This window comes from Equus caballus, chromosome 25 (assembly GCF_041296265.1).
Source record: "Equus caballus isolate H_3958 breed thoroughbred chromosome 25, TB-T2T, whole genome shotgun sequence".
NCBI classification, from domain to species: domain Eukaryota; kingdom Metazoa; phylum Chordata; class Mammalia; order Perissodactyla; family Equidae; genus Equus; species Equus caballus.
In genome coordinates this window covers 31,273,250-31,345,338 of record NC_091708.1, presented here as the reverse complement: position 1 = coordinate 31,345,338, position 72,089 = coordinate 31,273,250, and the positions used below count along the sequence as shown (strand labels likewise).

Sequence of the window (72,089 nt, the reverse complement as noted above, 5' to 3'; positions counted from 1 at the left end):
AGGATAAGGAGATTCAAGCCATTTTGCAGGCAGCAAACAAAAATTAAATGTCAAAAGTTGCTGCATCTCTCTACCTTTTAGTTGATCTGGGTTAGAAGCAAAGTTGGAGACATCAGCAGAAGTCAGATCATGCTAGGTAAGTCCATCACACCATGAAGGAGCTCAGACTTCATCCTCTAACAGATAGACAACTACTGAATTAGCAGAGAGCGTGATCAGATCTGGGCTTTAAAGGAGTCCCTCTAGCAGCATTATAGGGGATGAATGGCATTGCTGGAGAACAAATGGAGATCAGACACCTAAGATGCCATTGCAGTGGTCCATGCATTCATGAGGGCTTGCAATAGAACAGTGACTAAGACTGGACAGAGAGAGATGAGTCTGAGAGAAATTTAGGGCATAGAGTTAACAGGACGTGGTAACTATTAAGATGTGGAAAGTAAAAGTGAGAAAAACGTCAAGGAACCCCTGATATGTTATTTTGAATGTACAATGTATAGATAAAGTCATTTTTGTCTTATTTTGCTTGTATACTTTCTACTTATTAGACATATACGGAAAATATATATACACACACAGATAATTAAAACCATTGATGTGTCCTTAAACTTAACCAAACCAAACCAAAACAACAAAAAGACAAGGTAAATATGAGAATGAGAAATGAGAACTAAGAAACACAAAATTAACAAAGAAAATATAAAATAAGTCCAGTTTGCTTAGGCACCAAATGAGACGTTTTGGCCAAGAGAAAAATATGACTGAATCTATAGTTCAGACCATTAAGAAAGGGCAATGTTTGCCGGTGCGCTGTAGCTTCTGGTCTTCATGTATAACTGTGTTTTTTTCCTATAAAACAAATAATGTACTAGTTTTTTGTATTGGAGAATGCAACTTGATTTCTTCCATTTTTTTTTTGTTCCATTTGTATTTAAAGTTCTTTTCATGATTGTTGGTGCTTGCTAAGAGCATAACTATAGTATTATATAAGCTTTTGCTGTAATTGTGACGTTTTTGTGCTAGTGTGGAAGAGTGTGGGCAGGAAGGCACCCTGAATGGAGCAGAATGTACAATTTTGATAGTCCTGAGAGCTTTTCTTGGTGCCCATAGCACCCACTCCTATCATAGCTCTTGATGCAACATATAGTAAGTACTTTCATCACCTTCTCCCCCATTCGAGGGTATGTTATGCAAGATGAGGCAGAGACTTTGTTAAGTAGGTAGACGGATGGATGGAGAGAGAGAGAGATGAATAGATAGGTGTGTGAACTCATTCATTCAGAAAATGTTTAGTGAGTGTCCACTATGTGCCAGAGAGAAACACTGTCCAATTCCCAAGACAAGGGAGCACACACATTTCTCAGTCTCCCACATCAGTGTCTAACAGGCCATGGCAATTAGCAGAAGCTCAAAAATCAGCAGTCATCTAAATGTGATCTGGGTTTAGTCTTGATCTTTGCCTCCTAACTATGGGACTCTGAACATGTTGCTTTACCCCTGAGCCTTCTGTTTTCATTTGCTAAAGTTTATGTGTCGAGGGTAGACCAAGAAACTGGGGTGGTATCCAAGCAGATTTCTTTATAAAGTGAATGAAACTGGGAGGCAGCTTATCCTCTCTCTACTCTGATTGTTACCTGGCTGTAGAGTTTCAAGTATGTATAGCAGGTAATGACAGGGAGGAAGGACTTGGAGGTGGAAGTGTTTCTTATTTGTGGGAGAAGCTAAGTGCCTGGTGATTAAGAAGGCAGACTGTAGAGTCATCTAACTCAAAATTCTGATGCTATAACTTCTTATCCCACTAGTCATTCAACTATGATCAAATTACGTAACTCCTTTTTTCCTCTATAAAGTGGAGTTAACAATAAGTACCATTTATTGAGTATGTACTATATTCCAGGCACTATGATGTGAACTCATCCATCTTCAAACTATCTCTATGAAAGAGATAACAGCCTTAGCTCTATTTTATACGTAAGAAAGCTGAGGCAGAGAGAGGCAAAATAACTTGCCCAAAGTCACACAGTTAACAGGTGTGACTGATTCCAGGCTGATTCCAGGACTGAGCTCCTAAACACCACATTGCATTGCTTCCCTCTGTAAGCAATATAATGCAGTAATATGACGCTAAGGTATAAATATGAAAAAGCGCTATGGGAATTGTTTAGGCTGAGAAGCAGTAGGAGTTGTTGGCACGAGAAGAGCCTCATTATTCTAATGATAACTATCATTTCCTGAGTCTATATAACAAAGCAGGTAGTAGGTTGAGTGCTTTATGTACTTCATTTCGTTAAATCTTCACATATCCCTTGCCAGGAGGTTAGTAATATTCTTATTTTACAGGTGAAGAAAGTGAGAGTTCAAATAACTTGTCAAATGCCCTCCCCAGTTAGTAAGTGGCAGAGCGAGAATTCAGACCCACCTGCCTTTCAGAAGCCCCTGCACTTTCCTTTATGCCTCAGTTCCTGTCCACAGATGGAGGACCAGAGGCAGGAAACGAAAGGCGTGGTTACACAATGCAGGAATGGTGGCTAATACAGCCAAAGCATAAGCTAATCCAGATGCAAACTGCAAACTAAGAATCTTGGACTTGACTTTGCAGACAATGGTGAGCCATTAGTATCTAAGAATGAACATGAACAGAAATTCCCACAAACACCTCTTGAGAACCTCTGTCTCTGTTGGTGCTGGCATTCCAACCACTCCAACCCCCAAAAGCATTCCTTAAACCCCTGCAAAAAGTGTCCTCTGAATACACAATCTATGGTACTTATATCTTCCTCTGAATTTTTAGAAGATTTACTGACAGTACTTCTCACTGAACATCGAGTGGTGTTTATATTTTACTGCTTATTACTTGCCTTTTCATCTGGGTTGCAATTTCCTAGAAAACTGGCATTGCTTCTTAGGTTTCTGTGTGTGAAGTGCCTGTCTTCATGTTTGCACATAATTGGTACTTAGAAACTGCTAACTATTGGTGATATGACGGATATGACATCATTTTAATAGGGCTCCCTCATCTCCGAAGGAGCAAGCTAGGACAGAGAAGTTTCTACTTAGTCAAGAATCAGAAGATCTGAACCCATCCCGAGGTGACCCACAGTGACCAAAGGGGGAGAAACTGCACTCTACCGAGAGCCCCGTTTTCCTCATCTATCCCAAGGGCCAACACTTCCTCTGAGGATTACATGTAAAAGAGGTAGAGAAAATACCAGGCACTGTGCTGAGCATATGGTAGGGCTTTACTAATGGCTTGAAGGTAGAAGCATCATAGGGGCTTGGAATCCGAATATCCTATCTTCAAATCTGGGCTGCATCTGGGTGCAGGCTACTTGTTATGACCCGAATTGTTTCCCCCCAAAATTCATATTTTGAACTCCTAACCCCCCATAACTCAGAATGTGACTGTATTTGGAGATATAGCCTATAATAGGTAAATAAGGTTAAATGATTTCACATGGGTGGGCCTTAATCCAACAGGACTGGTGTCCGTACAAAAAGAGATTAGGACACTGACACACGCAGAGGAAAGACGATGCGAAGACATAAGGAGAAGACCGCCATCTGCAAGCCAATGAGGGAGCCTCAGAAGAAACCAACCTTGCTGCCACCTGTCTCAGACTTCTAGTCCCCAGAAAAGTGAGGAAATAAATTTCTGTTCTTTAAACCACCCCGTCTGTGGTACTTTGCTATGGCAGCCTTTGAGCCTCAGTTTGTTGTTGTATAAAAAAAGGATAACCATGCTTAACCTCAGGGAACTCTTGTGAGGCTTAGCTATGATTTATGTAAGGCAGGTGCAGTTACTCTATAAATGATACCTGAAAGTTGTGGTGATGGCAGTCATAGTAGTGGGGTAGTTGGTGACAGGAGAAGTAATGTTCACCCTAGCCCAGAGGGCTGTTGAGGAAATCAGTTGGGAAGATAATTTTGATGTGAAATATAAAATTCAGCCTCTGGAATCAAAGTGCCTGAATGTGAACCCTGGCTCCACCATTGACGACGTATGTGATCTTGATTATTCTCACTCTCCCCAGGCCCCACTTTCCAGCCAATTAGACCTAACTCATAGCCTACCTCATTGAGTTGTTGAGAAGAAGAAGAATAGTTAACATCATGGAATATTTATTAGTACGTGTCAGGAACTGTCCTAAGCCCTTACCTGTATTAACTTATTGTCATCCCCATTTTTATAAAGTAAGGAATCTGTGGCATAAGGCGGGAACTTGCTCCAAGCCACAGCGTTAGTAAAAGGTGGAGCCAGGATTCAAATTTGGACAGAAAAACAGAAATGAAAAGAAAAAGTAGGATATTCGCTCATTAAACATCATCTTCTCTGGCTATATTGTTCCTTCTCATGCTTTCTTATGAGATTCATCTTCAACCCTGAGGAAGAGTGCTCACATTCTTACCAGGACTAGAATCTTAATAAAAAGTGTTTGGAGACCTGTCTACTTCTGAAAACAATATGCTAGCATAAGCACCTTTAAGGAATCTCCTATTTCCAGGTCCCTTGGGGTAGGCATTATAGCTCTTTGATTCCTGAGCACATGATTCTGGCCCCTTATAGGAAACTGGGGCCATGGGACTAGGTCATCCAGTGAAGTATGGACCAAAGCTATATGTGTTACTATTGGGTTCAGAGCATCTAATTGCTAGTGTGAGATCCTTCTGAACTCAGTTTCTCTTTGACATGGTGACCAGCAATGGTTGTGATGTTGCCTGCTCCATTACCTCGATTCTTGAGGGACTGCAATGACCATAACAATCCTTCTGACTCCCAATAGACATGCAGTTTAAATGAGAAATTAACTCGTTGATTTATGCTACTGAAATTTCAGAGTTGTTTGTTACTACAACATAACTTAGTCTAGCCTGACTGACACATCCATCCTGCTAATTTTAATCTCCTGCTTTTTCCTCCTGGGAATTGTCCCTGTTTGATCATTCTCTCAATCCCTTAGTTCTTCTTTCTCCTTCTCTGTTACTTTCTCTTTTTACCTTCAATTCTTTCTGTCATATACAGTTCCCTTCTGCAGCCCTCCTTACCTGGGGTCGTCTCCCTGGGGAAATGTAAGTATAAGCGAATTTAGGGACAGAATCACTCTGTCTGCCCTCCTGTTTCAAATCAGGATCAGAATATGGAATTAATCATAGGTCCTGCTCATGAAACACAGCCACAAAAGCCCGATTTCTAAACACTTAGGCTCAGTCTGGGTCACTGTAGTAGAATCATACACTTCAGACCTTATTTTTCCAATGATAAGGTTGTGTCCATCCATGACAGCATGGAGTATGTCCATTGAACGAGGACAAGAGAAGCCGATTTGTCCCTAAAGGGCCTTGAAAATTCACTCCACTAGCGTGAAATGGGTCAATAAAAACAAGAAATGAAATTGAGGTCAGAGACTTTCTCTGGAGAGACAGTAAATAGCATCTGAGGCATCCTCCATGCTACTGTCCCCACAGCGCTGCTGCAGATCCATCGGTGAGGTGCTGATGAATAGCCAGAAGAAATGTCACTGCTGCGTGGTGCCTCAGGAACTATGGCCCCCTTTTCCCAGGAGGAAACAGGGAGCTGTGAGGATATCTTGCAAGACAGGCTGAATTCATAACAGGCAAGATTGTTTGCTTCAATTCCTAATTCTGTATTTGTAGCTAAAACCCCAAGCTATGTTCACTGATTATGATTGGGGATTCAGCAAGGTGTAAATATTTTAAGGGCAAGGGTTAGATCTTGTTCAAGATTGTCTTTCAGTACCTAGCACAGTCCATGCCATACAGTACATGCTTATGATTTTTGTTGAATAATTCAATGGATGTATGGATGCCTTAGTTCATTTGGGCTGCTATAACAAAAATACCATAAACTGGGTGGCTTATAAATCACAAACATTTGTTTTTCACAGATCCGGATCCTGGGAAATTCAAGATCATAGCACAGGCAGATTTGGTGTATCGTGAGAACCTGCATCCTAGGCTACTGTCTTTTTGCTGTAACTTCACGTGGCAGAAGGGGCAAGGGCCTATTTTATAAGGGCACTAATTCCACACATGAAGTCTCTGCCTTCATGTTCTAATAACCTCCAAAAGGCCTCACCTCCTAATACCATCACATTGGGAGTTAGGATTTCAACATATGAATTTTTGGGGGGACACAGAAGGATAAACTGCATAAGTTGCTCTCTTCATCTCTCCCCCCTTTCTCTCTTTCCCCTTGCCTCATATGTTGCTATTCATTGACTGCATCCTCTATTAAATTATATATATTTGATCATGTTTACAACTGTGTCCCCTGCATTTACCACAGTTCCCTGCTCAGAGTACCCCAACAAGTGTTTGTGCAATTAATAATCTAGCCATCTTCTATGGAGGGAGAAGAGAACATTGTTGGAATTGAGAAAAGGCCACTCATCTAATTAAATACTTTCTGAGTGTTGACTATGTGACTGTTACTGTGCTGAGCGACAGGGATGAGGACGCCAATAAGGCAAAGCTCTGCAATTCTCATTCTAGTGAGGAAGACAGGCTTTCCCACAAACGATCTCAAGTGCAATGTAAGTGAAGACAACGTGGGAGCAAATGAAAAAGAGAGGAAATCTTCCCCAGAGGACAGAGGGAGAGGACGAGATGGCCTCTTGGAGGGGTGACCCTTGATCTGAATGGTGGATGGATGAATAGGAATTTGCCATGTGGGTCCATCACAGGAAGAGTGTTCCAGGCAGAGTTCATATCCGACCTTTCCAATAACCCTGGGCATATAAATAAGACAGAGGCTGTCCTGAAAATCTTCAGAAGAGGCACCACGAGAACTTGGTCTTCATGAATCTTAACAAGATGCACTGTTCAATATGGTTTTCTCCATCCTTCAAAGCTCAACCAAGTCTCATCACTTCTGGAAGTCTTCAGATTAATCTAGCAAAGATTTCTACTCTGTGGGTTCAGAGTCCATTAGCTCTGCCTCAAGCAAGCTGTGTAATCTCAGGGAAGTCACCTTCAATTTTTTCATCTGCTAAATTAGAGTTTTCAGAACACCCTTCCCTCTAAATCTTAATATAATTAATGACATAGCACCTGCTAGTTCATCAACCTCTCAGTTCCTTGTTTTTTTCTCATTTATGAAATATGATAATAAAGTGAGTCAACAAAGGTAAACTGCTTAGAACAGTGGGTGGCACATAGCAAGCATATATGAGTGTTAGCTACTATAATTCCTCCTTAGGTCTTATATTCATTCCTTAATATATATTCTTGGTATTAATAATAATAACAATAATTCACGAGGGCCCTTTTTATTACTCTGAACCTCCTTCCCATGCTAATCTCAATTGTTAAAGGAATTTTTGGCCTAAGATCAGAGATCTTTTCTGAAAATTCTAACCCCTGGTCCATGATCCCTCAGTCATGGGCACTAGCCATCATGCCCCTTGGTTAAGAAGGGAGGCTGGTGAATCATCAAAGCTACACGCGCTCTGCTCCTCTGAGCCCTCTGCCCTCCTCCTTGGCTGGAGGACGCTATGGGGTTATCTGCCTTTTTCTCAGTGATGCTGGCAACATAGGCTTTTCTGCTGCTAAAAATATGCAGCTTGAGATTCAAGGTGAACCAGATGCATTGATTTTCCACCTGGACAAAGATGAGAGGGAAAATAATATTCAAGGATTTCTGCTTGGAGTTAAGGGGAGTGGGAGACTTAAGGTTTTATTTAAAATAATATAACATTTTTTTTAATCCATTGGAGTTTCTAACTGGTTCGATTAATATAGATTTACTAGCAATGCATACTTGATAGGAGAGGGTATGAAATTTCTTAATTTGAGAGATAGTCCCTCTGGCATTAAGGGGTTAACCATCCTTCAACTTGATCTTTATCTCTCTGGCATTCTTCCCTGGTGATTCCTGGTCCTAGGTTATAGGGCCTAAGGTTTTCTAAGAACTTCCCTAAGAATTCAGAATTCTCTCTTCTAGAGAATTCCGTGAATCATGACGTCTGAACTAAAACTAGATGTGTAGTAATTGTGATGCGGGATCGGTGAGCCGAGGAGTCGAAAGAAAGATTTCTTAGACTCTCAAGATCTGGCAGTAGTGCTCTTTTATTTAGAGAATAGTGTGGAATAGCATGGGGACAGGACCCATGGGCAGTCAGAGCTTCTGCTGCTGCCGCTTCTGCTGCCCCCGCTGGCATGGGGACAGGGCCCATGGGCAGGCAGAGCTGGTGCATGGGGACAGGACCCACGGGTGGTCAGAGCTCCTGCTGCTGCCCCGAGTTGAGGGTTAGGGCTAATTTTATAAGGCATGGGTACGTGACTTATTTTTACTGGAAAAAGAAAAGGTGATGTAAAAAGTCATTAAATGATTTCAGTGCAGATGGGGTCTGGTTATTGTGCGGTCATATAACTTTAGATACGAATCTGGCCATATAGATCGGGATGTAGGTGAGGATGCCCTGGGCTTCTCTCCCTGGGGCAGTCCTAATTCATACTGTAAAAAAAGTCCACTGGGTCGTATAGTTTGGCATGTAGGTCAGGTCACCTTGGGCTTCTCTAGCTGGAGCAGCCTTAATCCACATCAATTGTCCAACAATAACGGTGTGTAGCGTGGGTGCAGCACCTTGCTCTAATCTGTATGTTCTACAGTGAATGCACAGCATATTTTTATAATGAGGACTGCAGAGAATTAAAGGCAAATGCTGCAAAAATAAAATGTTATAGTGCTTTGCATATTTAGTGAATAAAAAAATAAATGAATATGAAGCCAGGCATCATGAAAATAACCTTGATAACTTTTCAGTGTTGAGAATCAACATCTATTGAATATTTTAGCCAGACAATAGGCTAGACACTTTATAAAACACTTCATATGATTCCTCAAAAATGGGGTGGTGACAAAGAAAGCAATAGCCCTATTTTACAGACAAGGCATTGAGGCGCGAAAGGACGAATCAGCTTGTCTAAGACCACACAGCTAGGAAATGAAAAGGGAAGGATCAGATCAAGTTTCCAAAGCTAATGCTCTGTAAACTACAGCAAACTCTCTCTTTCAGTCCAGGGAAAACCAGAATTTGGATTCAGAGTGCATACAGTGGAGTTTGTCCAGCTGGGTCCCGGATCTGTGGCCTCAGCATCACCAGGGAGCTTGTTAGAAATGCATATCCTCTGGCCCACCCTAGACATACTGAATCAATAACCCTGGGGGTAGGGCCCAGGGATCTTGATTTTAGCAAGCCCTCTGGGTTATTCTCATGGCTATTACGGTTTCAGTAACACTGGTGAAGAAACAGAGACTCATAAAGTCAGAGTAAATTGCCCACATTCCCAGAGCAGAGCCAGGATATGAAACGAGGTTTGTCATCCCTCAAACGTGTAACATTACAAAAGATTTTGTCTCATGTAGAATAAATCCTTTAGTATCTGAGTTTTACTTTTCCTAGCTACCAATTAAAAACAGTGATCAAAGATGAAGACTCTAGAAATTAAAAGGATCTCTCCTATTTCCTAGCTATGTGGCTTCGGCAATTTATTAATCTCTTTGTGCTTATAGTTCCTTATGTGCTAAATGCCTATTCAGGCTGTTATGGCAATCAGTGAGAAACCGCATGTTAAGTGCTTTTCAACAGTACCTGGCACAGAATAGATGCTCAGTAAATGGTGAGTCTGTCATTGATATCAATAGCACATCCTCTTTCTCTTTAGGTAAAACAGAAGATATCCTGATCCAATGCCTGGAGCATAGTAGGTACACAGTAAATTCTTAGTCTTTTTTGGTCTTTCTAATAGAAGCTTCTTTTTTTCTCCTTGACAGGATAAAGACCTTTCAAACTGGAGTTTTACCTCCTGGCTTTTCTCCCTGCAGCCAACTCCCTTAATGTCAAGCAGTGAAGATGGATCCTGGGGAAATAAATTCCAAAACTATTGTAATGGAAAGAGTTAGCTTCAGTCAACTTTAACATTAAACTGTTAATAAAAGAGTCTTCCCCATAAAGAAGTCACCGGGCAGCCTTTCTCCTAAGAACTCAGCTTATTAACCATTACCCTCTGGACATGCGTCTCCCACATATACACATGCACCTTTTCTGAGCAGCCTCAGCTTTTTCCTGCTGAAGCCCGGGAAAGTCTCTGCATCTCACTTGGTAAAATAGTGATTTAATGAGATGTTTAATTATTTTTGAACCAACAACAATATTTTGCTGAATACTATAATTGCATTTTCCATTTTGCTGGAAAATTGAATGCTGAGAAGCATGTGAACTTGTCATGTCGGTGCACAGTCTGAAAAATCAACAGACTCAACACTAAAGGCTGTGGCTCCTTTTCCAATCATCCATAATACGGAGCAACAGGTTTTGAGGACTCTCTAAATCCAGCTCAAGAGAAAAAATTCGAGGTATGTATAATTTGATTGGCAATGTAGGAGGTGATGGTAAGTAAAGCCAGACAGGCATGAATTCCATAGAAGATTCCACAGTTACTAATATGCAATCTTGTAACAAAATTGCACCACCTCTGGTAAATCTTAATTTACCTGTCTCTGACATGAGAAGAAGAATAATGCCTACACTGTTGATCATGGAAAGGTTTAAAAGATACCGTAGTAGGTAATGGCTGACACCTAGTAGGCATTCAATAAAACAGAGCCTTCCCTTTGTTCCAAGGTGATAGCCTAGAGAAATTGATTTGAGCATTCAAAAAACAAACCAGAGTGAAAGAAACAAAAATGGGAGAAAAATGCTTTCGACTTTGCTTAGAGGAAGCCAGAGCTCAAAATAACTAAAGTGAAGTCATTTCGATGCTTCGCCCATTTGTACTTATCACTCAGTTCGCTGTCACACTTCTGCGCTGTCTCTACACTTTTGTGCCCTACACGCAGCAGATAGCACGGATGACAAATTGCTGTTTCCATGAATCACAGGGCTGTTAATCCCCACCATGTCTCCTTAAAACACATCCCTGCATTTCGCATGATGCTGTGCTTTCCTTACAAATCTTTTAGTTGCCTAGTTACTGGGCTAATATTGATAATACCTGTTGCATCGCTTACCCAGCTCTTCTCTGCAGCGTGGAGGGTCCTCAAAGCACTCTGTGGGCATGCCTCTGCCCCAACTGCTCACTCTACTTTGTCTTTCTCTAGTTTCTTCTGCCCAGGCTTCTGTTCCTCCATTCCCCTTAAAAATTTCATGGGAGTTTTCCAAAAACTAGGCTCCAGCTTTCTGTGCTTTTGATACTCTTTCCATAAATGTCAAGACATGCCCCATTCTTAGCATCAAAGCAGTTTGGATTCCATGTATACGTCTCAAATTGGGGACCAGGAAGTTTATAATGTTGGAGTTTCACAGAGTCGTTAGTTTTTAAAAGATTTTACTTTTCTACTCTAAAAACAAATCTAATAATTATTTAAAAATTGAAAAATATTGAAAAGAACAAAATATTATATAGCTATAGATATTGATATATAAATATAAATCATTGATTTATAAACATATATCAATATCTATAGATCTATCCTTTATCTATCTATAATATATATAAAATAGCACCTAAAGATAATAATTATGATTGCCATGTGTATTTCCTTTCAATATTTATTCTATTCAAAGTTGTTTGATTTGGTTTTGATAATATAATACTTATTTACAATTTTATATTGTGATTTTTTAAAATTATCCTCTCCATACACGTGCTTTCCTTACTAGACTCTCTCTATCAACATAATTTAAATGGCTGCATACTATTCTCCTGAATAGAGGTACCGGCTTTCTTAGTTATTCTTTTAATGTTGTACTTCCAGATATTTTTCAATTTCTTCTTACCATAAGTAATCCTGTGATGGGCCCCCTTGCCTATAAAGCTGCCCTTCCAGCGGGAGGCAACAGATCATAAATAGGAAACATACTAAATAAATGACATCGTACATTAGGGCTACGGGGATAGGAAGCAACAGACTGACAGTTGCTGCATTAAATATAATGGTCAGGGTAGGTCTCACTGAGACCAAAGACTAGAAGGAGGCAAGGAAGTTAGCCATGCAGATATGCGGGAGAAGATCTTTCCAGGAAGAAGGAATAGAGAATGCAAAGATTTTGAGGTAGAAGAATTAGAAAGAGGAGACAAAAATAACTTAATATAATTGTCCAGGGTCACATAGATGGTCTGTGGCAGAATAAACACAAGTCGTTAGGATTCCATCTAGTGTGTCTGTTTTCAAATCTGAAAGTTTCTGATGATAGAGAGTGACCAGGATGGTCTTAACATTGCCCTCAGCTTGACTAAACTTTGGACAGATTTCTTCCTCACTATAGGCCCCTGACCTCCCTTTTCTTAGAACATTTACTTGAGAAAACTTACAGTCTTAAATTCTTTCTCTGCCCCTTTGAGAGATAAATCTTTTCCCAGACTCTCACAAGTTTTACATCGGAGTAATGTCTTTCTCAAGGACCTGGGGCCATCCATTTAAAATGTAATCATCTAAGGAGATATTGCCCCTCGCTCTCAGTCTCTGTGGAAGGGTAGGAATCTAACTTCAGTGGGTGCCAGTTAGCAAACACAGATGGCGTATTGACCAACATACCACCCTCCCCAAATCATCCTGCAGCACTTTTCCACTAGCTCATCCCAGCTCTTAGCCTCCTGCCTTTTATTTCAGCAGAGTTTAATTCAATCTTTCTCCTCTATTGCAGTAGTCTTGAATAAAGTCTTATTTGCCTATTTTACTCTGTCTGGAGCAATTTTTCTTTGACAAGAAGTGTAGTCCAGCATGTCCCCAAATGTGTCTCTTGGGACTCTGGTCCTCAGAATTTGTCTGCAAGTATTCACTTTAATAATTATAAAATGCACTAACTCATTTAAGGTTACTTCCCCACAGTTCCACAGCTGCATAGAACCATAATCTAGAAGGCATTTCTCACTCTTCTCTTCTTTTACTCCCACATTCCATCCATCAGCAAATCTGGTTGGCTCTACTTGCATAGTATCTCCCACATCTAGAAGACTCTCTCTATTTTCACCTCCATCACTGGTCATGCCATCATCATCATCTCTCATTGGGAATATTGCAATGGCTTTCTAACTGGTTCCCTGCTTGCTTGCCCCTTATTTATTTTCTATAGAGCAGGCAGAGAGAGATCTTTTAAAAGTCAAATTATCTCCTACGTCTGCTTAAGAGCCTCCAGTGGCTTTCCATTACACTTTCAATAAATTCCAAAGTCTGCCGTGGCTTCCACGACCCTGCTTACTTCTCTGAACTCAACTCCATGTACTTAGGTTCTCCCTCACTCCATTCCAGGCATTTTGGCCAATTATGATCACACCCTGGGAGCCTGGGACCCTGCTGTTGCTACTGTGTGGACTTTCTATATGGCTTCCATTCTCATTATTCAGCTACCTGGTGACGCATGTCTTCCTCAACCCATCTGATTGCCCCATCTGAAAAAGTAAATCTTGTCCTTGTCTATCACTGAAGCTTGTTTTCATAATTCATATCAGGACCTGACATTGTGCATTTCTTTCATTATTGTCTCTGCTGCTCCATCAGAAAGAGTTCCATTTTATTCCCTGCTAAACTTTTGTAGCCTGGCAGAGTCCTGTTACAAAGTAAACAATAAATATTGAGGGAATAAGTGAAAGACTCTAAGGATTTTACAGTTTAAGAAAAAAATTGCTGTACTTTCCAGCCCTCTCTTTCTCAAACTTACTTATACACCAAATCCTTTTCCATGCAACATTTTTTAATATAGAGAAAAACCAGATAGTGTGGACAGTGGCATATTAAAAACGGCAGAAAAACTTTTGATCTTGCTCTCATCAATAGGCAGGATCTATATTGCCTCCACTTGAATTCAGGTAGTCCACATGAATGCTTTGTACAGTAAAATGTGGTGGAATGGTGCTATGCAAGTTTCTGGGCTCAGGCCTTAAGAAAACGGCAACACCTCATGTCCCTTGTAAAACTCTCTCTTGGAGCTACCATGTACGAAGTCTGATTATCCTGACCATGCCATGCTGGAGAGGCATCCACACAGATGCTCTACTCAACAAGCTCAGCGGATCCCAGCCTTCCAGCCAACCTTGTATGGCACTAGGCACGTAAGAGAAGATGTCTTCCTCTCTCCAGTCTTCTTCCCAGCTAAATCCCACTGAGCGACACCCATTGACACCACGTGGAAGAGAAAAATGTGCCACAGAGCCCTGCCCAATTTTCTCACCCACAAAATCATGAGATGTAATAAAATAACTGAAATAGTAAAACAACTTAAAGGAATCTACACTTCGCTTATTTTGTTATGCAGTAATAGATAATTGGAAGACTGATGTAATCCATTCTGTTCATTTTTTTCCGATAGGAAAACTAAGGCAGAGTGAGGAGGATGTCGCCTTCCCATGTTCTTAGCTAGTTCATAGCAGAACTGGGACTAGAACCATATCATCTGACTCTGGTCCAGTGTTCTTTCCATGAGCAAAGAGGTTTAAGAGTTGCTCTGAATCCCTGTTCCCCCTTCTCTCACATGGGCTGGAACTGACTTTTATTGAACACATTCTGGATGTTAAACCACAGACCAGGGAACATTTATGTACTCATTTCATTCAGTCTCTCCAGCCAGAGGAGTTCTTTGCAAACCTAGACTGCGTGGAACAGCAAAGAGGGATGTCATCAAGGCTATAAAATGAAAGGCAAGTCCAGCCAGAGTGTAAATTGACCAGAATATATTTCATTCTCCTGGCTGTGGGGCCTCAAGCTTTTGAATGAATATGTGCTTAACTATTTATAATTGACCTTTGCACAAAGGAACATGAAATTTTTATAGCCCAAAGCTTCATTTATTAACTTTACTGGAGTGTAAAATATTGCTGTTTGCCATAAATTTATACCAGGACAAACAATATATATGCTAATTAGTAGTCATGTCGTTGTCTGCACGCCGTTGTGTTGGCTGGTCATTTCCAACAGGCAAAATAGCAGAATTCAATCGACAAATGACAACTGAATTGCTTGATACTTGCTGTTCAAACAGTGAAGTCTGGAGTGGTGAATTAATGGTGTTCATTATAACGAGTCCATTTCCTTTTCATTTCCTTTATAAATTAGTCCAGGTAGCACGCTGAGTCCCTTCAAGAATGGCGCCCGGGAACCTGCTGAGATACACCTGCAAACCCCACAGCTCAGCAGAATCCCTCCCGCTCTCCTCCTGTGGTTTTCATGTTCTTTCTGGAGTTTCAAAAACTCACTGATGCTTCAGGCATGGAAGGAGCCTTCGAGATCATCTCTACTTGTTTTACAGAGGAGACTGAGGCTGAGGGTGGTTAAGCATATTGCCCAGGATCACACAGAAAGACAGAGATGAAGTCAGGGTTCAAGAAGAGATGTCAGCAAAAAATAAGGTTGAGAAAGCCCTTAGCAATCATTGTTTCCTACCCATTTAAAAGATGGGAAAATTGAGGATCAGGGACGGCAAGTTCAAACGCTATATCCTTTGAGGAGCCTGGCACCCCTAAGTAGAACCTGTGGCTTCATTCTTCCCATTCATGTATACATCCATTTAATAGATGTTTATTCAGTACCTACTGTGTGCTAGGTGCTAGAGATAAAACGATTATCCTGGTACAGATAGCCCCTTCCTTTATGGAGGGTGACATATAGAGTGAGAGACTTATATTACTCAAATTGTCACTCAATTATATACTAGCAAGATGTAATAGGCACAATGAGTGCTATGAAGGTGGCAACAAGGGTTATGAGCTCATCTGAGGGTCTAGATATCATATGTGAGCTGAGATCTGAATGATGAATAGGGATTGGTAGGCGATGTGTGTTGAAGAGGTGGGTAAAACATATTCTAGACAGAGGGAATAGCATAGGGCCTGAGGTAGGAATAAGCTTGACCCCTTATAGGAATTAAAGAAACATTGTCATAGATGTGTGCCCAGAGTGAGGGAGAAAGTAATACAAAATGAGTCTAGTGAGGTGATCCCAGTTTTGATCATATTAATCTTCGTGGGTTTTAGTTCTTTATTGAAAGACATACAGAGAACAAATAAACACTATAAGGAACATAGAAATGACATGTAACAATAGAACGCTTTGTCTCCATTGTAGTACATATTATATTGATTTGCAATGCTGCTCTCATGGCTGTATCCTTGACTGTAAAATGAGGACTTGAACCATGACTATTTCTACTTTATGTTTACAGCACCTAGTTCAGTTCTTGGTATGTAAAGGAAACTTAAATACTGCCTGGTGCATGCAAAGATGACTTTTTCACCATCAGCTACAAAATATTGGCAAAGAAAAGACTACTGTTTTGTCTTTGTACTACATGGATTATTCCTTCCCTTTTCCACTATGATATAAGTGTGATGATGCAAAATATCCCAAAGCCATCCCCTCTTCATCTTTGCTGACATAATCCATTTTGTTTCGGAAAGCAAATTCCTAGCTAAATACTCCCCCAATGATATATAAGCCAAAAACCTGATGAAATTTTCTAGGAAAGCTTTTCTTCCTCAATAAAAGAGACAAATTAAGCTGGTATGTCTCCCCAGTTTTCTTCTGGCCTTGAATTCAAATGCAATGTCTGGAGCTGTAGCAACCATCTTGTGACTATGACTTGACAAATGTTAGGAAATGGTAAAGAAAACTATCAATATATAGAGATCAGTCTCAGTATCATTATGCAGTCAAAATATTTCCTCACTCTGGACCCTTTTTGGATGATAAAAATAAACTTCTGTTAGTTTCAGCCACTCTAGTCAGGTTTTCTGTTATTTGCAGGCAATCACAGTTCTAACTGATACAAAGTTCTAACATAGTACCTACCACAAAATAAGAACTCAATGTATATTTACTCTTTTCCAATTCAGTCATCGACCTTTCCATCAAGATATTTTTCCTATATATTTATCCACTGCTTACTCTCTTCATTTGGTTGATCATGCATATTCAAATACTGGAGATATATATAGAGAGAGAGACAGAGACAGAGACAGAGAGAGAGAAAAGAGAACAAGATTACCCTGGGAAGCTTAACATCCTGTTGGAAGTTGAGAGACTTACCTGGGCAAAATAATAACTTCATATACTGCCTTGTTGAGACACGGGGACAAGATCTGTGTTACACACCCAATCATGCCATTAATCATAGTGGAACTTTGGAAAGTCACTTCACCATTTGGGATCTCTCTATACCCTCTTTGAAAAATGAGGAGACTTAGATAATCTCTAATTGAGTGTTTCTCAAAGGTATTCCATGGACCACCAGCAACTAAATCACTGGCGAGGCTTGTTCAATGCAGATTCCTAGGCCTTGCCCAAAACTAAGTCAGAATCTCAGGAGATGAAGATGAATGATTGGCATCTTAAGCAAGCTCCTACGGTTGTTATGGCACTGAAGTTTGAAAACCACTGTCAAGTTCTGTTCTTGATTTAGCATTTTCTGATTCATTTGGAATGAAGTATAAGCTGTATATTTTAAATTGTACAGATACACAGAAAACCAACGTTTTAAAGTATTGTTTTATTTGACTTAAGTTGATCAAGAGCTAAGGCCTCAGTGCAGCTGGAGATTCTGGCTCCTCTTGAACCAGAATTGGAGCTTAGTGACAATTGCCAAGTTAAATTATAGGAACCTCCACAGTGTTTGCTGCTGGAGCTGTTCATAGTGTTGTCAAAATACCCTCTGTGCATATGTATCTGTGCGGATGTGTGTTTGGACACATGCATGCCTGTGTATAAATATATGCATGGCCACATATGGATGTGCACGTGGGCATGAGCACGCCCATGTGCTTAAGCTTATACTAATGTGTGTGCTTGGGGACTGAATTGGGATCTCTATACGTGGCTACATGTGCTTAAAGATGCACACTTTTCTGCACATCTATGCTTACACATTCACATGAGTACACACATATGTATGTAAATATATAATTTTTCCACCATTTGTTATTGATTCCAAATCGAGTTGTGAATAGAAAATACTAATCCTCTTCATTCACTAGTCCTTGAGGTGTGGGGAAATAGAAGAAACTCAATAATTTGCAAAGGTTAGACTCATGATATTAATTTCATTTAGTTTATTGAAATATCTTCTTGTAAAGGTTTTCTTTTGATACAGAGAACACTGGGCTTCGGGTGCCAGTGCTATGGATAACACACTAGATGGTCTTAGACAAGTCAAGTGATCTCTATGGACCTCAGTTTCCCCTTTTTTCTGTAGTCGCAGAGCTCTTTGTTCCAACCTAAATGACAACATTTATAGTTTGTCTATTTTCCTTTGAATATTAATGTCTCTTTAATAACAGGAACTACCTAATATTCAGCTTCATATTCCCATCATCTATGAGAAAGTCTAGCATATTATGATGGTGATGGTGATGTTGGCGATGGAGGTGATGGAGATGATGATGATGACAGTGATGGTGACGAGAGTGACTATGATGGTGATGGCGATGAAGGTGATGATAATGGCGACAATGGGAGCTAACATTTATTAAGTCCCTACTTTGTAACAGCACTTTTAAGCAGTTTACATGGATTGCTTCATTTAATTTTCACCACAAACCTTGAAGTAAGTACTATCATTCTCCAATTTTAGGAAGATACGGCTCAGAGAAATCAATTAACTTGTCCAGGGCTATCAGGCTAGGAATAGCATAATTTGAGTTCAAATCCAAGTCTGTGTGACTCTGAGTGATAATTATGGATCACAATGCAATACTGTTCAGTAAAGAGTTATTAAATGATACACTAATAGAAAGATATTTAGTAGAATGAAATGTTTGTTTAGATTCCTAAAGAGCCTAATCTACAGGGAATAGAATCTGGTTTAGGATCATGTATGAAAGGCACATTTTAAAGTCAGAAAGGGTCACAAATGTCTGCTGACTCAAATGGCCTTATTACATATTAAGGCAGTTGAGGACAAGGGAGGTAAAGTGACTTGCTCAAGGTGACACGATTCTAGTTACTGTAGCAACAAGACAAGTAGAATCTGACGTTCCTCATTCCCACTCCGAATCTTTCTTCTACTGTCCCCAAAGGCTTTGTATCCTTTCCACCTTTTATACAAGAAGACGAAAAGATTTCAAGGTTACCTTATGGTATCTATAGCAATGAAGAAAATCAGTGGAAATTTCCTCTACACAAACACGAGTCGCAATTATCATTGTTATTATTATAATTATGCTATTTGTGCCTCTGCTCCCTGTTGGTTCTCAGAGTCAGCGGACAGACACCAGGACGGGATAATTAAATACGCTGAAGGGCCTGTCACGACTCCACGTGAATCCAGGAGACAGAGCTTTCATGGACCAATCACTGCATTCCCCCAAAGTGCCCCATCTCATAATTAAAAATTAAACCATTTTCCAATGAAATAATTTTGTTCATTCTTCTTGCTCCCGCTCCAGTGCCTGTGGCACTAGCTAAATTTCGAATTAAATAATTCAACTGCAATACATTTAAAATAGATCACGTTTAGTGCTGCACTTCCGATTGGCTGCGAAACCAGACCAATTGTACAAGATCCTTGTAGATGTCACCCGTCAAGGGTGTGCAAGGTGTGGGATTCCATTAATGAGGGCTGGCTACCTCTCTCTTTTTTCTCATCCTCAGGCTCCAGCACAATGAACCCTTTTTCTTTCTCTCCCTTTAACCGTTTTGTCTCATCTTTAGCCCTTTGTTCTCATTTCTCTGCCTTTTGATCAAAAGCTTCCTTTAAAAAACAGAATACTCCATTTTGCTTTTCTGGTGGGCTGCTCCCAGCTTGCTTTCAACATCTGCTTTCTCGCTAAGGCAATAGAGACACATTACAACCCTCCCTGTTCCCTGCAAGGGGAGGGAGAAGGCAGGATGGATTAAGGGGCTGTGGTGAGTCAAATGCTCTCTCCTCCTGGGGCTGCCAGTTTTCATCTGGCTCAGGCTGCCGGGATCTCAGAATCATTATTTCATGTGACAGATAATACTGTAACAATAGCCTGCACTGCTAATGGTCCACACCTGGGGAGCCAGCTTGGCAGCAAGGGGTGCTGTGGCAAAGAACCTCAGACGGGGAGGGGGCTTGGGTTTGATGTCCCAGGGTGGAATCTTGAAGCAGCCACTTAACCACTCTGGACCTCGGTTTCTTCAACTGAACTCTTCCCTCCCTAGACATCAAGTTTTATCTCTTCTCAGGCTCACAAGTAAAAGGGAAATTTGAACCATAAATGACTTTCAGGGAAGGCCAACCAGGATGATGAGTTAACAAGGACAGCAGAACAAGGGATATCAATTGCTAGGGAGGGGGCAGGGATGATGCTCTTCCTCACAACTCAAGTGCCCATGATGGGAGGGAAATTTCTATCCCACTGCCTAAGAGAGGAAAGAGACTTTCTCTTTCTTTCTGGCTTCACACTCCCTCTTCCCAAGAGGATAGGTATTCACTTATGTGATTGCTGAGCTTGCACATCTCAGGCCTTTCCAAGCTCTCTCTTTTAGAGTCAGCCTGTCTACAGGACCCGGATGTCTCCATTTTTATAATGGTTAGCTTATAGATGCAGTCCCTCCCCAGATTGGGGGATGAAGTGTGCATGGTCCAGTGCTGCCTATGATGGATGGGTAAATTTAATTCAAGGGTAGAGTAAAATGGCACCCTTAATGACTGGTGATCTGGTTTCCCTTCCAAATAAACTTTTATTGGTAGCAAATCTGGGATGTTTGAATTTCATGGGTATGTTTCTTGAATCTTATTTTTCAGTAAGTTCTAAATATTGTAAAGGAAATTTATTTATTAATCATCTAAAACTATTTATTTTTTCCTGAAGAAGCCTGAGGAAAGATACTAAAGGCAGAAGAAGAGAGAGGTTAGCTCCTTGAAGCTCTACAGGGCCACTTAGGACCAACAGAAGCTGTTACAAGGGGACATTTCAGCTCTGACAAGGTGGTGGAGAACTCTCCAAGGATAGTGGGATCATGGTCACAAGGGAGTGTCCAAGCCATGGTGTCATTACTACTCTGTACTTATAGCACTGGGTGGTTTGTTTTGAAATAGAAATGAAAAATGCAATTGTGTGGGGTGTTTTGGAATATCTCTGTGTGCTGCTTCCCTTGTGCAAGTCCTGTCATTTTCTTCTACGAGGGCTTCCACAGTGCTGGAGGCCAGGAGAGCTGTGGTCTTGAATAATTAATGGTTGAATTTGTCATTTGCAGAGGTGTTTTTATAGGGAAAGAACACGAGTTTACAATGTGGCAGTGAGGTTCTAGTGAATGCCTTTCCTTCCTGTCAATGCACTCGGCAAGGAAACACTAACATGCGTTCAAACATGCACACTCATACATAGGCATAGGCATTGCATACACATACACACATATGCATGCACATACACACAACCATGCTCACAAAATGCCCAAGGAGGCCATCCATTTGTCTTATTTATTAAAATATGCCTGAGACTCATCATAGTCCTCTCAGAGCAAATACAAGGATAAAAAGAATTGGAAAGCCCCTAAAAGGAAAAGCAGAATCTAGGTTCAGAGAGACTGTCAAGTTATGACACAACACTCAAGCCAACAAGCCAGGGGCATGTAGAGAAGATAGAAGATTGGGAACTCTGCTGTGTGGTGTGGCTGCCAGAAACGTGCCATGGTTAGAGACTAGAGGACGAGATCATCCATCATTCCATGTTATCACAAAGTAGCTGGTGTCTGTTAACCAACTTTCAGAGGCTCATGCTTGATTCTGGGTCCTCACTGGTAAGCTTCAAAAGGTCTCTCTTTCCTGGTCATATCTGGCTTTCCTGGGAGTGGATCTGGAGATGAGGGGAGCCTGCCAGCCTCACAGAGATGGAAAGGCGTGGGGCTCAGGTTGGTCACTGAGAAGGGCCTCTTCATTCCTGATTTTACTCTGTCCTTAAATGTCACAATTGTCACCAGCATGTGAGCATTAAAATCACTTTAAAATATTTTCCATGTTCTTAGTTTTTTAAAAAAATTTGTTTGGCTTTTTTTAAGTTAAATATTAATTAGCAATAGAGAGAGCACACGATCCACAGGGTTGAGAGCAGACAGGTGGCAAACCAATGTATTCACAGATTCTCCATCTGAGGTGTTAAAACTGCTATGCTTTTGTTTGCAGGCTGCTAGTTGGGTCGGGGCGGGGGGTGGGGGGGGGGGAGGTGCAAAGTAATTTGAGGAAACTGTCCCTTTCCTAAATGAGACTCCTAGGTTACTTTCCCATTACCCAACCCTCAGAAACGTGAGAAAGAGCCCCAGATTTGGTACCTGAAGAATTGGGTTTGAGAAAGGGCTTTACCACTTACTAATTCTGTGCTTCTGGGTAATTCACTTAACCACCTGCACCTTCGTTTCCTCATCCATTAACTGGCGAAGGTTATAATCATAGCCCTTCCCTCACGAGAGAGTGGTTGTAATTGCAGGAACTAACGGGTATTTAAAAATATATAACATTTAATACGCTAGAGTCCCTGTTGTTTCCCCATCTAGAGTTTTGTGACATGTCTGTGGTAAAATAAAGTGTGTGACACTATTATATTAAAAGCCCTGATGAGCCCTGCTGTAAATAAACAAAAAGTAAATATAAAGAAACAGAAACCTTGTTTAGCTTTGAAACCTAGTAGTTTCAAAATCTAATTTTACCCTTGAACTCAGCCTCCTGGAAGCACCATTTAACGTCTCATTTCACATGTTTTGAGAGATGCAAGGTCATACAGAAAACTTCTATTTCGGCAGACAACTGAGCCCAGGAGAGGAGCAGAATTGTCATCTGAGTCGGGGAATACATTGAAGATCATAAAGCGCCACCCACCCACCCCACTCCTTCAAATATTTAGCTCAACAATTTTGCCAAAGTCCCGTCACGGTTTGGCTCAGTGAACCATTAAAAACATCATTGCTACATCCCCAGAAGTCAGGATTCAATGGAAATTTGGACAAGTTCCTTTTCTTTTGGGGACCTCAATTTTCTCATCTGACCTATGAGACAAATGATATCCCAGATAATTGTGGACCACGCAGGCCATCAGCATCAGAATCACTCAGGTTTAAAAACACAGAATCCTGAGCCCCAGGCTTCAGACAAAAGCAGAATATCTGCATTATTGGCTGTGTCCCCTGCCCACTATGGTTTATGAAGAAGCGGTTGAGAAAAATCTCAGAGCCATAACAGCGCTAACGTCCTCGACCTTCTTTACAACAAGAAAAGGCCTCTCCCCACTGGGAAAACCCCCTAAGACAAGGCTTGCCACCTGTGCAATTCTCCAAGCCCCTAAAGCATCTAAAGCAAAGCAGAACCAACCTGTTATCACAGCCTTCCACTGTAATTCTAGATGCCTCATGCACGCATACACTGATGCCTCTCTGAATTGGCCCATCTGAAGCCAGGACTGTTGGAGTGAAACATAAAATATCACAGCATTGATTTAATGGCCTTTAAAAGTCCCTCCTGAGAGGCTGGGGAGCTCCTTGTCTGTGTCCCTACGCACCGCTGTGCTCATAAAGCTGTCACCATTAATCGCTGCCCACCATCCTGATAGCATTTAGGTCACACAGCAAGGGGAGGGATGCGGTTTCTGAGGGTGTCTGCTATGTGGTTCTGGCAGCCTTAACCCTAGTCCACGTCTTCCCAGATTCCAAGTGTGATTGTGTCATCTAGCTTCTATTAGATGCCCTGCTGGAAGTACTGGCTCCACCTCTTTTAAGTTGGACTATTCACTCTCCAAGCTGCCTAGAGCCAGAATCTGAATTTCTTCTAAGTATTTCCTGCTTCTGCCTGGCCCTTGTATTAATCAACCTATCCATAGCTATGTATTTCTTGGAGTTTCTTTTCATGACTATCATTGTAGACCAGTGTTTTCCAGTGGAAACAGAAAGCAAGCCACAAAAGTGGAACTACATACAAAATTTATAATTTTCCAGTAGCCACATTTTAAAAAGTAAAAAAAAGAAAAAAGTGAAGTTAACTTTTAAAATATTCAATAATTTATTTTATTTAACCCAATATATTCAAAATATTATTATTTCAACACAGCACCAAGGTAAAAATTATTAATGCAATATTGTACCTTTGTTTTTAACTGGATCGTGAAATCTAATGTGTATTTTATACTTACAGCATTTTTCTCTCTGAATTAGCCACATTTCAAGGACTTAATAACCATGTGTGGCTACCAGTTGGACAGTGTAGCCCAAACCCAATAGGGGTGAGACTATTTAGCTAACGATTCCCTTATCCATTTATTCAAACATGTTTTGAGCACTGACTATGACAGACATAGATCTGGGCACTAGACTGCAGAGAAAAGTCCAATGACGTCTCTATCCTCCTGGAATTTATCATCAATTGGGGGTGACAGACAACAAGCAGGTAGAGGACAAATGGACAAAATAATTTCATTCCGCAATAAAGGGAGAAAACTATCTCGCTCCTAGTACCTGCACAATATATATTTAATGGTCGGGCAGGTGAATAAAGAAACAGCAACCCCTCATGAACCTCAGCTTTGAGATTAAAAGATGTGGTGGAAGGATAAAAATATTACTTTTGTTTTTGTTTGTTTTTTGGGTTGTGAGGTTCAGTCTGGTCTCTAAACAAGATGTGCTGTCCATCAGTGCTCACCTCCTGAAGATGACACCAGTTGATCTACCCAGTGGTTTGGAAAAAGGAGATCTTTCTATGCTCATCTTTCCTAAGACGGATGACTAAAAGACCAGGCTCAGAAAAATGTGCCCTTAAGTACCAAGATAATTTGTGAAAACGCCAGGCCTTTCTTACACAAGCAATTTGCCAAGCTATGCAGAAATGAAATAAAATTAAAAATGTAAGTACAGCCATTGTATTTCAAATCGGTGAGAGCTAGTGCGTTTCTTAAGAACTGTTGTTGCTGTTGTTTTAAGAGTTATAGTATTTATAAAACTTTGGGGGAGAACCTGCCTCAAGAGATCAATATTTTCAGAACAATAAAAAGTGATTCAGGAGAAGGGTCACCAAACAGAGTGTATTTTTACTGCAGTCAAATCTGGTTCATTAAAGGAAAAGATACTTTTAGGACTTTTATTTACTGTGTTTATTCATTTTTAGTACTTTTCGTTACCTTCCTCTTTTCTCTGTGACTTTGATCTAACCAACTACAGTTCTGCCAATAATAATAGCCAACACATATTAACATTAACCAAATGCCAGGCATTTTGCTATTTACTTTAATTGAATGATCTCATTGGATGCTCAAAACAGCCCTTTTATTTTGGGAAAATTGTTATCCTTATTTTACAGATGTAGAAACTGAGGCTAGTAACATTTGCAATATTTGCCCAAGATCACAGGAAAGTGGTCCTCAAATTTTTGGTCTTGGGTCTCATTTACATTCTTAATAATTAGTGAGGACTCTGTATTAGCTTTCAGTTTCTGCCATAACAAAGTACTACAAACTTAGTGGCTTAAAGCAGCAATTTTGCCAAAAATCAGCTGAGCACATTTTTGTGGCTCTGTTTCTGGGTTCTCTACTCTGTTCCACTGATCCATGTGTTGATCCCTATGCCAGTACGACACCATCTCAGTTGACAGAGTTTACTATAATCAGTCTGGAGATCAGGCAGATTCATTCCCACCACTTTATTCTTCTTTTTCAGAATTTCAGAATAATCTTCTCAGTATCTACAAAATAATCTTGGTGAGATTTGGATAGAAATTGAGTTAAAACTGAATATCAATTTGGGAGAATTGACGTCTTTTCTATGTTGAGTCCTCCAATTCATGAGAATGAGATGTTTCTCCATTTATTTAGCTCTTTGATTTTTCCTCTTTCTTGTGTAGTGTTCAGCAAATGAACCCTATACATGTTTTATTAGGTTTACACTTTTTTTCCAGTGATTTTCTTTTTTATTTCAATGATTAGAAATAGTATATTATTAATTTTTGTGTCCACATGTTCATTGTTAATGTAAAGAAACACAATTTATTTTTTACATTTATCTCATATTCTATGACACCTTGTTAAACTCACTTAATAGTTCTAGGTGGGTTGTTTTTTCTTCTTTTAAGCATTCCTTGGGCTTGTCTGTGTAGACAATTATGTCATTTTCAAATAGGGAAATTTTTATTTATTCTTTTCTGATCTGTGTGCCTTTTTTCATTTTTGTGCCTTATTTCACTGGACATAACTTCTAGTACTGTGTTGAATAAGAGTGGTGAGAATGGATATCTTCACCTTGTTACCAATCTTAGGGCAAAAACATTGGCTTTCACTGTTAAGTATAATATCACCTAGAGTTTTTTGTGTTTTTAAAAATAAATACTTCTTATCACGCTGAGAAAATTCTCTGTTCGATCTTCTGAGAGTTTTTATCATAAATGTTGAAGTTTCTGGACTGTTTTAATGCATCGATTAAAATGATTGTGTAATTTATTTTTTAGCTTGTTAAATGGTGGATTACTACTTGAGGTTGACTGCTCTGTTTCAACCCTAACTGTTCCAATGCTAACTGGTGTACTACAATTCAATTCTGGCACTAACCCCTCAATGTTAGCACAGGCCCCCTACAAGGATCCACAAGACTGTTTTCATTTCGGATGCCAGCCGCAAGTTCATGGGGTCCCTGGGCCACTCACATTTCTGACTGATTGGCTACAAATTCAATAGTTTCCATGACCCCTTCAAATTCAATAATTTGCTAGAATGACGTACAGAACTTAGGAAAGTGCTATATTTATGATTGCAGTTTTAGTACAAAGGACATAACACAGGAACAGCCAAGCAAAGGGATACACAGGGTGAGGTCTGGAGGAGTCCTGAACACAGAACTTCGGTGCTCTCTCTCTGTGGAATCAGACCACCTTGCCCTTCCAGTACATTGATGTGCTCACTAACCAGGTGTCCCCTGGAGCTTGGAATCCATAGTTTTTATTGGGTTTTCATTTTATCATCTTAATAAGGGATTCTATTGTCAAAGTTAAGATCCTGTTTACAACTATTACCAGTTAACAATCATTAACTTTTAACAACTATCAATTATTAGCAGCAAGCATTGATTATGTGTTTGTATACATACATGTAAATATATACACTCAGACGATATGACATATAATTGTCATTCATTAAATGTTATTCAATAAATGTCCATTTGCTTCTCACTTTCTTATCAGAACAAAACAGCTGTGTCTTACTTATTTTATCACCCACAATAGTATTAATAATAGCTACCATTTATTGATTTCCTCCTATGTGCCAGATCAATTACACATATTTCATCTTCATAAAAGCCCCATGAGATACATATTATGATCTTTAACCACCAAGGAGGAAAACAGATCTCAGAGAGGTGAAGTCACATACTCCAAAATCACGCAGCCGGTAATTAAAACAATGATCTCTCTGCTTTTAACGTTGCAATTGTTTTAACACTTCTTTTAAAATACATTCTACACAGCTCCTCCATCCACAGGCCCAGCATAAGTAGCTCGATTTCTCTCCGTTAAGCCGGATAAGCTAGCAGAACAGACGCTGGCTTAGATTTTGAAAAGACTTCTATAGATAGAGAATCCTCTTTTCTCCCTTAGCATGTTATACCAGTGGAAGTGAGACATCTTTAGGGTGCCGAAATGATCACTTATCTTGCCTGTTGATCGGCCTTCCATTTTAGTATCTTGCCCCTCTGAGGGCCATCTTGTCTTCCTGAGCCTCATATGCATTGATCCTTTAGCTTAAGTCCTGAGAGATAGCCGCCATATCAATAAAATCCCTACTGTTATTTTTTTTCCCCTGAGCTATCAAAGAGAAGGCTATCAAGATGGGAGATATGATGACGGCCAGAATCCACAGGACTTGGTGCCTGAATGGAGGGTAAAGAAGACACTGAGGAAAATGGAAGAGCCTATGGTGACTGTGTGTGGTACTGTCTATGCAAGACCAGGACAAAAAACAGTGTAATTAGTTCTAGCAATGATGATGATGATGATAGACAGATAACATTTATTGAGAGCTTAATATATGTCAAGCCTTATTTTGAGAGCTTTGCCTTGTTAACTCATCTAATTCTCACACTAACTTTTTGAGAAAATTATTACCATCCTCATTTTATAGATGTGGAAACTGAAGTAGAAGAGGTGAAGCCACCAGCATGGGGTAGAGAATTAGAAGGGGAAACTGATCAAGACACTGGTTTTGTGTTTGAATTTCAGGGAGCAGGATAACCAGTTGGAATTTCCTAAGCCACTTTTGCCTACTCAATTTCATGGAGTTGAAGGAGATGTGAACTGGTAAACTTGTGTCCATTCTAATATTGCCTTGAACATTAGCCTGCTGATCAGAGAGTTTCCTTAACTGCAAAATGGGATGAACGATTAACCTATGGTTCCCTGAGGTGTCCTGAGGACTGAATGAGGTCAAGTGTGTAAAACATCTGGCCTATAGCAGATTCCTGCCCAATGACACGTGTCCCTCCTGCCTTCTCTCTTCTCCCCCTTATCTCTCCCTCTGCATCAATAGCTGTGAGAAGAAAATAAACAGTGATGGTGAAAGTGTTGTACAAATACAAGGTTACTCATTTACCAGAAAAAAGCAGAAAGTAAGATACAAAATCATGTTTAATACTATTCTTCCAGTATAATAGCTGTTACCTAGGCAGCTCCCTTAAGGCAAGGTCCAGGCCTGTGTTTATTAAGTGATGCATTGCCAGTAACTAGAACAACACCTGGCGCATAGTAGGACTCAACACAGATTTGTCAAATATATTAAGATAATTGTAGGTGTTTTATTACACTTTCAAAAATATTTCTTTGGTAGTTACCATGTTTCTAAAGTGACATTTTTTTCTGTTTATCATTTTAGTCTTTCTTTTTCTTTGCTTGTGTGTGTGATTCTGTTATAGAGATAAGATGCATTATAATGAATGTGATCCATTCCCTACTGTTGAGAATTTGGTTTCTCCATTTTTTGTTGTTGTTGTTTTTCTTTCCTCTTCCTTTAAATTTTAAATATGATGTTACTGCTATCCTTCTAGTAATCTTTGAACACTTTCATGATTATTTTTTCAGGAGAAATTCTCAGAAGTGGAATTACTGAGTCAAAGGGCTTCAACACCTGAATATTTCTCAGTCCACATCACAAACCTTAAACGTCACTCCTGGTGAAGCTTATACACTTAAGACTCAAGATTTCCAGTCCGAAGTAGTTTTCTGAGCTTCCCTTTGCAATCTCCCCAAGCCCCCAAACCAAATTCTAGCCAGCAAGCCCTAGGTGAACAAAATATTTTTAAACTCCTTAAAGGAACCTAGATATTGCTGGCTGACCAGTCCTCTCAGGGATGGGGCAAGAGGCTCTTTTTAGATCTCTGGGGTTGCAGGAAGAGATAAAGGAGGGGAAAAGACAAGCTTCTGCTAAGGAGGGGCTGGAGCAGGCACACACAAGACATGCACATACAGGTAATCACTAAGGGATTTTTTTCTTTCTTAAGTAGTAGCAAAAAGACATGAGAGAGGGATGTGTGCATTCTTCGGGGGAATTTGTGGAGGCATGACAAAGTGTCCCCAAAATCCAGTAGAAGATGTAAACAAGCAAGAATCATGGTGATTTTAAGAGCCGCTCTACTTGCTGTCTTTAGGTAGAGTGCTGCTGTAGCTCGCTCCAAGCTGCCTGCGCTGTGACTGCTCCACTTCAATCTCACCTCCTTGGGGGATTATTCTAAAGACACTGCGAGGCAGCCTAATAATACCTCTGCGGTGTTACTGCTCCTTCCTCTGCTTGGCAGGATGCAAGCACTGATCTGTCTCAGCTCGTCCCTAACCCTCTATTAGTTCACTTTTCAAAGGCTGAGGGCAGTTGGAAGGTAGGAAAGTTCAGCTAGCTTTTTTCCCTCCCCTTCTCCCTCCTCACTCTTGAATCTTTCAAGGCAGTCGGGTTGGTGAAGCAGCGGTACACGGGATGTGAGGTGCTGCTGGGTGCCCTGGGGCTTTGTACACTGGGTTCTGGGTCTCTGGCAAACTGCCTTCAAGCAGCTAAACTTAACCATCACAACTTCTGCATGTATTCTTTCTATCCTACTCTGCTCCATTTCCATTTCCCTCCCCAACCCCTCCCCCAAACAAAGCATATATTTTTAAAGCATGTTCCTTGACTATGCAACTTTATAGGTATCCAATTCTTCTTTTCTTAATTTTCTGTGCGTCCCTATGATTTCTTTTATTTTGTTGTTTAAAATATTGTGCTGTTGGCCATCAGTCATAGGATAAAAATCAAACATGTTAATGTGGCACAAGCCCCTGTTTCCTGCTGTCTATGTTTGCTTTTCTAGCCTCACCTTCCCTTCCATCTTCACCCCTTTATTTTGAAAGTCTTTCAGCTCCTGCAATGTGCCATATTCTTTATTCTTTCCAGACATTTGTGCAGTTCCATTTGTTCATAATGCCTTTAACTCCTCCTCCCCACAGCTTTTACTTGGTTTGCCTCATCCATTCCTCGGGTCTTATTATTGACCTTGCTTCCTCATTGACCCCTGCACACAGCCAGATGAATTGTCCATGGTCCATCACCCAACTGGACCATAAAAATTCATGAAGGCAGGGGCTATGTCTGTCTTTTTCAATATCGTCTGTCTGATGTAGTTCCTAAGGCAGAGATTACTAATTGTTCACCAATATCTGTTCTCCTCTGTTTAATTACAGAATTTAATTAACAATCCTAAATGTTTGCACAGCACATGACCAATGAACTATAGACTATATGTCATAGCTACCCCTGAAGCCTTTTATGGCTGAGGGATTCAATTCTAGCCATTAGCATGTGAGTAGAAGTAATGTATGACACATAAAAGAAACAGCTGTGTACAAATCTGCCCCTTTCTCCTTCCCCAATGTCTGGAAGAGGATGAGAACTGGAGAGTTACATTAGACCAGAACTGAAAGACACATTATGAGGATGGCAGAGCTGTGTTATCAGTCTCGGACAGCTTAATTCTACGTGGATACATGGAAAAGAAATAAAATTTTAACTTGTTGAAGCCATTATATTTTGGAGTCTTCTTGTTGTAGTTTGGATCATGTTTTTTGTAGGTAGGCAGTGAATAAATATTTTTTAAATGAATAAATAAATGGATGGATGGGTTCTAACTACCAGCTGAACTTTCCAATTTTTGTTCTGGTGTTTACTGTTTTCTTCAGTCATTGTACCTTTCTCATCTTAGAGTAAAGGGGTCTTCCATGGTCAACAAAACATGAAAGTACACGGGAATTTGAGACAGAGACAGAAAGAAAAGTGAAATGTGAAAAGGAGCAACCAGCAGTAGACCATTTCAACCTGAAAATAATAGGGAAATTGTGTTACGTGTTTGCTAGCTATATGCTAGGCACTGATCTAGGCACTCCATGTGCATGAATTCATTTAACACTCACAATCATTTTATAAATAGGTACTTTTATTGTTCCCATTTTACAGATGGGACACTGAGGGCATGGAGGGTAAATTGTTTGCCTGAACTTATCCAAAGTTGTGATGCCCAGTTATGAGCTCAGATAGTTTAACTTAAGAGCTTAAACTCTTAATGATTGTGGCATACTGGCTTTTGAAAAATGAAAGTCACCAAAAGCATAGAAGATCATGTTGAATAAATATTACAAAACACCTCAACTAATTTCTTCATTTTACAGATGAGAAAAGTGAGGTCCAGTGAGAGGAAATGATTTGTTTAAAGTGACACAAACAGAGGGAGATTTCCTATTTCCAAAAACAACGAACAACATCAGGGATGGCACTTTCCAAAAATTGGTTTGTTGAGAATAAAAAATGAAGAGTATCATGACAGAGGAATGATTCATGCCACATATGTAGGGGGAGTAAATGGCAGAATGCACGTGTGCTAGGTTGGATATTTGGTCCAAAATCTTCATTCCCTGTTATTCATCCATACCCTTTAGCAGGCAACCTTATAGTGCCATCTTACTGTGCACATAGTCCTATACTATTGATAATGGACATGGTCATATGATTTGTTTCTGTCAATGGAATGCTAACAGACATGATGTCAGCAGAGGTAAAAATGTGCTTGCATAGATTTGCTTGTTCACTTGCACTCCTGTGATCTTCCATAGTAAAAATATGCCTCAGTAGATGCTGATTCAAGGAGAGGGTGGAGACACATGGAACAGACTAAAACAAAACCTGAATCCTAGGAACACAGCCATGGAATCTGCAGACTGAAGTGGAACTGTTCTAGCCAATCCAAAGACTCAGGAGTGAGAAAAGAGACACTTGTTTCTGTCAGCCACTGAGATTTCAGGTAATTTGTTTCATCATTATTATGGCAATAGCTAACTCATACAGTATGATTCATCTTTGCCAAATGTGCCTTATGCTAGACTATTTTATAACCATTTCACATCCTCTTTGAAATCGTTTACTTGCTACATCTTCCAGAGTTGGGACATTTGAAGGGAGATGAGTAACACCTAATGTATTTTTATGAACTTGTAGTAATTTGGAGGGATGGGGAAAGCAGAGATTGAGAGTCAGTTTGGAACAACTTCCCCTTTAGAAAGTATAAGAACTTTTCTTAAGGCCATGGGACAAATACCTTATATCCTGTGAGATTCACAAGCATGGAACATTATAGTGCAACCTATAGAGGCAGCAGGTCTTTCTGTGCAAGAGTGAGACTTGCTCCTTAAAATCATTCATATAGTAATGCTGGTTGGGGCCACATTGATGCTTCTTAACTCACTGTGATATACTTTTCTCACTGTGATATAATTATTTGTGTTCAAGGCTGTCTCCACTGGCAAGTGAACTAGGTAAGGGCTTGGACTTATTTCTTCTAAATCAAGGCTAAAATTTGGGTGATACTTGATGTTAGGATCAGAAATCTAGGAATGCATTGTTTCTCCTACAGTATGTACCTGTTGTGATAAATACCTCAAATACCTCCACTTCCATGGGGTCCCAAGAAGTTCCTAGATAAACAAGTCATGGTAACGTGACAGGACTAAAAATTATAAATACTTGCCCATGCACCTGATACTGCAGTGTAATACTCTAGGTGAAGTTTGGGTTGGTGCACATGACTTTGGTTTAAGGTCTAAATAGGGCATTTTACTTCTCCTATTGTACCCCTCTCCAACATAAATCTTGAAGCTTTATGATTTTCTGTAGCTGCTTGAAAGAAATGAAGTGGGGGATAGCAAATGACATGGCCAGGTCTGAGAAGCAGCATATGGCTCAGTTTACCATTCCACCACAGGGAATAGAAGGCAAAATACGAGAGAAGAGACTTGCCTGCCCCAAGTGGCCCACTTCTTCTTTGTCTGAGTAAGTACATGAGATGTATGGGATTCTGCATTTAAAGCATGGTAATCTTGCCTCTTAGGGAAACGTGGCCTCTGCTTCCACCAATTAGACATCTCTTTCTTTCTTGCCAAGTACCGCATACATGACTGTCATGGAGAGAAGAACGTGAAATATTGCTTCTTCTACATTAAGTATCACCATACCTCATCATCTATGTTATGTCCAAGCAAAGTGTAAGTACTCAAGGATGTTTGTTGAATAAATAAAGACTTGTGCTAAAGACAATAGAGGCCAGTAAAAAGCAAGCAATAATCTACATATTAGAAGAATTGACAATCCATCAGGAGGGATCAGAAATCAGTTGGTCAACACGTATTTATTGTGTTCTCTATGCTTAGACTTGATGACACAAAGGCAAATGAGTCAGAATATCTGCTGTCCATGAACTCCTGATCTAGGGGATGACAAAGTCAATTGCACTGATGAATCTGGCAAAAAGCCATGCTAGAGCTAACAGAGGACTCTGTGGGATCACAGAGATAGAGTGACCTCAGATCAGATAAGCCAAGACTTTCTAGGAGGTAAAATCTAAGCTGAGTTTGTAGAGTAAGCTAAGGCGATAAAGGAAGAGAGGTAGGCAGAGGGAATAGCAAGACAAATCATGCAAGCTTGCAAAATGCTGGCATATTTGGAAAATGAAGGGAAAATTCTATGTGTTTAAAGTAGGTTGTATATGTTGAGGTTTGGGTCTGGGAGGGGACATAAAGTTGTACAGTCAGAAAGTGGCAAATGATGTTTAGCTAAAGGTTGGTGGAAGATCAGATAAGGAGAAGATCTGCATAAAGTTGCAGAGTAAGAAAGAAATTCTTCACGAATGAGGTAGTAATAAAAATAATTACAACAAAAATTCACAACAGCTACTCCTCTTGAACCTTTAATATATGGTAAATATTTTACATACAGCATCTCATTGCATCCTCATACCATCTTTCTGAAGTAGCAGTGTTGATTTCCCACTTTTTATAGGTGAAGAAAGTGAGGCTCAGAGAGGTTGAGTGGCTTACCAAATCACACTGTTGATAAGGACAGAGCAGCAACTCCAGCCCACATTTGTGTGCTCCCAAAACAGATGCTCTTCACTTTCAACTCCTATAACTATGAAATGCACTTTAATGATAGGCAAAATGTGGTGATGTAGAGATGGGGTTATACATTTTATATAAAGACCACAGCACTGGCCACCCTCAGAGTTCTGAGGTACTGGGTCCCATTAGGGAGCCTGAGAAGCTACAAAGATTACAAAATGGATCCCTAGGTGTCTGCACTTACCTCCCTAATGCATTCTCCCAGAAGAACCTGCTGTCATCTATTCCAGGAGACAGATATTCACCCTGATGTTGTAAAGAGCAATTTATAAAAAGTGCACCAAAAAAAGTAAAACCTAGTACTTGAAGCTGATGGTTGAACAAACTGGGGCAGAGAATAGTTTTTTTATTATTATTATTTAATTTTCCAAAAAGAGTGCACAGTTTCATCCTATTTATAATAAAAGTCACTGATAAAAGCATCTCATCACATCAGCAGTCATTTCTACAAATAGAGCATTGACGCTTTCGATATTAACATGTGTTATAAATGTCATTGATATATTAAGACTTTTCAGACTGTCTGTCTAAAAATAGATGAAAAGCCAGAGGGAGGGAACAGAAAGACACAGAACTGACTAATTCAATCAGAAAAAGGGGAACCTATTCTTGCACAATTAAATTGTCTATTTGTGAGCAATGCAAGTAAACACCTGAATCTGATTTATGGTTTGAATATTCTTCACCAGCACAGCATGATGCAGAGTGGGGAAAAGAGGGAAGAGGGAAGAGAGAAAGAGAGAGAAATGAAAGTATGTCGAATTAAAGGATTTTAATATTAAAAAAGACGGAAATTATGCTGTCTAATCATCTCACTTTGTGTGTGCGGAAACTGAGTCTTGGGAAAGCTATACAGTTCAATCTAGGTCAGTGGTGCTTGGTATTGGACAAAGAAAGCTTCACAAATCTGAGCTCTAAATGAGAGGGGAGAATTGGTATTTTTTCTAAAGAAAAGTGGAAAGCTCTGTGGGTCGGGGAAAAAGCCTTGACAAGGTTTGGGCATAGGAGTTAGGAAGGAAGAAGGAGAAAGGGAACATGGACAATATTTTGTACCCTCCATTTGATAGGAGCGCTGTATCTATTATTCAACTTGATATTCATGACAACCCTGGAAAGATGGGCAATTAAATCCATTTTCTTCGTGAAGATCCATTTTATTCATGAAAGCTCAGTTAAGTCATGTGCTCACGGATGAATAACTAAACTTGCTTCATTGATGCATGTCACCTGAGATGCCAGGCCCATTCTCAGCTGCACAGTCCAAGGATAGAGTTCCCACTCTACACTTTAACTTAAGCCTTCACCTTGGCATCTCAGGACCATGGGGTGATGGCGCAATCACCTTGGCCAACCAACTCACTGCGCAGAAGGGCTCTCTTGAGGTCACAGGGACCCTGGGTGTGAGTTCCCTTTTCTCTGCCCAGTCTAAACCTTAGCACTGCTTCCTTTCCTTCGTTCCCTTGGTAAAACTGTAGGGCAGGTCGCTTCTTTCCTAATTTACATGCAACGTTGCCTAATTCAATTAAAAATAATAGAAATCAGTTATTGTACAATTAAATCTTGTATGGGTGTACTGTAAAAATAACTACAAGTCTAGTTTTTGTGTTGAATTCAATTGATCATCACAGATGTTACAGAACAGGCCACAGGAGCATGCCATCTGGGGTGGCAAAGGGCATATGGCAAGACGGAAGGAAAGGAGAGATTTTGCGGGATTTAAAAAGAAATGCTAAGAAAATGGTAGCTGTAGTGAAAACTAGTGCTGCTGATGTTGCTGTTATTATTACTTTTAGGCCCCTCTTAAGCTTCCTTGGAGCCCTTTAGCCATAGGGAGAACCAAGGCGATGCTGCTCCTTCTGCTTCTTCTTGCCCTCCGCCTCCACCTCCTCTTCTTTCTTCTTCATCCACCACCTTTTTCATCTTGGCCTTTCTCTTCTTTTCTCTCACTTGGTTGCTGAAATTGTAAACATTCTTGTTTTTTTTCCCCACACTGGACTTCACTCATAGTGGCTTATAATAACCCCTAAAGATTTTGCATCTCAAAATACAAATTGTTTGTATGATAAAGATAATATTTGCTTAAAGTAAAAATAAGTGAAATAAAATGGAAATCTATAAAATGGAAAGTGAAAGCTCTTCGATGCTCTCACCCCCAGGGATGCCTCTGTTGAAAGTGTGGTTGGGAAGTAGCATTTAATGGTTAGCAGCACTGCCCTGGCTTCCTTCCACTTGGGTTTGTTTCTCAACTCTACCATTCCCAACCTATTGACTTTGGTCAAGTGACTCAACTTCTCTGGGTCTCAGTTTCCTCAAGTGAAAAGTTGGGATGCAATGTTATGACCTATCTCTCAGGATTGCTTGTGAGCATTAAATGAAATAATGTACACTAGCCCAATGCCTGACCCACAAGGAGAGCTCCCATATGTTAGCTACTCCAGCACATCCTTTCATGTACACAAATGTATATGAACAATTGGTTAATTCCATATGTGATATATATAGAATGTTTTTCTCATCTTAAAGTATTATGTTGGCCTCTCCCAATGTCTGCAGACATGAATTCATCTTTTTGAACATTTAGTTGTTTAATGGATATACCTACTCAGTTGTTCACTGATAGTAATTGAGAAGGTATCCTCTGTTATTTGGTTTTCTTTTGTAAGCAATGCCATGGTAAATGTCACAACTCAGACATTTGAAAGGCTCCTCAATTGCAACATTTAAGTAGTCTGTTCGTTATATGAAAGCCTGCTGGGTTGCTTGATCCCCTTTGAAAAGATGAGGGAAAGAGTCCCAGTAGTCATTTTGCTTGGACTTTCTTTCCCTGACTGTGCCTCCATGGCAGTTCATTCAGCAAAGGTTTATCTGGGACCCCCTGTGTGTTTAGGATTATCCAAGCACAGTTCTGTGTGTGGAGACCTCTGGGTGTGATGGAGAAAGAGATGTAGATCGTATCGAGACATTGAGGCATTACACACAGCAAAACCAAACAAACAAATTTGAAGTTGCCTCCAAATTTTGGTAGAAAATCATTGGAATTTATATTACTACTGCTCTATAAATATCTCTTGGGTTTTGGCTACTCTCTCTCTTTTTTTGTTTTCAAAAAAGATAATTTGGCCTCAGGATCCCCTGGGGCCTGAGAATGGCCTGGGTCTTAGAGGACCCAACCTGGATCCATCCATTTCTTGTCTGTGTCTTGTCTCCTTGGCACCCATTACAACCACAGCCAAAGGGCACTATTAGAAACCTCTGATTTTCTGCTGCTCAGCCACTCAACTCTGCTGTGCTTAGGGAAATATTTCCTTGTAACTTTTCTATTTCAAAATATCACAGGCAAAAACCACTGAGACTTGGGTCTGCAGCAGCAACAGGGAGGAAAACCAGAGAAAACAATAAATGGGAAGAGGAAAGAAAGAGCTGACATTTTCTCCTAGACTGAATAATGTATTCGAATGTTTCATTTTGCTGAAGATTGAAAGGGGCTTAAGGGGGAAAGAGGTGAGAGGGGGAAGGAATGAGAAAGACAGAGGGATGTGGAAGCCCCAAGAGACTGGTATTGTAATCTAGAAAGTTATTTCTCAGCTGGGCTTAGTTCTAAAGTTCACCACTGCATTATGTGTTGGATGCTTGGAGACTCTCTCAGGTGCACTTGTAACAGCTGTAATAGAATGTGCTGGGTGTGAGATGATTCTTCCACTTCAGGACTTACTGAAACCTGTTCAATTGCCTTCTCTACATTTTGTTTCTTTTTTCAACTTCTTATTTAATTCCTCCTCTCTTTTTCCTCATAGCCATTTTTAAGTTACAGAGTACAGGCTCAGTAAATATTTGTTTACAACCATCTGAACACTCCCTTCCTGTAATAGAAATTATATTAAAAACAACAGGACTAGATGAACTCTGTACTAAAAATGTTTTGGACAGTATATACACTCTGTGGAATAAAATATACTTCACTTTATCCCAAATGATTGTTCTTTAAAAGTGTGTGAAGAAAGTCTGCATTTACCTAGATCGATTCTTTCATATATTATGACAATATACATGACAAATATTATGTGAACATGTTCTTTTGAACAACCATTGTCCTGAGATGAATGCAACTTACAGTTGAGACTCCTCTAACCTTCTTAAATAGCTTATAGTATTTAAAGAAAAATGGGAATTCACCAATTAAATTTTAACGTTGTCAAAATAAGTTGCTCAATATAAATAAAAAGTTAATGGAAATTTTTATTAACATTTGGCACAATTACTTAAAGACTTGAAACGGGGAAAAATGCAATGGCAAGTAAATAAAACAGAGAAAGAATAAAGACTCCATATCAACTTCTAGTAAAATTTAGTATATAGAAGATACTCTAAATATGTGATAAGCAAGGAGAGAAGAAAGACAGAAAGGAGGAAATGAGAGAAGGCATAAAAAACGGAAGAGGAGAGAATGACAGATGAAGGAGGGGAAAGAAAGACAAGAAGCAGAACAAATGAAGGTAAATAATTGCCATTACTTTTGGAGATTACATGGGATGAAAAAGCATTTTAAAGGACCAAACATTCCTTGTGCGTGGGTGCTAAGGGGACTCTCCATGGAGAGTTCAAAGGGAAAATATTTGAAAATATGTAAGATCCTGACCACAACAACAGCAGGAATAAAGGGAAGTGTTTAAGTGCCTGGTTTAATGAAAAGCTTCAATGTCAGACTAGACTAGTTCCTCTCCAAGCTTTACTACTTACTATATATATGGCCTTGGACCAATTATTTAACCTCTCTGTGCCTCAGTTCCCGTGTGTGTGAAGTGAGAATTATAATACTTAGGGCCATAGAAAGAATGGAGTGACATAATATGTGCTGAGAGTTCAGCACAGGCTATGCGGATTATGCCTCTTGTTGCTGCTATTATTATTATTGTTATGCCCTTTTGGAAAACAATGGTTCAATGTGTAGAAAGAACCATACACTTATTTATTCCCTTTGCCCCAGCAATCCCCCTCCTGGAAATGAATCTCGAGAAAACAAATCAACAAAAGGATAAAGCTAAGTGCTCGCCACTATAGCATTAGCCATAATTGCCCTCAAAATAGAACAACTTAAATGTCCATCAATAGGGGAATAATTTATAGTAAATTATAATGTATCAACATAATAGTGTATTATGAAACCATTACAATGATAATTATGACAATGTAGCATCATGAACAAATGCTTACAATTTAATGTTAAGTGAAAAAAATAAAATGATATATACAGTACAACTGTGGCTTTGTAAAAATATGCACGCATATTGGCAAGTACTGTTATCTTATACGCAAAAATTGAAATAATTATGTATGGGTGTGCACTTAAAGGTTTTTTTCCTTTTAACAAATTGTTTTTTAATATTGTTTTGAAATCACCTATTCAATAATAAAAACATGCAGCAGGAGATGACTAAATAGAGAGGCATACTTGTTATAACTCACATCAGTGAATTAGTGGTAAAAACAAATTTGCTTAGAGACATGCATAAAAGGGCTTGGGACATTTATATGGGCTATATTTATAAATAATAAGCAAATAGGTAACACTTATACAGATTTCACTATGTGCCAGGTACTATAGCCTGAGTGCTTAATTCATTTTATGCATTGAATTTTCACAATAACACTATTTTACGGATAAGAAAACTAGCACATAGTGTGGATAGGTAACTGGATAGAAGTCACATAGCTACTAAGTAGTGGAATGGGATTTGGGTCTAGCTAGTCTTATCCTCAAATCCATACTCCTACCCATCACATACTCTGCCTTCAGCCAGGAATGGCTTCATACGTATGTGACCAGTGCAGTCACACCCCACTGAGCCCCATGCTCAGAAGGATCCCATGTATGGGGTTTAAAGTTCTTTTATTACTGTCTTGAAATTCCTAATAATTTTGTCTTTCAATTTTTTTTTTTAAGTGAAGTCAGATAGGACAATGGAATATGTGCTGAGGGCTTTGAGCCACTGCTCACATGTGGTTCCACCTTCTCCAGAAGTGTTCTCAGATTCTGTTCTGCATCCCACGTGCCCTGGCCCCTGCTCAGACTCCACCTCTCCACCCTCACCTCACAGCCACTGCCAACCTTCATCCAGTGTGGTGACCAGATCAAACTGGCAGAGCAAAGACCACATTCTTCCGTTACCCTCTGTCCCCAGTGGGGGTCTGCCTGAGGTCACAGGGAAGGTTGGGGTTGGTCCTGTGCCTGGTGGCATCTTGGAGTGGGACAAGGTGGTGGGTGTCTTGCCCTGGCTTGGCAAAACAGTGATGCATTCAGGGGGAAACTTAGCAGTAACCCCCTATCTACCTCTGATCCAAGTACTTACCACACTTCTGTTGTAATTAGAGGTGGTTATCCCTTGGAGTATTGTCTGTCTGCCATGGGTTGGGGCAAACGACCTGTGGGAAGTGGAGATTGACCTTCCCACCCTTACCCATAGGCCCAACTATCTGCTTTGCACTGGTCCCCACAAATTATGTAATTGACCCTACATTCTGCTATGATTTTATTAAAAACAAAAAAAGCATAAATACAGTTAAAATGGAGATTTCTGGCCTTGGTCTGCAACAAATCAGAGGACACAACAGAGGTGAGAGCACAGAAATAATGTTTCTGCCAGTGGCCTGAGATCATATGTTCTGCAAACTTTATTCAGATGATATGACTTAATCCATGGGTAGAAGTTATATTGTCTTAGCTGTCTCTAATACCAGAAGTCATAAGCCAGCTTTTGTCAGGTATTGTGTCATCAAGGAGGTGATAGTGCTCTGTGGTTAACACACATGCTTGTCACCATTCCCCTTGGATGGGAATTCAGGTATGTCATTACTGTATCACCTGTGTTGCCTTTCATTAGTCACTTTATTCATTCAAAAAAGAATAAGATCATCTTTTCTCAGGTTGTTCTGAGAAGCAAATCAGGTAATATCAGTAAAGTAGTTGTTATTATAGTGCCTGGCAGAGAGTCTGCACTCAGCAAATTCTACTTGTTATCTGGAGCTAAGCCTTAGACAGCATCCTAGACGTTGAAGTGAGAACTTTGTGCTTCAGGTACCATATGGGAGAGGAGATGGAGAAAGGATGACATTCTGCTGGAAAAGCTTAAGAGCAAGATATTTTAATTTTCCATGAGTTAAGCACACCTGAACAGCAGGTACTAACAGGTAGAATCAATATATATATATTTTCTCAGAAACATGCTTTAAATATGCTCATGTGCTCCTATAAAGGCTTGGATGGGTTCCCAAAGTTATGAAAAATGCCACATGGTGGAAACAACTTTGGTTTGACAAATCAGAGCAGGTGTGTCATCTTACCCTTTTGTCCATAAAAAAACCTAAGCATTTCCATGTGGAGTTGCATATTTTTAGAATTTCAAGTGGATTGTTAGATGCATAGAAACTCCCAATTGGAGGGGGCCTTTTATTTTTAGCTGTGTTCTAATGCAGTTATTATTCAATGAAGTTCTTTTTCAAGTTAGTAACAAGTTAGCTACACTGTTGGGGAAGTAACCAATATTGTTGGCAACTTTTAATGTGATAAAATCTTTGTATACACTTTTAAAATAAGCTTTACAAAGACATAATTTGCAACAATAAGACAACTGTACCCATTTTAAGTATACACATCAATGATTTTTAACAAATGCATGCAGACCTGTGGCCATATCTCAATCAAAATATAGGATATTTTTCCTCAGCCCCAGAAGTTCCCTTGTTCCCCTTCCCAGTCAATTCCCCACCCTCAACTCCAGGCAGCCACTATTCTGATTTCTATTACAATAGATTGATTTATCTATTCTAACACTTTCTGTAAGTGTAATCATACACGATGTAGTCTTGTGTCAAGCTTCTTTGGCTCAGCACAATGTTTTTGAGATTCACTGATTTTATTAGTCAGGGTTCTTCAGAGAACTAGAACCAAGAGAATAAAAGACTTTTATAAGGAATTGGCTCACAGAATTATGAAGGCTGAGAAGTCTCACAATATCTGCTGTCTACAAGTTGGAGACCCAGGAAAGCTGGTGGTGTAGTTCAAATGTCTGAGGGCCAGAAAGCCAATGGTATAGATTCCAGTTCGGGCCTGAAGTCTTTAGAATAGGGAGCACTGAGAGCAAGAGAAAATCGATGTCCCAGATCAAGTAATTAGGAAGAGAGCAAATTCAACCTACCTCCTACTTTTTGTTCTATTCACTCCCTCAAAGGATTGGATGAGGCCCATCCACTTTGGAGAGGGCCATTAGCTTTTGTCAGTACACCAACCCAAATGCTAAACTCATCTGGAAGCACCTTTAGAGAAACACCCAGAAATAATGTTTAACCAGATATCTGGGCACTCTGTGGCCCACTCAAGTTGACACAGAAAACTATCCATCTCATTGATGTGTTGCACATATTGGCAGTTTCTTTGTATTGGTAATTAGAATTATATACTATGGATATACCACATTTTTTCATCCAGTCACCTGTTATTGGACATTATTCCAATTTCTGGCTATTTTCAATAGAGCTGCATGAATCTTCTTGTATACGTCTTTTTTGTGAACACATAGTTTCATTCCTTTTGGGTAAAGAGATATTTTCATTTCTACTGAGGAAATTTTGGGTCATGGGGTAAGTGCTCATTTTTATCTTTATAAAATACTGCCTAGTTGTTTTTCAAATGCTTGTGCCATTTTGAACTTGTACTTGGAATGTTCAATAAACATTTGTTAAATTAATAAATTGTCTTAATTAATTATTTTATTAATAATGAGGAAAGGAATCAGAGGACTTCAAATTTCCACAAAATAATTTCACAACAAATCTCTCTGTGAGAAATTCTTTCTTTTTTCTTAATAGACTAACAAGAAGGCTCATTGAACATATCAGATTGATTACCAAACTGCTTTCAGAAATATGAAGTCCTTAGATTTGAGTGTTGTAAAAATAAATTTCAGTACAAGGGCATACATATAGAGTTTAAAGTATAATAAATTTGATGAAAAAAGACTCAAAGTGAGAAATACAGGTAGTATGTTATTAAGCAATAGGAGCTTCTTATATTCCAACCACAAATAAAAGATTTTGGATATATACTGCTTTCCTTTTCTGTAATATGCTGGTAGGATCTTACATTATCGAAAAGTATATAGCCTTGCCGTGAAGGCTAGGTATATCACTGCCTTAGTCTGTTTGAGCTGCTATAACAAAATACCACAGCTTATAAAGAACAGAAGTTGTTTGGGGAAGGCCATCTTCTGGGTCACAGACTTCTCATTGTGTCCTTACATGGTGGACAGGGCAAGGGACCTATGTAGGATCTCTTTCATAAGAGCTAATCCCATTCACGAGGGTTCCACTCTTATGACGTATCACCTCCCAAAGGCCCCACCTAACAATACCATCACTTTCAGGGGTTAGAATTTCAACATATGAGTTTGGGGGGGATGCAAATGTTTACACCATAGCGATCCCACATTGCAGATGTGTACACGCAGTCCACAAAAAGCAAAAACTAGGGAATGATTACAGGATTGTAACCAGTGCTGACTAAAATTCCAAAATCTGTCCCCATAGCATCCTGCCATAGACCCAAGGAGGTAGAAAGTCTTCAGAAAATGAATTGTATTCATCTTTGCACCTTCCATACTTAAAAGCACTGCAGGGATCCCTAGGTGTTCAATAGGTAACAGAACTAAACTGAACTTTATGTTCTGCAGGGCATAGTGAGCTCAGATCATAGTGATGTGCAAATGCTAATGTTTGTATAACACTTCACGGGCCCCAAAACATTTTGTTATTTATGGTCCGACTTACTAGAACGACTTCTTCCGTGAAGTCTGTAAAAATGGAACTCTTATTAGCTCTACTTCCAGATGAAGAATTGAGGCTTAAGGGTTTTAATCAGCCTGCCCAAGGGCACACTGATGACATCACTGCCACGAACTTGGTATCAATGGCAGATTGAAGACTCTCATCTTCTATCCCTAACTCCAGTGCTCCATGAGTGACATCATGCTACCAACTGAATTTTTCATGTTAAAAAACTTTTTTATTTTTGCTCAATAGTAGGGGTTTCATGATCTGAATCATAATGTCACCCTTTATCATCTCTCCTTTCTTTTCAACTTTGTGCAGGTAGCCTGAGGTCCATGGTGGATGTGTGAATTGGACTTACAACTCCCGATGACAAAATTCCCTGGGCCGTGCATGAAACTGTGTTTATACATAACAATCTCATCAGGGGGTTATAAGGCCTAATTAATTACTGTTTGTAAAGCAGCCTGAGATGTGAAGATGAAAGGTTTTACCAGAATGCACAGTATCGGTGGCAGTATAAGCATGGTGTGCACAGAACTAACAAAAATGACAGATAGCCAGTGAGGCAGAAAGAGTCAGCGGGAGGGTTTCATTAGTGGAGCACTTGCATACCCCTGTGATTCCTGGGGGCTGCAGGTTCAAATCCCAGCAGATAAACCTCAGTCTCTTCATTCTCTGGCTGTAGTCAGGGGAGTGGACCATAACCATGATCGGCCTCAGCGGTAGCTTGGTTTGACCTTGGAGCTGGATTGCATATGTCTTTCATGTTAAGAGGCTGTGTTTACAGCAGACAGTTCAATGAGGTGATAGTTCCCTGGTCACCTTCATGTACAAGACCATACCTGGAGCTGTCCCTTACATTTTAATAGGGATTTGCACTCCCCTGGAAAGAATATTTAAACCATTCTTTGGAATTGTGATGGAGCCGAAGGTTGAGGTCAGATCTGGCTTCCAATTCCTTCTACTTGCTAGTTGGATTAATTTAACATCTTGAGTCCTCATTTCCCTCATCTAAAAAATGGTTTGTTGCCAATGGGAGATTTAAATGAGCACTTATTAGGGTTTCTGGAACATTGTGACCACTCCACAAATGAGAGCTTTAATCAATCAGAAGAAAGATCTCACACAGCACCTCCCAATACCTTTGTTTAGGAAATGAGAAACCACAGAGAGGGAAAACGGTTTAAGGAGGCAGAGACAAGTCTAAAAAACAGATAAGCATAACTCTCAGTCCATGCTTTACTTCCTACACTGAAAACTCCACCACACCTTGAGAGGAAGTAAGTTCCTATCACTCTAAGACCTTAGAAAGAGCTTGAATTACTTTGTTTTACTATACTGGGGATTTTTTTTTTTTTTTTGATTGAGAACCAGCTTTAAACGTACCTTGGGTTGGAGACAGAGAGATCAGAGTTCAAAACTCACTCTACTTATCACTGTGTGATTTTGGGCTATGTCAGGGCCTTGAGTTTCCTCTTCTGTAAGAATCGGGATCATATATTGTTATTGACTGAATGCTTGTGTCTGCCAACCTCCCCCCCCTCCCATCCATATGTTGAAGCCCTCACTCCTAATGTGATGATATTAGGAAGTGGGCTTTTGGGAGGTGATTGGGATTAGATGAGGCCATGAGGGTGGGGTCCTCATGATGGGATTGATATCCTTACAAGAAGAGGAAGAGATTGGTTCTCCCTCTCCCTCCACCACGTGAAGATGCACCAAGAAAGTAGTCATCTGCAAGCCAAGAAGACAGCTCTCACCAGAACCCAACTATGCTGGCACCCTGATCTTGGACTTCAGCCTCCAAATCTGTGCAAAATAAATTTCTATTGTTTAAGCCTCCAAGTGTATGTTTTTTTGTTATAGCAGCCTGAGCTGACCAAGACATATGTATATGTATATCTATAGTTATACCTATTTCTATAGACAGATATGTAATAATATCATTTTGAGGCGAAAAGGAGGCCAAACACTTAACCCAGTGCTGACGTGAAGGAGGTAATCAATAAACACTAGTTCTCATCTCCTCTTTTGTTTTACTGTAAAAGTTAGTAATTTAGCTTTAAGTTTCTTGTTGGTTGAATGACCTTCTTGGTTCTCAAACAACAGATTTGGATGCTTGACAATCATTCCAGAAGCTCAGGTGTTTTGAGATAAGGAGGGAAATCTCCAGATTGAAAATGTATTTATATCTGCAATTCCATTATTATTGTTACTAATCTACATTCAGAGTGACTGATAGGGAGACAAAAGCTCCAGTATGTTAGCAGGACTGTGATCTATTGGTATCTTCCCTTCAGCAGGCCCTGGAGTATGTTGTCATTCAGTAAACATTGCCTTTATTCCTTGGAAAAAATGGCAAGAGACTGCAGCTTCCTCTATCGGGCAATCTGTAACAGCAGGAGGGGTTAATGTATTTCACAACAAATTCTGATTTGTGAAATATGCTTAGCAATTTATGAATATGGATATGATTTCTGCAAACAAAAAGTCATATGGCTCTCAACTGGAGGAGACAACTTTTAAGAATAGAATGCCATGGCAAGGCCTAAGGTGAGGAAAGAAGCTCAAGAGGACAGGCGTTCAAAGGGTCCAAGAGGAAGTACATATTGGCAAACCCTGATAAAGATCAATAGAAAGGCAGGAAGCAGAAGGTGTCCTCATGTCGGAGAAAGACTGGCCAAAGGAAGTGTGGGAGGCAAACCAAGGGGGATCCGAGGAGGTGAGAAAGGTAGAGCTGGAGCCCAAAGTAGTTAGGGAAGAGAAGAAAGAAAAAACAGGTCAAGGCCACCTTGAAGTATCAGTGTCTTCAGAGAGAATGGAAAAAAAAAATAATGTTCATAATGGATTGAGAAAAAACTTGTGAAAGTCTTTCCTGTGGCATTTAAACCAATAAATATGTATAACTCTTATGGGCTGTATGGTGTGTGGTATGTGGAAACAGCTATTTTTGGTGTATTCTATTAAAGAATACTCAGTAGAATGTAGTCAGGCATCCTATAGGACTGATCTGAGGACCAAGGTTAAAGAATTTCTCAAGTGCTTGGAAGTTTGATTTAAAGTCTAAGACTTGATGCTTGGATTGATCTTTAGATACTAAAAAAATTTTCCACATGGTTTGATTGGCTCATTCAGACACTAAAATAACATAGTGGGAGTGAAAAAGGAAAGAAGATTGGCATTTCATGAAGCCTTATTATGGCCTAGGCCCTTTACACAATCATTGAGCTCATATTTCCCAAAATGTTGTATCCTTATCTCATTTGATTTCCTACCCAAAAGGAGAGGGCATGATTCTGTGGCACCTATTATGTTATTTCTAACTTATTTATATCCATTCTGATAATAGAACCCCAAGTCACTCCTTTCTTACTCTTAATTCATCTGGGTAATATGGAAATAACTTCATCTTAAGCCCCAGGGGTGGAGTACATTTAAACAAAGCATGATATCCATCTGACTATAATCATTATTGGTTAGTTCAGAGATGAATAAAGGGCCCAATTCTGTATGCATAGAATAAAAATGCTGAACAATAATCAGAACTCAAGAATAAACAGGGACCCAGTTTTAATGATTACATTGGATCTTCTGAATATAGCCCTTCCCAAAGACGTTTTAGTTATAAAAGCAAATATATTCTCAGTCTGTCTCCTAGTCTCTCTCTCTCTCTCCGTTTTGAATTGGGCTCCAAAACTTGTATGCAACAGCTCTGACTACCACAGATTTCATGACCAATATTTTGGGAGACCTTGAATCCTACATATCCTTTCTGGAGATTCATACAGCACATTGACACATAAAAGTTTTATAAACCTCTACCTTAAACTAAACTGTTTAATTTTGTTTAATCCAGCAATTCCCAAACATATTTGATCATGCCATGTTCCTTTTTCTTTCCCAGGATATCTATTTATATGCTCTGTGATTAACATTTTACGAAACATTCTTAAGCATCTGCTGATCTAAACGAATGCTTATAAGGATCTTACTGGGAAGTTATTATTATTTATCTTTTCGTACAAGTAAATCAAGGCTTAAAGAGGTGGCTTACTTTATCTAGGTCTCAGATTAAATGACAAAGTTGGGAGATGGGGTAGAAACCCATGTCTACCAATTCTAAAGATCTTGGCTCAGATCCTTGAGACTGAAGAGAACCCAAGAAAAAAGTAAGAAACTAGAGACCAAGCCTCATCTATTTATAGCTTCTAGAAATTCATCAGAGACTATTTGCCAAGGTTTCTGCAGAACTAGTACCAAATATCCAATTCCCACTGAAGCTAAGCCCTGTGAACTCACAGAAGATCTGCTTTCATTTAATATTCATCAGATACATTTTGACAACATCTGGCCATGTCCTGGCACCTGCTTTCCAGAAGTTTAAGCTTTAGCTTTTTTGACATCACTCAACAAACAGGTAAAGAAGTTGGGATTTAAATTGAGATGTCTGAAAAGAATGCAGGTGCTTTTAACAACTCTGGTCTATTTTGTTCTTGCAAGTGAGATAAGAAATATATGGCTATAACTTTTGTCCAATGAAGCATGTGAAAGGTCTTCATTGAAGATGGTCAAAAGACGTGCAGAGGAAGAGTTCACAGGAGTAGGTGCTCAGTCTAGGCTGAAAATGATGAGGGATAATTTCAGATGGAGGTGGCTTTTGAGTTGGGTGTTAAGAAATGGGTAGAATTTTGACAGATGGACAGCATCAGGGAGGAACATTTCAGAGCCTGTGAGATCATCTCCATACACTGATTTATTTCTCTCGGGGAATGAACACACTGACATCAGTTTTGCAATCTGTCAGGTTGTCAGTTAACTGGTAAGTACCTTTTTCTAAAAGAATAGCTAGCAGAGACTAATGTTCAGATATGCTCTTGACGTGGCTTCTCAGTCAACCTATCCTTGACCCAAGGACTTCTACAATTCTAGAAGACAGAAGATTTGCAGACGTAAAATTATAGAAAAACACCCATTTTGAATGTTCCTGTGAGTCGGAGGGACATGCCCTGGAGGAGGATCTTCTGGAAAATGAGAGACTCCCAAATTGTTTAGAGAATGATCCCTAACTCTGAGCTTTATTTAGCTCAGCAAACACCCAAATGAATATGAGAATTAGACTTTCATATTAGAATGTAGGTGTAGGTGTTTTCATAATAATAGTTAATATTTATGAGTCAGCTATATTGTGCAGATGACATCCACTCATTATCCAATAAATCTCGTGAAACACATGCCACTATCATCCTCCATTTTCAAAATAAGTAAATTAAACTTCAGAGACTAATTGCCATACCCAAAGTCATACCAGTAAATGTAGATCTTGGATTTGAACTCAGGGTCTCAAATCCAGAGGCCTTGTTTTGAATTTTTATGCTTTGTTTCTTTCTAGATGCCTCCTCCTCTTCATATGCTGCTGTAGCTGATTGGCACAAAGACTTCCAGCCCCCCAGTGACCCAAACTTTCCAACTAGAATTTACGCTGAGTAAAGTAAAGTAAAGCAAATCCTGTCTGTTATTTCAAATGACACTGGAGGTAGGAATGACATAGGAGTTAGGAATTAACAAAAAGTCAGGTTTATAGGACTTTTAAAAAATAAATAGAACTGTACTAAATACGGGTATAGCCTATGGCCATTTAAAGAGTGTATAGAAACAATCAAAGGCAGTTGCTTGAATTGGGTTGACAAATTGCTACCCTAGCCAGGCCCATGAAAGACCTGCTTTAATAATGAAATGGTTTATAATCATCTTGTAGATTCATTGAAGCTGTACCTTCCTTGAGGGTTAGATTCCAAAGTCAGTGGTCAAGGCAAAAATTGCGTATGCTCTAAATTACTCTTGAAAATGCCTCAAATAATAACAATTGCAACCAATAAATATATAGCACCTACTATGTGCCAAATACCATATATATATAAATGCATTCAATCCTCAGAACAATCTTATGAGGAAATCTCCAATTATCATCCCCATTTTATAGATGAGAAAACTGTGTCACAGACAGATTAAGTCATTTGCCTGGTTTCCTACTATTAATAAGTGGTCGTTCTGGGAGTTAAAACTAATCAGCCTGGCTCCAGAAACTGTGTTCTTACTTACTATGCTCTACTGCTTATTATCCATAAAACGCAACGTAATTCCTTATCTTCAGTGACTGACTTAGTTTAAGGACTATAGTGAATAACTTTCTTTAAATACAGGAAACACGCTCATCACGGCAGGATGCTCACAGCATGATGAAAGAACAGCTGATTCAGATGTCTCTCCGTGATGCAAGAAGAGCTGATGTACTCCGGAGCACACACACATCTAATGGACTGTTGAGAAAATTTCCCACATTAAATTCATTTTTATATTCGCTCTCTGTTTCTGTCTCTCTCGCGCGCTTTCTCATAAAGTTGGCATTTGAGTAAATTTAAAGTGTTTACTTTTACACTTGTTTCTGCAGAGAGGGCTCATCAACCTCTTTATGCCACCATCACTGAAAATCCCTCCAAATAGAATGTGTTTAGAATGCAACTGCCCTTGATTTTGTGAATTATTCACCTCTTACTGGAAACTAATAATAAACTGATTCCAAAATTCTTCATAAAGCATTCATTTTTCTCCTTAGTTTGAACACCTTGGCTTTATCTATGAATATGTTTAGCTTCCCCATGGAAGCACTGGAGTTCCTGACCCACTCTCTCCAAAATGCAAATTAATGAAGTCTGAATTAGTGAATTAACTTTACTCATATCTCCTGAATCAATTCATCAACTATCTGCAGCTTGCTTTCCACTGAAGTGGGTGCAGCTGGTGATAAAATAGATCCATATGACAGTCCTTGCCCTTAAGGAGAAGCAAGTTTTATAAACACGGATTAATTAGTGAATAACAAAATACAGACATTTTATGATACCGAATTTGCCATGCATAATACGGATAATTTATCAGAAAGGAGGGCATCATCCATTAAATTTTACAGGAAATTCTCTTTAGAGGAGGCAAGAAATGGAGCAAAGAAAACACCAACATTTTCTGAATATTTACAATAGTAGTAACAATAGTAGCAGTAATGAAAATAAATTTTACTGAGCACTTATTTGCTCTAGATTCTCTGCCAGCTGCTTTATCTACATAATCTTTTATACTCCTAATAATTATGCAATTTTGATGTTACTATCCAATTCTGCAGATGAGTAAACTGTGTCTAAACATATTTTGGATGTAAACCCAGCAACACCTCTTCCCTCTGCCTCCTATTGCCCCTGCTTCTCAGTCAGCCTTGTGCCAGCTCAAAAGATGATGCTTTATTCGCATTGCCCTTATGAGATGCACTATCTCATTTGTTTCTTCTATATATCTTTTAAAATAGGTAGAAAAAGTAATATTAGTTGTATTTTGTAGATGAGGAAGAATAACCATGAGAAAGGATATATGAATTGCCCGAATTCATGTTCACTCATTCAAAAATATTTTGTGCCAGGTACTGTAAGGGAAGCTAGGACTATGAGGTCAGCATGTGTATGATTCCTGCACTTTCAGAGCTCAGTCTTATGAGACATTATGTCATCACTGAAGTACATATACAATGGCAAGCTGGGATAACTGCCATACAGGAAAGTTGAGCATGCCAGCACGGACAGTACAGGGACTAACCTGCTCTGAGAAACTAAGGAAGATGCTCCTGGCGGAAGGACCTGTAAGTTGGTACCTGCAGGAGGAGTATAGAGTGAATTACTTGGAAGTGGGCAAAATATGCATCCCACAAGTAGGCTGAGGCAGAGAGAAGAATAGGTTCCCCAAACAGACAGAAGGCAAATATTTTTGTGCTCAGAGGGCACAGGGCAGTATTGCAGAGGCTAAACAGACAGACAGAACCAGATCACGCAGAGTCCTGTGAGCTGTGTTAAGGCATTTGCTTTTTACTGTACAGAAGTGGGAAGACCGACCAGTTTTAAGCAGAGTGACTTTTGCATTTTAAACAGATCCTCCTGGCTACAGAGTGGAGAACATATTAAATGAGAGCTAGAGATAGGAAGATTGGGAAGGAGGCTCTTCCACGTGGTGGTGGGGCAGGGGGGACGTGAGGGCAGGGTGTGGTGGCCTGAACTAGGTAGCGTCAAAGAGATTGAAGAGAAGTCGGTGGATTTCAATTTAAGACATAAAATTTAACATAACTTGAAGATTGATTGACTTGAGGGTTGAGGAGAGGCTAAAGAAATGGCAGAGCCAGTCATCTGGGATCCAAGTCTAGGACTCCACACAATGTGACAATGGCTGCTGGAGCCAGGGGCTTGTTCTTAATTTAGATCTTAACTATATCTGGGCAATGAGCAGTGAGCATCGGGACTAGGGATACAGAAACTGGGTAGGAAATGAGGCCACTTCCCAAGTTCTGCTGTGGTACTTTGGATGCTGGACTTGTGGGAATCCATGGGGGAGCTGTGTGTAGGTGAGTGTGTGAGTGTGTGAGTGTGTGAGAGAGGGAGACAGAGAGTTAACTTTTCTCTCCTGTCCCAGTTTCTATGAGCTGCTCTGTCTTTTGTGCTCTTTGCCAAGAGGAAAGAAAACAGATTGTTCTTGCTCAGAGCATTCAGCTGACTCAACTGGTGCCAAACCAAAAAAAGCCCTAAGAACATAATAATAATTGCTCATGTGTACACAGCACTTTACAGTTTACAAAGGGCTCCACATTACACTTATAAAGCTGTAAACCCTGTGAGGCAAGCATCCTACTATTAATTTTACTTCAATTCTAAAGATAAAAAGAATGGTCTGAGAGGTTAAATGATGGGCTTAAGCCTCACAGAATATTTGCATCATCCTGATCTGACTCCACCTAGAGTTCTCCTTCCACTGGCTTTATCAGGCTTGAGTTCATCATGAAGGGGCCATCAAAGATATGAAGGACTGTGTATAGTCCTTCCCAATTTACAAAGCCCTTTCACACTGGGAATTTCACTTTAATCATCACAACAGGACTCAAGTTATCATGCTCTTTTCAGACAAGAAAACAGAGGGTCACAGGTGCCCAAGGTCAAACAGCTAGCAAGTGGGAGAGTTGGGAATTGAACCCAGTTCTTCTTTTACTGCCCTTTACCTCCTCCCAGGATTATTGTTAAACTAAGGGGTATGGGACCTCAGGTTCAGATAGAGAGATTTAAATAATGCAAATACGATATGTGTTGAGGATGCTCTCACCTACAAATCTCGAGTCCAGGTTAAAGCTCTCAACTGAATGAGGCCAGGTTGGCAGCAGTGAGGGGTGGTTGGGTAAGGAGCAGCTGTCGTTGCAATCTCCTAATTGGAAATAATTGGGAGTCTGTCTCAAACCACAGAGCCCTGATTTAGCCAACTCAGCCTCAACCAGGAAGCATCTGCTGCCATCTCCAATGGCAACAGTTCAATCCCCACTCCAGCACACCGTTCTTCCCTGCCAACTGGCAGGCAGCTACCACTCAAAGCCTGCAGGCTTCTAGATCCAGCCCTGAGGGCCTGGGAAGAATCAAGTTAGGTCAAATTCCCCAGGTAGGATAAGGTGAAGAGGTGGAAAAGGGAAAATATGTAGCACGCTGCTAGAGACTCTCTTTTGGGAAAAGGGAACTAGCGTTTCTGAGGATGTGCCAGGCACTGTGCTGGGAGAATCATACATGCAAATTTATTTCATAACCCAATGAAGCAGGGGATAATGCCATTTGCAAGAGGAAGAAATAGACCCAGAGAGGTTCTAATGCTTTTCCAAAGTCACAGAGCTAGTGACTTGTGGAGCTAGGATTAGATCTCCAGTTTCTCTGGTGCTGAGGCTGTGCTCTTCTCGCATTTCCATTCTTCATATTTTATCATCTCTATTGTTTTAAGAGTGTCTATTGGGAGTATTCCTAGTCTTATTTCTGTCTCTATCTCAAGGCAAAGATCAAGAGTAACCTCCTCCTTGAAGCTCTTCCTTTTGCTTCAGGTATGGGCAGTGAGTAAAGTCTCAAAACTAAGAAAGCTGGGAGAAGACTTTGGAAAAGAAACCCACGGTTGCTGAGCAGCAAATAATGCTTGTTTTTATATCACCTTGCTTGTCAGACGCTGGAAAGAGACTTCTGTTTATTATGTTAATGAATCCTCTGTGATTCTCCATTGCTTATGTATAATTAAAATGGCCTTTTTAAAAATACCTCCTCCTAGAGTTTGGGAAAACGAATGTGTTTGTTTGGATTGGTAATAACTAATAACAGAAAATATGGCAACTGCTTCCAAAAGAACCGGAAGAAATGAGTCACCTGATGGCACAAGGAAGATATCAAAAAAGAATCCAAAGCATTGTAGGAGGTATATGGTGTCAGGGTAAGGCAGGCGAAGGTCCCATGCTCTTCCAATCAGCAGACTATGAGGTGTTCCCAGTGCCACATTTTGGGAAAAACATTGGCAATTGAATCAGGTCCAAACAAGAGTGGAAAAGGGCTGGAATGAACCCATACAGGGCTTGCTAAGACAGATGAACTCCTCCAGACTTCATTTGAAAAATGAACAGATTCCCAGCAATTGATGTTTCTCAGTTTTACTTCTTTACTTGCTAGTTGTTTGTTATTTGTTTGTTAGTTTAATGAGCATGGGATGGAGTAATGGATCATGAATCACTCTGAGGATCTCTGCATCAGATATATATTGGTCACCTGCCATGTGCCTGATGCAATTCCTGAGGCTTGGACGATATCAATAAACATGGTCCTTGGTTTCATGGCGCTTACATTTTAGTTGTGTGGGATGAAATAAGCAAGTAAAGTAACATATGGAGGAGATAATTTCAGATTGTGGTAGCGAATATTAAGAAAACAAAACAGAATAATGAAGGAAATATGATAAACAATAGTTGAGAAAGTCAATAGTTTGGGTGCAAAGAAGGTGATATTTAAATTAAGATGAGAATGACCAGAAGGAACCAGACAGGCACAGATCTGGGGCGGGGCAGGGCAGTTCAGGCAGAAGAAACAAGAAGTACAAGTTTTCCAAGCAGGAATCAGTTTGGTGTGTTATTGGAATAGAAAGAAGGTTAGAGTAGCTGTGTTTTAGTGCGTAAGGGAGAGAGTGGCAGGAGATGAGGTTAGAAAATAAGCAGAGGTCAGATCATGTAGGGCCTAGTAATGAGAATGGATTTTATTCCAAGTGTCACAGGAGGAAGTTTTTGGAGGGTATTCTGTAAAGGACTGGCATGATCTTTATGTAGTGAGAAATATGGACCCTATCGGTAACACAATGTGCATAATCACAAAATTGATTACTGTTTTAGAAGCTCCCAGCTCTCCCTAAATCCCGTCCATGTTCCCCCTCAACTTCATAGAATTCCAAGGTTCCTTCTAGTTCTTAGATGGCATGAACATATTTGAAGGAATTAGGATGGCCCACTGAATAATGATAATTAACAACAATCTTTGATAATGTAAAGAATGCTGAGCAAAAGAGAGTTTGGATTTATCACATAGGATGTGGCAGCTTGAACTTCAGGCTCCAGTTTCTCACCCCTGCTGCTTCCCCCACACCCCACACCCGTTGCAGCATTATTGCGTTGAGAATTTACTGCTGGGTGGTAAGACAAAAGTCCTAACAAGGGCCAACGTTTATAAGTGAGGGAGGGAGGACAGAGCCCATTTTATTCAAGTCCTAACATTCTTACCTCTCTTACTTGAAACATTGCCAAATGCCTGTTTACTATTTATTTGTGAATATATTTTATTTCTTCAACTTTAATTTGAGTGCCTAGATGGCTGTATCCCTGCCTAGTTTATGTTTAGATGGGGTCTTGCCTCCCCCACTAGCCTGAAAACATCTGAAGTAAGGACTATGTCTTCTTGTTTGTTATATCCAACATAGTGCCTGTGTTATGAGCTAAAGTTTGTACCCCCAAAATTTAAATGTTGAAGTCCTAAGCCCCAGTACCTCAGAACGTGATTATATTTGGAGATAGCTCTTTTAAAGGGGTAATTAAGATAAAATGAGGTCAGACGGATGGCCCTAATCCTATAAGAAGAGGAGGTTAGATAACAGACATGAGAGCGCCCAGAGGAAAGACCGTGTGAGGACACAGGATGGCCGTCTGTAACCCAAGGATTAGGCATGAGAAGAAACCAACCATGCTGACACCTTGATCTTGGGTTTCAAGCATTCATAACTGTGAGAAAATAAATTTCTGTTGTTTAAGCCACCCAGTCTGTAGTAAATTTGTTATGGTGGCCCTAGCAAACTAACCCAGTCTGCCAAAGTACATGTGATTTTTTTGCCTCCCCTACTATATTGTGAGTACCTCAAGGGAAGCAGCTGTTAAGGTTTATGCCCGAGGTTCCCAGAACTAGGCTTAGTACCAGGTGGTTGAGTCAAAGATGAATAAAAATGGCAGGCCCAGAGAGCTTAAGTGGTTTCCCAAGTTCACTCTGTACCAACACAAGAGCCTGACTCTTCTCTGCTCTGATTTGGAGAAATGGCAAAGAAATGATCATGAGAGAAGGATTCAAGGTAACAGGCCTGAGGGTTTAGGAAGCACTGTGAACAGTTACTAGGAGAAGCTTGAGTCTCTTCAAGGGGACAAGTGATTAGAGAGCCACACCCAAGCTCCTATAGGCTGAAACGTGCATGCTTGAGAGTGACTGCCTGGTCCCCAACATAGCAGATAGATGGGGACAGTTCTGCCCCTCTCTCCACACCAGGCCTGCACTCTCCACCCACTTCCTAGCTTTCTCCAAAGTCGGGAAGAGTTGTTCATCTGATTGGTCAAGTCTGAGTCACTAATTGAGCTATGAGAAACAGTAGACAGGCTTAAAAAGCAGGGACCAGGTAATAGCATCTTTTTTATATGCCCTTTACTTCCTCAAGAGGCAGAAAGCACAAGCTGAACCAGCCACGTCTTTCTCCCCCAGGTAGGCTCGAGAATGCTAACTCAAGCTAGATTTAAGGAGCAGGAGGATGGCTACTTAAGCTTTGAAGCTGTACATCAACTCCATTCCAGCTTTTCACCAGAGGGTGCCACATGATGTTGTCAGTGACTAGCATACGTATTCACACAAAGTGGGGAATTTGATTCTCCCAGTGTCCCCTGTTTATCTTCAAAATATAGTGGGTGGGATAGGGACATAGTCCAGGTCCCTGTCTGTATAAACCCTCTCTTTAGCTACCCTATCACCTTGCAGCCCCAAATCTTCTCACCATCACCCGAGCTCTGTAAGGTTTGCACAGAGACAGTTGGGCTGCACGTCTGTGGGCGGTTTAAGAGCCTGTGAATTTCGCAGATCCTGGCTCTTATATCATCAATTATTCTGGTCGTTCATGTGGGCCTGCGTGGGCTGCATCGTGTGATTTCTGGTTCTCGCCCTGCAGGAACTCTTAGCAGCTTGACCTTTTGAGTCACTTCTTCACTGAATTGCTTTTCTTAATTCGTAATGCCTCCCCCCACCACCTTTCTCTTCTTGGGACCCATTTTGACTGGCACACTGATTGCTAACTTGCACAGTTACATTCTCAGGTTCCCTTTCTCCCTCTCAAGTGTGAAGTTCATCGCCTGAAAAAACAAATCAAGTGTGACCTTTCCCCTTTTAGCTTCCTAATCATTTTGAAGCACTGATTTATTTCCCAAAATAATGAGGACAGTGCAATGTTCTAAAAGGGTAATGAAAAAAGAAAAACTTTTCTTGCTTTGAACATTGAATTCACTTTCACTTTTAAAATTAAAAATATATATATACATATATACACACATATGTATATATCTTGCATAAAGAAGAGTTCATAATAGAAAAACTAGTTACTAGAGATAAAACAAAATAAAATAAAATATATAAATGTATATATAGATATAGATGCAATTTTATTCCACAGTCTACTGGCAGAACTAGCCTCCTGAGGTCAGCTGCTCTGAAGCATTCTGTTCCCATTCTAATAAAGATCCAGTGGCATTTATGCAGGGATGTGCTCCCAGGTAATTCTGCTGCTGCTGCTTCATTTCTATAGTTCCCTGAAGCCAGAATAATGTCAACTTCTCTAAAAGCTGGAATCTAGTAAAAGTAGGGTTGCTATGTACCCCTTCTCCCCAAATCATGGAGGAGTAACCACTGAAATCATAATATGGAGCAGGTCCTGTGAAATGCACTGGGTGCTATTCCTATATACATTTGGGGGAATCACCCTCTGTGTTAGGGTGTCATGTGGTCTGGCCCATGCTCTTCTTCCCCCACCAATAAAGTCTTTGCCAAATCATGGAATTAAACATCTGCATCTATACTTAATGAGGATTGTCATCCTTTCTTTACCTGCTAGTTTCTCTGTTGAAATATACAAAAATCAAATAATAATGAAATGCATTAAAATATTGTTTATCTCCCAAGACCCTTTAAGTGTGTGACACAGTGAAATTTATATTTATATCTTTTCTATAAGCTCACTTCCTTTGCTAATGTCCTGTTCACGCCAGTAATATTTTAATTTACAAATATTTGGAACTTTTCTACATATCTTAAAGTTATTGATTTCTAATAGAATTCCATTTGATTAGAGGTTATATTCTGTAATATACCTATTTTTTTTTAAGTTTATTGAGATCTACTTAAGAGACCAGCATATGGCCTATCTTGGTGAACATTCTATATACATCAGAAAAGTTTGTACGTTCTGTCATTTCTGGGTGTAGTGTGGAATAATTGTCACTTATGTCAGTATGGTTGATAGTGTTATTTTTAGCTGTATCCTTACTGACTTTCTGTTTAGTTATCTACCAATTATTGAAGAAGGATGTTAAAATCTTCAATTTTGCTTGTGCATATATCTTTTTACTTTAATTCTATCAATTTTGCTTCATGTATTTTAGAATCTTCACTGATGAGTGTGGACTTTATATCTTTTTCCCTTTAATTCTGTCAATTTTGCTTTATATAATTTGAAGTTCTGTTATTAAGCATATATGCATTTATAACACTATTTCTTCCTAATGAATTGACCCTTTTTCAGTATTAATTTTGTTCTTTACCTCTGGCTATACTGCTTGCTTTCGTTTAGAAACCCATTTAGTAATAATTATTTCAGGTAAGGATTACCAATGGATGCAAAAACCGCAGGCAAAAGTTGATGAGAAACAGGATAGTTACATGGTCTCAAAAAATCTTGCAATAAGATACTTACTAATGACAAATGCAAAAATAGCAACTTTAGAGAAGAAACCTGGCAGACACTCCTTTAATCAAATGATCAAAGTAATCACCAGAAACAGGAAAAATAGACATCATTTTCTTCCCAATATTTTGCAGAGAAAAAGACACAATATCACTCCCAAGGTACTCCTGCCAAAAAACGTATAACCTGAGCTTGATCATGAGGAAACATCAGGCAGGCCCCGTTTGAGGAACATTCTTCCAAAGAAGGCCTGTGATTTTCCAAAATCTCAAGGTCATAAAGGACAGAGGCTGAGGAGCCACTCCACATTAAAGGAATGTAAAGGGACGTAACTAAGTGCAACATTTCATCCTGGATTAAATTCTGAACTCGAAGAAAAATTATCTTTGCTATAAAAATGATTGGGAAAAATTAAATAGGATCTGTAGATTAGATAATACTGTGGTAGTAATGTTAATTTTCTGATTTTGATCATTGTATTCGTGCTTATGTAAGAGAATGTCCTGGTTTGGGGGAAAATACACAAAGAAATATTTAAGTGTAAAAGAGAATTATGTGTGCACCATACTTGCAAGTGATGCCGGAAAAAGAGATCAGCAGTCTTGGGGGGGATGGCTGTGTGTGCAGATAAAGAGAGAAAGGGGAGAGAAGGGGGAAGAAGAGAAAGAGAGATAGGAACAGAGAGTGAGACAGAGAAATGTGGCAAAACTTTAACTTTTGGAGAATCTGGGTGCAGATTATATAGAGATTCTTTAAACTCTTTTGCAATTTTTCTGTACGTCTGAAATAACTTTAAAATTAAAAAAAAAAAACTCCTTGTCTTGAAGTCTATTTTGTCTGATATTAATATAGTCACTTCAACTTTCTTAATCTTAATGTTTGCATGGTATTTTTCATTTCATCCTTTAACTTTCAAACTGTCTGTGATTTCATATTTAAAGCACCACACAATTGCACTGCATCTTGCTTTTTTATTTAGTTTAACAATCTCAGCCTTTTAATTGTAATGTTGAGTTCATTTAGATTTAATATTATTATTCATATACTTGGATTTAGGTCTACAATTTTTTTATTACTTTGCTATTTGTCCTTTCCTGCTTTCATTTGAGTTAATCAAATATTTTCTAGCATTTAATTTTAATTCCTCTATTGGCTTTTCAGCTATACTTCTTCATTTTTTTTAAATGGTTGCCTTTGGGATTCCAATATACATCCTTAAGTTGTTAGAGTTGACTTAGAGTTAATGTCACTATTTCCAGTAAAGTGAAAGAATCTTGCAACGGTAGAGTTTTTTTTTACGGTACCACATATATGTCTGTGATATTTATGTAGTATTATAATTTTTGCTCTAAATAGTTATATGCACTTTAAATATATTAAGAAAATAAAACGTTGCCATGTTTATCCTATGCTTATCACTCCTGGTACTTGTTATCTCTTTCCGTAGATCTGTCAATTTCCTGTAGCATAATGAACATCCTTCAGCATTTCTTGTAATGCCAGCCTCCTGGAGACAAATTACCTCAATTTTTAAAAATCTAAAAATGTATTAATTTTACATTCATCCTTCATGGATATTTTGGCTGGATGTGCACTTTAGGTTGACAGTTTCCCATCCTCAAATGCCAGCACTTTAAAGATGTCATTTGATTGTCTTTTGTCCTCCATTGATTCTGATGAGAAATCAGCTATCATTTATATCCTTGTTTTATTGTATGTGATGTGTCATTTTCTTTGGAGTCATTCAATATTTTCTTTTAATTTTTGGTTGTTTGACTATAATATCCCTAGATGTCACTTTCTTTGCTTTTATCCTTTTGGTGGCTTGTTTTTTTATTTTCCTTTTGGATGTTATTGGATCTGTAAGGTTATGTTTTCTACCAAATTTGGGGAAAATTTCACCATTATTTCTTCAATTGTTTTTCTGTCCCATTCTCTCTCCTCTGTTTCTGAGACTCCAATTATATGGATGTTGCAGTGCTTAATATTGTCCTACAAGTCATTGAAGCTTTGCTATTTGTTTTCTGTCTTTTTATTTTCTCTGTGCTTTGTTTGGATTGTTTCTATTATTATGTCTTCAAGTTCACTGATCTCTTTTGCTGCTGTCTCCAATCTGCTATTACACCAAATCAGTGAATTTTTCACTTTCGATATTATATTTTTTGTTTCTAAAATTTCCATTTGGTTCTTCTTTATAGTTTCCATTTGTCTGCTGGAGATGCACTTATTATAACCATACATTCTTTTAAGTCCTTGAATATTTACAATAACTGCTTTAAAGTCCCATTTTGCTAACTTCAATAGCTGGGTTATTTCTGCGTCAGTTTTCATTTTTGGGGTCACATTTTCCAGCTTCTTTACATAAGTAGTAATATTTTTATTATCATTATATACTGGGTAATATGGATACTAGACTATTAAGACTCTATATTTTGGTGTCTTCCTTTAGAGAGCGCTAAGATGCATTTTTCTTTTTCAGAAAGGCAACTGATTTGCTATAGAAAAATTCCATCTGCAGCATCCCTGTGAATTTGCCACTCAGCATTTGCTTGAGCATCTCTTGCAATGGTTAGCTCACTACCTCCTTAAAGAAGTCTAACTCTATTAAAAACTCTGACAGCTCTGACTATTTAAAAATGTCTTCCTTTGTGTTTAACTATCATGTGCTGTCTTTGTAATCTCACCCAAAAAGTCACAGAGACAAATCTGTTGCCTTTTTAAATCATAGCCAAGATTTTCTGGGAGAGACTTTCATAGCTTTCATCAGATCCTCAAAGGTCTCAGTGATGTTAAGCTCTTCATAGTATGTAGTTAGAATCCTCTCTCTTCTCTGGATTATTTGAGATGCTATAAATAGGGCTGGAGAGGGAAGACTCTGAAGCCTCATTGTTCGTGTCTAAATTGTAGCTCTGCTGCATGACTTTGGACAAATCACTTAACTTCTCTGTGTCTTAGTTCTCTCGCCTATAGAATAAGGATAATAATGTGAATTGTCTACCTATTAGACTGTTGTGAAGATCTAATCAATTGATACATGTAAAAATAATTAACTATGCCTGGCATATAGTAAGTGTTTGATAAAGATCTTCTATTATTATAGAATCAAACTTCCTTTGGAACCATTCTGGTTTATCAACATAAGTGGATTGCCTATAATCTACCTCAATGTGAAATTCTTTTCTCACTTGCTACTGAGAACAAGCAGATGGTCCATATTTTAAGGTGAAATCTAGGGCAATAACTGAGATGGGAGAAGGTTGTGGTGGAGGGGGTAGATGGGGCAGGAGCAGAAGGCTTCACAATAACCTGTGAAAATGCAAAGATCAAAACAAATGTTGGTCTCCAGGGGGTTCCAGATTGGGCTGCATCATAATCATTTGAGGAGTGTTTAAAAACTTTCCATTTCTGAGTCCCGTTTCAGACCTGCCAAGTTGGGATCCCTGGGGTTGGCCATGAGAATCTGCATTCCTTTGACCAGCTCCCTAACCATCCCCTCTCCCCCACCATCCCCGAGGTGATTCTGAAACATCCTGGTGACTAAAGTCCATGAAGCACTGTTCAGGACACTGTGGGAAGATTATTCTTAGGGACCACATTGCCATGAGCATAAGTGACTCTAAGGAAGACAGTGGTCAGCAGCTCCCTTGTCTTACTGAAGGGTACATGGAGAATGCAAATGAAAAGTGGTTTGACTCTATTCACCCTGATAAAAAGTAGAAAGGTCAGGCCAAAAACTTATGTCTACTGACTTCACAGCTGGTGCTTTCTCCGGCACACTTATCTAATAATTATTTCAGTCAACTTAGAGACTAGGCCTCTATCATCTGCTTCAAATGCTATTCTGACAAATGATCCATCTTGATTTTGTTCTTTATAAAAGTCATTATCATCTCAGTTTATCTCTCTTTAAAATTGGTACAGTCCTGACCTTAAAGAATTAGGATGCTGTGAAGTTTAATTAATGTCGGTGGAGTCCTCAGATGCCTCCAGATGAAAGGTGCTATATTGATGCAAAGTATTACTATTATGACAATTTACCAGTTGCCAGGCTCAGGTCACCTGCTGGGCTGTGCATTATGTTGCATTTGAAAGAACAAGGCAGAAAAGCAAGCCCTTCAGCTGCTGCTTAGAAATCCAGCCTGACCTTAGGTTTGCCCATTCCTTACACCTGAGCATCAAACCCATCTCAGATCCCAGAGGGGATTCAGGGATTCCTACAGCTCCTAGAGAAAGCTTATTGAAAAGCAATGGGATAAAGAGGAATATGCTTTGGCTTCAGAGGCGAACGATTATGAGCTGGGATCCTGGACCTCCCACTTACTAACTAACTACTGGAAACTCTTTTCACCTCCTCTTAGTGTAATTGGGATAACGCCTAACTTTGATGGAGTTGTTTAAAGGAGTAGGTGAGGTAATGTATGCAAACTACTTTATACAGCACACAATACTTAGTAAAAGCTGCCTGAATGATGGATTCCAGAGAAAGAAACAGATACAAATATCCAGGAGAGAGAATATTGATAAGAGAGAAGAATACCATACTAGACCATACCCACTCTGTAAGGATTATATAGCTACATCAAAACAATTAAGAAAATAATATTTAGCTAATGATATTTTGAGACGAAATAAAAGCAGGTAGATGTTTATGAACTTATTCTGTTCTTATAGCAACACCCTGACAGGTGACCTCCACTGTGTTCATTTGGGGTATATGGTAATTGAAACTCACAGATAGACTCTAGGTCATGCAAGTCATCAAGGGTGAAGATGTTCCATAACCAGTGTTCTCTTTGCCATGTGACAGCATCTCTCTTATCCACATGGTGGACAGAAGGTGTGATTAATTGTCAAGAGTTTGTTTTTGTTTTTAATCCCAACATATGGTTTTGTACTTGGCAAAGTTACTTTTGAGAATCTTAAGAAATAAAACGTGTCATTTTAACATCTCAATTAATTTTACTCTTTTCTTTTATTCTCACAACAACTCTGTGAGAGAATTAGAGTGGGCATAATTATTCCCATTTTATTGGCATGGAAACTGAGGCCCAGAGAGCATTAAGACCAAGAGAGTAACCAATTAACATTCTATATATATAGAAATCGAATGCTTCTTGGGGGTTTACACAAATTCTGGCTCCCTGTTTTATTCTTCATCATATCACAATCTTAAGGCAGCATTCCCTAAAGGTTGTATATTGAGCAAGGCATAGATGTGAAAACAAACTCTATTCTTTATCCCCCAAGGGTGGAAGCAGTCACCTTCCACCTAAACTGAAAGAGGCTCTGGCAGATAAATACTTTCTCTCACAACAGTCTCTGGAGCTCCCACGTGGGATATTTTGTGCTCAAGATATTCAACCTTCAGTTCTCCTGGTCTCCTGTGCTGTCCCTGAGCAGCAGTAACATAATGTCTTCTGGGGTAAATAACAGCCTCCCTCACTGTGCCCCCTCAGAAACAGGAATGGCCCAAGAGGTTCTGAGAGGGCTGGATCCTGGAGGGTAGACACAGCTGAGCCTGAGTTTCACCGAGGTCTAGGATTTTATTCTACTTTCCTCCATCCCGATTAATTTCATAGCTAATGACTCTCCAGTCTTTGTGATGTATGATGCTCTGTCAGGGACAAAAAAAATTAAACTTTTACTAATTAAATAGAACATCTTCATGTGATGAAAGGTTTTGCAAACGAATGTAACTCACATGGAATTATGTTGGCAGGAGCGTCTCAAGGAAAAATCTTCTAAAGACCAGGGAGCAGCAAGAGGGAGACCTAGTGGAGGAGAGAGAGAGAGAGATTTTAAAAAGGCAGAGAGAGAAGAGAATGGCATATGTATATTGGGAGAAATAAAAAGAGATACAGACTCAGCTTGAGACAGAGACTCAAGGACAAAAAGACTAAAGGGAAGAAATATAGACAAACTCAGACATTATTTTATTATTTTAGTGAGTGGACTCATGGAGGTATTCAATAATATTCTGCAGACATTTTGAGTACTTATTTCAAATAATGATATCTGCCGGACATCTGTTTATTCAAGAAGTGTATATATTTAGCACCTTCTCTGTGTAAGTTATGTCAGATCCTGTAGATACAATAAGGAAAACATTCAAACCTCCTTGCTGAAGTCTAATTAGAAAGAAATTCATTAAACAAATAAGAATAGAAATAAATATCCAATTGTGATGTTGCAGTTACAGTGATGGGTAAACCCATCAGTGTAGAAAGGCATGTTTAACAACTAAAATATATTAAAGTATGATATTAGAAAGGACTAACAGAAGTGTAAAATCTATTTTTCTCATCATAGTCTTACGTTCAGAGAAGTGGAGGGGTTTAACCAAGGTCACAGATTAAAATGTTTCTAGAACTGATATCAATGACCTAAGTGGGATTTAAATAAATTACACATATTTAATTAGAAATTAAACAATTGTGAAATAGTTGAAACATATGGAAATTGTTTATAGAGAAATTGATACAATAACCATCCATGTGCCCACCACTGACTACCATAATTGTAACTCTAAATTTCAACCACTTAGAAAGGAAAACGTAAACTGAGGGCCTTCCATGTCAGATCCCTCACTTGCACTATTACCTGTGATCTTGACACTCTAGGGTGCAAATATCACACCTGTTTTACAGATGAGGTAACTGAGATTCAAACGATTGGGGAACTTTCCCAAGTGTGAAAAGCTTATAACTGGTACAGTCAAAAATTTCCACCCAGGCCTATTTAATTCCTTGCCCTTTCTGACATGCTACATGGCTCAAGTACAAAAGATAGAGAAAGGATCAAGAATTGCCAATACTCTGAAATTTGGAAATGGGTCACCAAAATACTTCGCCTTTCTCTTCTATCCCCCTCCTCCTCCTCCTCTTCTTCTTCTTCTTCTTCTTTTTTTTTTTTTGGCTATGTGATTAGGAGATTTATTTTTGTCCCTTAAGGATTATTCACATGTTCACTCCCACCTCATCTCAGGTCTAAGGAACGTTGGCAGAAAAAGCAGCACACCTGTTCCTCTTTTTCCATATCTTCCCTTCCTATTCACATCAGCATCTGAAGCTGCCATACTTTGTTAACTCATTGCATGATCCCTAACTGAAGGCAATATGCTGCTAAATCACAGCTGTTCCTATGGTGACAATGATGTCATAAGGTGACAATAAATGTTCAAGTGAGTGTGATGATGAATTCTTTTTAATCTAAGATATGAACTTTGCAACAAAATAGAATGCTAGATGTTAAAGCAGAAAAGAAACGAGTTATGCAGAAAACCAGCATTGGCGCATATTTTTCTTCTTAGTAATCACGTTGGACTTGACAACCTCCATATGGTCTTTTCCTGCTCTAAGACTTTACAATTATGGGAAAAGATGAATAATTACTTCTCTCAGAAAGGAGAAGCATCATTGGCCTAAAGTTCCAAGGGTTATGATTTAAATAGAGCTCTAATTTGAAGAGCAGGGTGGTCTTCCAGTAATTTCTTTAAGATCTGGGCTCACGTCCATTGAGCATCTATGAAGCTTTCCTTTCTCCTAACCTCAGTCCCACCATCTGTTAAATAGGAATGAAAGGATGGAGCTTTCTGTAAAGATTGAATGAGAAAACATGTTCAAAGCACTTGGCACATAGTGATTCTACTTAAATATTATTTTCTTAGCTTTAAATGCTTGCAAGTATATGTCATTTCACAGCACGAACTCAGGCAAGTCATTCCAGTTCTTTCAGGCATACTAATTTTGTTATCATTTATAAAAATGAAGAGGGTTTGAGAAAAGAAAGATAGAGGAGATACAGAAGTAGATCAAAAAGATGGACACAATGGAAAAAAATGAAAGATGGGTGATGATCTTATTAAAGTCTTTCTAGTTCTAAACTCCAGAATATAGAATCTAGAACAAATGACTCCACAAAAAGAATATATGTACATTTATGTATTGTTCCTTTAACCATGTGATCAAATCCAATTATTACCAAATATGACAAGTGATAAATGAAGCAAAATACTTAGGCCTTCTTAATGAGCATCAATGAGTGGGATTATGGCCATAGGAGGTGCTCTGAGACTTCAAATCAACTGGCATGGGTGGTTAGATTGGAGATATTGGACTTAAAGGAAGAGAACCTACAGGGAGAGGCATGAGAGCCATTCTTAACTCTGTGGAGGTATTTTGTATCCTAAAGGGATAAGACTGGGTGATTTGGCCCTAGAAGTCAGGAAAATGGTCACTGAATGAAAGTTAAAACGTATGGACTTTAGGTGGAACTTTCTTATGATCAAAATTCCCAGCAGGTGAGTGTGAAACCTTCAGAGAGACAGAATTCTCCATTCCTGGAAATGTCCTTCCTAAGTAAGGAACATCCAACCATGTATCGGGATGTTGGGATACTTAGAGGGATATAATGCATTAGATGAAGATGTATCCTGGCAGGAAGAGTGATTAGGCTAGACACAGTGGGCTGGACACCTCTAAGACCACTAGACAGTTCTCTGATGTTAGGGGGGCACTTTACTATGAATGGATAGTTTGTATTTGCCACAGAGCACAAAGTTTCAAAATTGTTGCACCTACCAAAATGCCTGCAATGGAAATTTCTGTATAAATGTAAAATTTCCTTTTTCCCTTCAGGTTCAATTCAACTGCTAAGGTTTTTACATTCTTTGGACATCTTAAAGAAGTGGGATCTCTGATTGACTATGAGAGACGGTTATTTATAAATGATGGAGGGGATAGTCAGGGTAGCAGCTGGACAGTGCAAAACTGAAAAATAGTTTATCCTTGATTAAAAGTAGTTCCACACGAATTCATTAACTAGGTATGATCATCTAAGGCTCCATCTGTTGATTCCCAAATGTACCATGGTGATATTGGGGCTAAAAAGGGGACATCTAAACAAAATGAAGTCATTCTACGAAGAATTATCACAAGGACCTTAGTATGTATAATGGGCTTTAGAAAAGGGGTTCAGGGTAGAGAAGAATATTGGCGAAAGTGGTTGAATGGAAATTTCATGCCTCATCAGTCACAGACTTGCTCATCTGTGAAATGCCTTAATGTGTTTTTAAGGCTTTATGGGTAGTCATTACAAAAATAAGCACACCATAAAGCTGATCATCTTGAACCATAGGCCAGGAAGATGCTGATGGACAAACGAAAGATAAACATTGTAAGACTTTAGAAACTCTAGAATGACCAGCAAATTTGGGGGGTGCAAGCCAAGCATTTCAGCCCAAGTCTCCATTAGGTGCACATGTCACGTCCAAGGCTTTGTACTGCAGCCAGCCTGTACCAACCCAGTGTCACGTCAGATATATGACCTTCGGCAAACTAATCCTTTCTCTGGGCCTCAGTTTCCGTTTCTGGACATGAGCTGGCCGGTCAACATCTAGTAGGGAGCACAGAAGGGAATTACAAGATACTAGTCTTAGGCCTAGGCCCAAGACTCACAACCCTCTACTCCGTGACCCCTCTTGCCAGTTCGCTGACCTCTTTGAATCTTCCAAAATTTATGATCCCTGCTTCCATCCATCTGCTTTCACTGAAGTTGGCAAGGTCCTAAGACCACATTGTTGATTCTGGCTATTTCTGGTCAGTCTTCATTCATTCAACAAGTAGATGCCAAGCATAGAGCTAGGTTTGCAAATTTTTCTGAAAAAGGTCAGATAGTAAACGTTTTAGGCTTTAAGGGTCATAGCGTCACTGTTATCAACTACTCAACTCTGCCATTGTAGTGACAAAGAAGCCATAGACAATAAATAAACCAAAAGGGATGGCCATGTTCTGTTAGAACTTTATTTTCAAAAACAGGTGGAGGGTCAAATCTGGCCTATGGGTCATCATTTGAAGACTTCTGAGCTAGATATTGGGCATTACAAGTTGAATAACATATGATATTTGATATTGGAGTTCAAAACTCACTAGCCCATCCTTTTTTTGTATTCTCTACAGCTTCTTTCATGCAACAACAGCAGAGTTGACAAAGATCTTCTGGCCCACAAAGCCTAGAACAATTTTTATCCTATCCCTCATAGAAAGTTCCAGATCCCTGGTTTAGAATAATAAAAGGGTTATTACTGAATAGCAATTAAGCCTGAGGAATTAGGAGACAGATACTGTTTCAAATCCAATAAAAATGCTATTAATAATCACAAAAATAACCATGTGTCAACCATGTGATAAGCATTGTACTAATAATTTTTTAAATGTATTTAATGTGCTAATCACAGCAATTATATAAGACAGTAATTATTGTTGTTCTCAATTTACAAACTCAGAGGTAGTTTACCTAAGGCATATACGTATTAAGATATAAGAATTCAAACCCAGCTCTATGTGTATCCAAAACTCTGCTTAATTAATCTGGACCATGAAGGATGAATAGGGAATTTGCCAAGTTGGTGGAAGAGCATTCAAAGCAGAAAAAACAGCCTGTGCAAATGCACAGAGGCATGAAAGCATGTTCAAGGAAGGCATTCAGAGGGAGGAAGCATTCAGAAGCAGGAGGACGAAGAACTAGGAAGGGCCATGGGCTGGTTTATGAAAATAGTTTGCCCTTGCAGTTTCTTTAGCCAGGGCTGGTTGGTGTGGATAAGCTACTTAGCTATGGTGGAAAGTATAAACCCCTGGGAGGTAGGATTCTCTCACTTATTAATCATTTTTGTGCATTACAACACTCTCCAATATGTCAGTGGTGATGAGTTATGGCATAGGCAGACCTAGCTTATTGTTCAGATTCTCTGTTGGAGCAAACAGTGCTTATCTTACTTGAGATGCTGCTCTTATGCATTTCCTTACCTCTGATATTTATTCAGAGAAATTAAACAGCCAAAATGGTAGCCTGTAGGGGTTGACTATGATATTGGAAGCCTGGCTCGTTTCAGAGGTGCCAGGAGATGTTACCTTATTTTAAAGTAAGCATAGGAACACAGTAGGACACTCATTTCAAGGGCAATGCCAGGTGCTTCGAAGTGTCTTAGCTCTGAGCTTCTGTTCATGACCCAGAGCAATCAATGTTAGACATGACTAGTCTGCATCTTTCGTGCTGTCCAGAAAAGGAGAGTGGGAGCCCAAGAAGAGTGTGGTCTTCCCTGGGTCACAGAACTGGTTGAACACTGTTTTTCTGTTAGGAAAGCTGTGTGATCTGGGTTCTGGATGGGTCTGAATATGATATGAATATGGTTGATGATCTGAATATGGTTGATGAACCATTTCACTGCACAGATGAAAACTACTCCAAGACTTTGGCGGAACAAATTGAGGATGTGGACTCATCATGCTTAGTAGAATTATTGACCACTTCCAAAGAGGAAGCTCAGTACTTAGAGCTGCAAGGAAAGGCAGATCTCAGTTCAAATACGGACATACCTTCTGTGAATCAGAGATGACAGAGGAATGATCTGAGTCTTATGGTCTCCGAGAGCTTGCTCACCATTTCCTCCCCCTACCCGAGGAAAATCTTATGAGTAAAGAGAATGAGCATGTGCTCGTAGGAATCTGCGAAAGTGTAGCTGAAAATGGATTCTAAAAGCACAAAGTTTGGGGCTGGCCCCGTGGCTGAGTGGTTAAGTTTGCACGCTCCGCTGCATGTGGCCCAGTATTTCATCAGTTCGAATCCTGGGCGCGGACATGGCACTGCTCATCAAACCACGCTGAGGCGGCATCCCACATGCCACAACTAGGACACACAACTAAGAATATACAACTATGTCCCTGGGGGGCTTTGGGGAGAAAAAGGAAAAAAAGAAAATCGTTAAAAAAAAAAAAAGCACAAAGTTCTTTTGAAGTGCCCTGTTTTATGGGAAAATTCCATGCACATTTGGCATTAAATTCAACAATATGTCCCTATTTGTTTTGACATAGCCTTTGAAATACTTACTATCCTGTAAAATTGATCCTTGGCACATCACAGGAGGTATAGATACTCTCATCTGAGAAGCAGCAACTGATATCATGTAATAATTAATATTGTAACATCTCAAAGTTGAAACAGGTCCTTGGAATCACCTTTTCTGATTACTATCCAGTGCATAATACTGAAGAACAGGGTAATTTAAGGCTGTCTGATGTCCCTTCTGATTCTGAGAACCTATGAGTTCAGACTTCAGTAAATTTCTACACCAAAACGTTCTCAGTGGGCTGATGTTTTCACCTCCAGCATTAGTATAATATGCATTTCAAATATTGTATAGTATTACATACGTACATACACAAGTATAAGTAATATGTTTCATAAGCAAGATAAAACTTTAGATTATAGGCTTTAGAGTCAGGGAGACCCGGTTTCAAATTATAGATCTTCACAGCTGGTTAGATCTGTGACCTTAGGCATGTTTCCTAAACTTGCTTAGCCTCAGTTTCCTTATTATAGAGTGGGAATAAAAAGATCCTCCTTCCAGAGTTGGTGCATGCATTAAGAGAGGTAAAGGTCATAAATCTCTTACCACAGTGACTGGAAGATACAACATGTGTATAAAATGGTAGCTAGTGTGTGTGTGTGTGTGTGTGTGTGTGTGCGAGTGCATTCAGGCATGTATGTAATTCTCATAGTGAAGGGCACAAAATGACAAGTTTAACAAAAATGTGTGGACTTGAAAAGAGTTGAGTCATGTGCTGGAATAGAGGAGTTTATGGATTGCAAGGGTAAGATGTAAACCGAAAGAACAGTCCACTGACAACATTTGTTCCTTTACTTCTTGGCTCTAGGAAGCTCCTGAGACATAAGAAATTCTGGAACTCAGTTCTGTAA

At 39.5% G+C, this 72,089-nt stretch overlaps 1 long non-coding RNA gene across 3 annotated transcripts; it reads right to left on the bottom strand.

The window, feature by feature from the left end:
* Positions 1–35,524: 35,524 nt before the first annotated feature.
* LOC138920817 (uncharacterized) lies at positions 35,525–66,442 on the bottom strand. Of its 3 annotated transcripts, none has more exons than XR_011432683.1 (3): positions 66,354–66,442; positions 65,038–65,107; positions 35,525–36,345 (listed from the first exon to the last, which is right to left on the bottom strand). It is a non-coding gene; the product is annotated as an uncharacterized lncRNA (long non-coding RNA). The 3 variants fall into 3 exon arrangements; XR_011432684.1 differs by having other exon boundaries at positions 66,311–66,429; XR_011432685.1 differs by lacking the exon at positions 35,525–36,345 and adding an exon at positions 64,453–64,950 and having other exon boundaries at positions 66,311–66,442.
* Between the last annotated feature and the right edge of the window lie 5,647 nt (positions 66,443–72,089).